The sequence below is a fragment of the Opisthocomus hoazin genome, chromosome 6, assembly GCF_030867145.1.
Source record: "Opisthocomus hoazin isolate bOpiHoa1 chromosome 6, bOpiHoa1.hap1, whole genome shotgun sequence".
Lineage (NCBI taxonomy): Eukaryota > Metazoa > Chordata > Aves > Opisthocomiformes > Opisthocomidae > Opisthocomus > Opisthocomus hoazin.
Genome location: NC_134419.1, coordinates 24,372,342 through 24,443,963, shown reverse-complemented (window position 1 = coordinate 24,443,963; position 71,622 = coordinate 24,372,342). Strand labels below are relative to the sequence as shown.

The window sequence follows — 71,622 nt, the reverse complement described above, 5'->3', positions numbered from 1 at the left end:
GGCAGGGAGTGCATAAGTTCTCTGAATTTTAGAGGCAAAATACTTCTCAATATAACAATTACTAAGTGAAATGGAGTTGGAGTTTTAGTTTTTGTTTTTTAAACTATGGGAGGAAAATAATCTCCTGTAACATGAATTGGTGATGCATTCCAGCTTAAGAACTGCAAATTCTGAATTTTTACCTCCTATCCCTGAAATCATTTGCAAGGCTTCTGCCATTCTGCAGTTCTCTTCACAGAACTGAGAGCCCTTGCATCCCTTCAGAATATCATATTTGGATGTTTGGAGTAAGGGAGATGTGCAAATCCAATCTTTATATACTCTGAGTGCATTGTGTTATCGATGCACAGGTAGCACTAGTAGCACCCCATTCCTAAGTATTCTGAATATAGTTCTGAATTTTTTCTAATGAATTTGATAATGTTTCTATAACCAAACAATGGGAATTAGTGTGATATGCTTGTCTTTCTGAAATAAGGCCGCTAAAGAACGTTTCAAAGGCCTGAATAAATGTATTACTTGTAAGTGTTCTCCATACACAATACTATATTCCAGCAATGGCTCCCTTTAATTTGTACTTTCTCAAAGTGAAGTTCAGGCTAAAGGCAAGTATAAAACCCACTGTTCCAAAGCATGTAATACAGCTGAGAGATGTGTCTCCTGAGTTCTGTAGGCTGTGTAGCCCATGCTTGAAAAAAATTGAGAAAGAAGCTGTAGCATGAGGTAAAAGACAAACTGATTTATGCTTCACAGGGGGCTCCTGAGCTCTGGGCCTAGGTTGCATTTTTCTGTCACTGACCAGTTTCGCCAGTGCTTCCATGGTAGACTCTGTCTTCACTTTTTAAAATGCTAACAGGCTCCTTGTGGATGGGATCAAATGACTGCCCTGTTCCCTTCACCTGTGAAATTTCAGAGACGACTTGAAAAGGGCCATTGTTTCCCAGGAATGCCAGGCCTAGTCCAGGAAAGAAAGTCTTCATTTCAGCAGGAATTTGGAGTCTGTTTGAGAAGGCCTTGCAGTTAGTAGGTGAAAGCTATGGCACATTCATTAAACATCTGAACATTTATAGCGACTGGGCCTCACCCTCTCTGGGTTCTTTTGCGTACCCCTGCTGAGTGGGTGGGAAGGAGAAGGAAGGCTTCACCACTAAAACCATTGGGTTTGAACTATGATTAGCCCTCCGCACACAGGTTTCTCTGTTCTTGGGTCTATCCTAAGCACTTATAGCACTTGTGTGCTTTCATGTGAATCAGCCTGAATGTTTAATGAGCATTTTGAACAACATTTCTGATAGAATATACTTGTACTTTAATACAAGGAAAAGATACAGTGAATGTATTCAAGTTCAGACAGATGATGCCTGCCTCAACAAATGAAAAGTCACTTCTGGGGTGAAAACTGGGAGTAGAATCTGTGCAAACACTCTGATATTTTTAAAATAATTTGAAACACAAGCACATACGCAAACCACTTTTACAGGAACATTCTGGGACTGGCCAATATTTAAGTGTCCTACTTGTTAAATTTCTGGGATGTTTTCTACAGAATGAGTTAAGAATGTGGCCAGGAAGGACTGATGATGCCAATAAGGTGTATAATTTTTCCAGATCCTTGTTAGGAGTATTTGATCTAGTATCATGAAATCTTTAATGCATTGCACAGTAGATGCAGAACATGCAGATATGAAACACAAAGGTAAGGGGAAGATGGGAGAAGTCTTCAAAGGGTTTTTCAACCTGTTTTTCAAAGGAAGGAGGAATCTGACCTGAATATGAACTGATGATAATAAGTCCTGCGCTCAGTGAGCTGAAGCACTGGAAATTTTATTTTTTGTATAAATATATTTCTCTCTTTTTTGGTTTCAGACCTCATTTAATCTCCAAATGGTAACACTCCATTGACATTAAATACTCAGATTATAATAAACTGACTGTGACTGTTTTCTGAAAGTATGGACCAGAATGTAATAATAAAGCTAATAAATAATGTATCTTAGAAAGTTCAGGAGTATAATTTATGACATTTTGGATTTTATTTCTTTTCTTTTTAAAGATGTTTCCTCCGATCTAGATAGAAAAAAAAAAAAAAAAAGTTGTAGCACTGTTTGTCCTTAGACCCTGGTATAGATGGCACACAAAAGGAAGCTTGTCATTCTGGGACCTGGCTCTGAATCAATAACAGACGACAGAGAAATACTCTTTTGTGGCTGCTAAAGTTCAGGAATGAATTCTGGCAGGCTTAGCCAATTCCCTAATGCAACATCCACGTTACCAACATCAAATTGGCAGCTTTTGCCTGTCCCAATGGGGAGAGGGTAATGAATGGATTTAGTTAAGGTGTCCTGACTCATCTACAAAGTGCCTGGTATATGCACCAAGGCTCTCTTGTATAACTTCCAAAAAGCTGCCATTCAAAGAAAAATGAAGTTTAGAAAGTTTGCTGGCTAGCACTAGTATAGCACACGACCGGGTTTCAGTCTGCCCTGAGTGCCCCAGAAAAAGCTACTGTTCATTTTCCTTTTAACTGGTAGAAGCTAGGACACTATGAAAGAAGTACATTTGTCATAATCTATGATCTACATTTTTAAGGAAGATAATTTCTTTATGAACTTTACGCTTTCCTGGTTTTTTCACCATCCCTTCAAAATAATTAACACCATGCCAAAAGACTGCTTGGCCTTATGATAACTTTAAGTGACTGTCCTTTGAGCAAGGCACTGTCATTCTGGAGTCCCCAGGCAGTGTGTTTATGAATTTCCAGAGAGTGACACAAATATGCTTTTCTGTGAGGCAAACACAAAGAAGTGGGGAAAATTTTAAACTCCATTTGTATTTCAGCTTTTCTGTCCTCACTCATGTCCCTAAAATCCTTGCTAATGTTCAGAGAAAAAAAAGCTAATAAAACAAGAGTAAGAATTTGGTCTCCTGCTAGACACTTTTCTGTTTAACCTTACCTTTTCCTTCATTAAGAAAAATTAAACAGAATAAAATAACCAAGGTTAAGTTCAAGTTTCCTTGTTATTTTGGTTACTTCAGCCAGGTTGGTTACATTGGCGGACTCTGAAGGCACAGGTGATCAAGTGCAATAGAAAGATAATAAAAAAAATAAACTAATTTGAGTCATGGGAATGATTTATTTGACTGTTTCTTTCAATATGAAATAGAACTCTGGCTTTTTGAAGGGCTTGTGTCAGACAGAAATTACTTCTCATCTTCACACTACTGTAAATCAGGTTATGTTTCACTGCACAAAACTATGTTGGACTGGTGTCTAATGTATTAGGAACTGAGCACATGTGCACAATGATAAATATGTATGTATGTATAGTTTCTGTAGGGTTTGTTTGTTCTTTCAGTACTTTCAAATTAGTAATTGACTTGCTGCCATGCATAGGTCCCCCAAGGAATTATGTTAGAGAATCATTTAAAATATTTGCAGAGCCTCCCAAGCAGACCATGTTAGAAATGTTAAATGCATAGAGAGATATCACCCATTTTTCACCCTGGCTATGATCAGCAATACAGAAAAAAAAGAGAAAGAAAAAAGTCTCAGTAACAAAATCCACATTGAAAAGTTAGGCACTTTGAACTTTCCCATCACCTTACCAGTGTTTCCCCACAGACTGTCTAAAAGACAACTCAGCAATGTCTGAATGGAGCTGCACACAATAGCTCCTTCACAAGCAGGTCTTTAATTGATTACGGCTGTGTTTATAGAAGCAGAAGAGAATTTACTCAAAATGACAGATTGCCTTTAGTGTTAAAATAGTTTAGTAATGTTAATGGTAAAGAAGGTCCTCGCTACCTCCTCTTCAGCTGCATGAAGTCCTAAAGATGTGTTATTTGTTACTTCAGCCTCTGCTTGCTTTTTTCTTTCCCTCCTGCTCTCCCCACTTTTTTCGCTCTTTCGAAGCAGAAACACTCCTGACCGCATGAGCAGTGCAAATTCACATGGAGAACAGCAACCGACTGGCTCTCAAAACGTCAAAATCCTCCAAGACTGCAGGTTCGCACTTTAAATATGAGAAAGCAGCAGAATAAATGACACAACCCGACAGGATCATCCCCGCCGCGCCCCTGCCCGTCTCCACCAGCTCAGGCAATCACCAGGGCAGCGTTCGCGCGCACAGCCAACAGGTGAAGCCAAACCAAGCCCTGGGAGTAAATTCCCGTTTTCTGTTTATATTCCAGCAAACTCCCACCTCACGAGCTAACGGTGCAGCGGGCGGACGCGGCTCCCGCCCCGGGGGCCGGCCCGGGCGCTGGCAACAGCGGCCCGGGCGGAGGGAGAGAGGTCCGGGGAAGCAGCGGCCCGAGGAGGCAGAGGCCCGGGGGGATGAGCGGCCGGGGGGAAACGGAGCGGCCGGGGGAAAGCGGAGCGACCCGTCCCCCTGCCCGGCCGCCCGCCGTGTGCCGGACGACCCGCCGGGTCTGGCGGCCGCGGGCCGAGGCGGGCTCCCCCGGCGCAGGCGGAGGAGCGTTCCCCTGCCGACAGCGCCCTCCCGCGGCTGCGGGCCCGCAGGTCCCGGGCTGCTTCCGCGGCGGAGAGAGGAGGTGGCGCCTGCCCGGCGGGGCGGGTCGTTCTGCCGTGGGACGCAGGGTTTGGCTCCAAGGCAGAGGTCTCGTTTCAGAACTGCAAAGCTGTTGAAGGCCTTATCCCAGCTTCCAAGCCGAGAGAAAGATGTCAGCTTTGCCTTTCTGATATTTTAAAAAATATTCTAAAATTAAAAAGAAAAATTCTGATACTTTAAAATCACTTTTAACTGGGATTTGTTAAATTTTGGAGTCTCAGATTAATTTGATTGGGAATAATTCTAATGCTGAGCCATGGAGTTCACGTGCTTGGTTTCTTCCTCTTTCATAAAAGGGACAGAAATTTAAAACAGTATTTCTTTTGTTTCTGATTAATTAGTTGATGCTTGAAGTAAGCCCAGACAAAAGAAAATAGAGATTTGGCTGTACGGTTACTATTTATTTGGAGGGCATTGTTAATGCTGTCTCATCTGACACTGCTTTTGGTTTAATACAAAAGATACTTAAAGTGGATTCTTTCTTTCAGCTGCATGATTTTAAGTGTCAGGAGAGAGCTGTCACAAGTAAATGATGGCATTCCAGAAACACTGACACGAATAAATTGGGTTGATATGGTCAATATCAAAATACCCTAAGCTTAGACTCGAGGGGTATGAATATCCCTGCCAAATATCTTCTAAGCTATGATTGCGCTGAATGCCTCTTGATTGGAAAACTAGTTGTCGTGATGCTTTTTAGTGAGATTTGTCTTTTCCAGATTCTGAGGCTTGACTTCCCGATGGATGATTCATCATGCTGCCTGCTTATATTGCCATGCTGAAATAAGCTACTAGCACAATTTAGCAACCTTTTAGAGAACAGTAGTATCTCCATCATATCAAGAAGGAACCCATTCCCAAAATTAGCAGAGAGAAGAAAGGTGAGGGGACACAGGGACAGCAAGTTCTTTCTTTTGTCAAAGTGCAAATTCAGAGCAAATCTTCTCATATCTCTTAAATTATTCTGGTTTTACAAAAACTAAGATAAAAAGAGTTTGGGCAGATATTAACAATGACTTTTTTGGTATTACTTTTGGTTTTCCAGAATTGGGACACGTATTTATGAAAGTTTTTTCTACTTCTTCTTAACTAAATCTTTAAAAAACTTGAAATATCTGAAAACTTAATCATTCACATTTTGCAACAAGTTCTCTTTGACTGTGCTCTCAGGCATTCTGTATCTACTTTCTGTAGCAGAAGATGAGTTTGCTTGGTATTCATGGAAGCAGTTGACTTGAAGTATTACAAAATACCTGCAACAGCCAAAACTCTCTGCGTAAAGGGTTGGAAAGAACACTTACTCCATACAAAACCTTCAATTCAAGGCCTAATCATAGATGTACTCTCTCCTACTAAATGGACCTCACTTTACTGGAGAATGTGATGATAGATGGGAAAGGGGGAAAATGTATTGGAAAAACTATGTAAAGACAAAGAAGGCAGCAGTAGGCCAAAGTGTCTCCAGTCTGTGCCCATACACCACTTGGGATGGAGGTGTTCTGAGAAGGATGGAGTGCTTGTCACCACAAAAGAAGAGGTATGGCTGCTTTTGCCAGAGCAAGCTGCCCTGATGGCATCAAGCCTTGCACGAACTGCCAACCTAGGTGCATGAGGAAGCAGTATGGAACTACGAAATAAATGTTGTTAGTGTCATAATAAATAAATCATAAACAATAGCCTTAGTTTTTGGATCCCTAATCTTGTTAAACTCTCCTTATATTCAGAGGAGAAGAAGGTCACCCAGAAAGGTCAAATGAGGAAGCATTGCTTACTAAGCTTATAATAAGGCTGTAAAACTGACACATGAGTATAGGTTTCAGCTCACTTCTCAACTATATCATTAATGCACTACAAGAGCAACGTGTGGCTATGATGCCTTCCTACCCCTTTGCCTGCGGTGTCAAGAAAGAAAATGGGAACAGTTCTTGTACAAACCTAGATTCACATGATGCTTCCAAGTCTGCTCAAGAATGGAACCTTATTTATGTCTTTCATCCTCCATTAATTCAGCTGCATCTTGTGCGAGAAAATCACGCTTCCTGTCTCACTTCTGAGGCTGCATTTGCACATTTTTTCTGAAGAGTCAACAAAGAATAGAAGTACCTATATGAAGCTGGAATACTGAAAAGATGTCTTTGTTAAAAAACATTTCCAGTTGCCACTTTAGGAAAATACAGATCACCTGATGTTGATAAAAACATGGACATATTCAGTATATGTGGGAAGGCCAAAAGCAAACTTAGCAATCAAGCAATAGTATTACTGCAGTCTCATATAGCATACGTATTCATGCAAGAAATTGGTGACAGAAACAATGCATCTTGTGCAAACTCACAGAGCTATAAATACATGCTCCTTCTTTAAGCCACAGGAAATGTCAAAGTTGTTGGTTCCCAGTGCAAAGACATTCAGAAATTTGAAAATAACTATGTGCAACATTTGCTCTTGCAAATGTGCATCCCATTCAGGAGTCAGCACAAGAAAAGTGGGATTAACCCTCCAATCATCAATACTGTACATCCTGGTAGACTGGAAAAATCAGTAAATGAAATGTATATATGAGTTAGTGTGGCTCTATGAACATCAGTTGGCTAACGATGAATTACTTTAGCTCAGTTTCTGTTTCTGAACAAATAAAGTTGCCTTTGCTATACGTTTGCTTATGATTAGTGTAGTTAATAGCCCTAAAAGGGAATCTGGCCTTTGAGTTTTAAACATTGAAAAGGCTAATCAATTTTTTTGCCCAACATATAATTAAGCTATGAAACTGACTGGCACAGGCTACTATTCTGACAGATGTAAAAGCTAATTAAATCAAGCTCATCAGGGATAACATTTGCAGTAGTAGTAGCTAGGACAAAATTTAAAATAAGATCTGTCAGTCACGAGGCTTTAAGGAATATATTTCTTCCCTTGCACGGAAACAGGAATGTTTATTACAGCATTATACCATCTGGCACTTGCTAGTTTTTCTTCAGAACCTGTCATTAGCTGGATACAAAGCAGTGAACAAGATGGAACAATTAGTCTGCTCTTGTTAGACATTTCTTACACTCTTTTGCTGTTAGAAAAGATTTCTGCTGTTAGAAAAGTGGAGTCAAAGAATCATTGATGAGTTGCCTGGGGCCTGTCTTAAAATGCAATGAAACTCTTATGGGGGCTTCAAACTATTTCGGTGGATGCTAGATCATATGAAAGCTGAGATTTTATTTAGAAAATTAATTCTCACTTTTATTCACTTTATTTAGTACAGTATCTGCTGCAAAGCTGACTCAGTGTACTCGTAGTATAACTACTGGTGGGATTTTTGTGAAACGCTAATTTTGTTAAATTAAATGTATCAAAGACAGTAAACCCTAATACAGGTAGACAATATTCTCATTTTAAAAATCAATTTATTTTATGTAAACCAAATAAATAAGATCTGTAAGACCTATATATAACATATACCATATATATGAGATATACATTTTAAATATGTTATTTAAATTAATTTACTATATTGTATTTATTGAATTTTATGTAAAAGACTTATTTTATTGTAACACTTGGAAAATATGGGCATAAGTTTAATTTTCTTTTTTGAGGAGAAAAAGTATATTGTAAATTGGTTTTATTTTGAGTATTTTATACAACAAAGCATGGTAATCACAGAAATTCCAAGGACATATCTGCAGCTGATCAAACTAGTAAAAGACCTTAAATGGATCAACGAGGTTGATACTTCTGTAGAAATATTTGGTACATGAATTTCTGTTTCGACAGTCAGTCCTGAAAGCACCATTATATCTTTTACTTGTCTAAAGACATTCTGTGCTGTTCTCGTTTGCACTGTGCTTTGAAAGACATATGGATGCATTTGTTATTGTGATAATAGTCATTGTATCTGTGCTTTTTGTGGAATATTTAATATGAATCTTTAACAATGAATTGTAAATGTACTTAAATAAGAGGTTGTAAATGCAGGAATAATTTGGTCTAAAGAGAAACTATTATAAGATAGTGTTATACAACATAGGACTTCTACACTTTGTACCCAACTTAGTAAAATAATTCAGAAATATTGGTGTTTCAGGAAGAAACTGCTTATATTAAAGTATATTGTTGGTTATATAACACAAGAGAAGCAATACTTATTCCTAAATTCAGCATTATTTTACTCATGTTCCTTACTCAAACAAAAACTTAATTTTAAAATTAATTACAAATTCATTTGAGACTTTTTAGGAAAACCTCTAATATGTTCTTTATTTAAATAATAGGGAGAACATTTGTGATTTTTTTTTTTTAATAAGATGCTTATTTCTAGCTCACATGAATACTGAGAAGCAAAGCTTTTGTCCTCCCACAAAACTTAAGATGAGGGACAAAAAGGGCAAGAAGGAGGACCCAGGGAACTACAGGCCGGTCAGCCTCACCTCCATCCCGGGAAAGGTGATGGAGCAGCTTATCCTGGAGGCCATCATCAAGCAAGTGGAAGAAAAGAAGGTTATCAGGAGTAGTCAGCATGGATTCGCCAAGGGGAAATCATGCCTGACCAATCTAATAGCTTTCTACGATGACATGACTGGCTGGGTAGACGAAGGGAGAGCCGTGGATGTTGTCTACCTCGACTTCAGCAAGGCTTTCGACACAGTCTCCCATGATATCCTCCTAGGGAAGCTCAGGAAGTGTGGGCTGGATGAGTGGTCGGTGAAGTGGACAGAGAACTGGCTGAATGGCAGAACTCAGAGGGTTGTCATCAGCGGCTCTGAGTCTAGTTGGAGGCTGGTAACAAGTGGTGTCCCCCAGGGGTCAGTACTGGGCCCAGTCTTGTTTAACTTCTTCATCAACGACCTGGATGAAGAGTTAGAATGTACCCTCAGCAAGTTTGCTGATGACACCAAACTGGGAGGAGTGGTAGACACACCAGAAGGCTGTGCTGCCATTCAGCGTGACCTGGACAGGCTGGAAAGCTGGGCAGAGAGGAACCTGATGAGGTTCAACAAAGGCAAATGCAGGGTCCTGTACGTGGGGAGGAACAACCTCATGCACCAGTACAGGCTTGGGGTGGACCTGCTGGAGAGCAGCTCTGCGGAGAGGGACCTGGGTGTCCTGGTGGACGACAGGTTAACCATGAGCCAGCAGTGTGCCCTGGCTGCCAAGAAGGCCAATGGGATCCTGGGGTGCATAAAGAAGAGTGTGGCCAGCAGGACGAGGGAGGTTCTCCTTCCCCTCTACACTGCCCTGGTGAGGCCCCATCTGGAGTGCTGCATCCAGTTCTGGGCTCCCCAGTTCAAGAAAGATGAAGAGCTACTGGAGAGAGTCCAGTGGAGGGCTACAAGGATGATGAGGGGACTGGAACATCTCCCCTACGAAGAGAGGCTGAGGGAGCTGGGCTTGTTCAGCCTGAAGAAGAGAAGGCCGAGAGGGGACCTAATAAATGCTTATAAATATCTCAGGGGTGAGTGTGAGGAGGATGGGGCCAAGCTCTTTTCAGTGGTGCCCAGTGACAGGACAAGGGGCAATGGGCGCAAACTGAGGCACAGGAAGTTCCGTCTGAACATGAGGAAGAACTTCTTCCCTCTGAGGGTGACGGAGCACTGGAACAGACTGCCTAGGGAGGCTGTGGAGTCTCCTTCTCTGGAGATATTCAAGACCCGCCTGGACAAGGTCCTGTGCAGCCTGCTGTAGGTGACCCTGCTTCGGCAGGAGGGTTGGACTAGATGACCCACAGAGGTCCCTTCCAGCCCCTACTATTCTGTGATTCTGTGATTCTGTGACAAATGTTATTTGGATGTGGTCTTGGTTGGTGCATAGGATGTAGCTAAAGAGATGCCAGTGTGTGGCCAGTCTGTAATAATGTCCACAACGCAATAAGATTTAACATGGTAGTAGGAGAGAGCAAGCCTCATAAATCTATTCAATTACTAGAAAGCAACTATGTAAAAGGAGGTAATTAGTAAAAAAAATCTAAAAGAAGTCCAGAAATGAAGAATACTGTATTAGAAGACCAGATAAAATGCATACCACAATTCAAAATTTTATCAAATAGATCAAACTTTTGCTTTAACATATGGATCAATATAAAATTGAAGTCAGCTAATATAGGGAAAATGTTGGCATTTTAAAAAATTGAAAGGTCACCTAAAAGAGAAGAAAAAATGTGAACAGGGTATTAAAAGGGCTTACAAAAATATTTGAAAAGCATTTTGCAAAAGATGCTCAAACCAATAGTAAAAGACTCTTCAAATGCATAAAAGCAGTAACTCACCTAGAAAACCTAGCTTCATGGCAAGGGTATTAAAGCACACTCCGGGATGACAAAGATGTAAGAGAAAATCTCTGTGAATTCTTTGTGTTGCTTGGCTCCTGGAGGTGCTGGAGAGATTCCCATAACTTTATTGCAATCAGAAGATCATTCTGAAGTAAATAATATTAGAGAAAATAGGTAAGTTAGATGTTGATAGATAATCAGGACTGAACTACATTCACGTTGGAGTGTTGAAGGAATCCATGACAAAAACACGGCAAAAGATACTGCAGACTAAAGAAAAAACTTCTGAGTGTAGTGGGTAACAACCTCTGGAACTTGCTACCACAGACTTTCATGGAGGCAGGCAGCATGAGCAGGTTCAGAAAGGGACTGGACAAGTTCAGGGCCGATAAGATTGTAGATGGATACTAAAGGGATTATGCATCCCCTAGTACCTGTTACTAGTCAAGACATTGTGGATGCTAGAGAGTTATGACAAGAACAAATTGCCGTTAGTAGCCAGACTTGAGTATTCTCCCTAAATAACATCTCCTACTGCTACTGTTGAGACCAGACTTTGGACTAAACAGACTATTCATTTGACGCAGCAGGGTATTTATTAAGTTTTTTGTTTTCCTTAAACGCTTTCATTGAGTTTGTTTTTTTTAATATTTAGGTTTTTATTGCAAGTTTCTCAAAATATCTGATTGAGAGCAGTATTTTGTAGATAGTCACTTATTTATGTACAAATATAGCAAGGTACTTTTGTGATATAACTGATAATGAGTGTAATAAGCTACTGGAATTTTAAAATATTGCTATTAAGTGTATAAATATTGCTATTAAGTGTATAATAGTTAATTATCCACCAAGGTTTAAGAAAATATTTATTAAACTCAAAGACAAAAAGAACTTCTTTAAATTCTGATGACTATTTACATTTAAAAACTTCCTTTAAGAAGCAAAGCTAACTAAAATTATTTTGAGGCCTGAGAGGTCTTTACATAAAGCTTATGTTTATTCATAAAAATAAAAAATACATTTTCAACTCTTATGATGGAATTAAAGTAATATAACAGAAAGTGAATTATTCAAAGGAAATAGACAGACTTATTTGATATTCCAATAAATTTCTGTCCAAAAAAAAGCAATTACTGTATAGCTATATAGGCCTCGGGAATAGCATGCTAGTGGTCTGTCCGCGCTATCAACATAGTCTATGCAGGTATGAGAATCTGTGAACTACTGAGACTATTATTAGAGTCCATCCATGCCCCAGAAGGAAGCATAACTTTCACCTTGGAGGCCACACAGAGTTGTATATCTTTATGAAGTAAGACACCAAAGGAGAAAGACTCTTGTCTGAGCATTTCATCTTAAGTTAGTCTATTTGTTTCATGTATTTAAACAAAAAATCATGGGCAATAATAAGAAAAATCAAGAACAGCACAAACTAACTGCTCAGCCCTACCTGTTCTTGCAGTGTGATAATATCACCAAGGCTCCAACAGCATTAAGGAAATAGAGGTTTGCCAAAGCATTGCCAAGAGATTTTGTTATTTTTTAGTAGATGGAGTTTTGAATACTATTTTTAAGTATGGATACCTCTTTTTTGACTAATCAAAGTATTCCTGGAAATGAGTCATAAATTGATCCTTGTAATCACAGAAAATACAAAGGATTTTATTAATTTGCATTCTTCAAGGTGGCTGCTTCAACAGCCTCTTATAAACAAGAGATGAAACTGTTTAATTTGATTTCATAGCATCATTAATATTTTTGTCTTTGCCCATCTATAACAAACCTAGCGTAGTTAGAAAAACCAGCCTACTATTAAACCTGTTTTCCTACCCATACATCGGTTGGTTCCATGACACGGGACTCATTCTGGCTGGAGAATAAAATGGTTTGGTACTTTCTTAACTTGAAGATACAGCATCTAATAAATATTCTCACAGCAGACATCTCTGAAAAGTGTCTAAATGAAGAGATACAGGAAAAACTGTGGATACCCTTCTTTTTGCCTGCTTCCACTCTCATTATTTCATTTTTATTTTCTTTTTGTTCCTTCTTTTAATAAAAAGCAGGTAGTAATCACAATTATTTTCCCTGTACTTATTGCATCATTGAAGGCATAACAACAGTTTCAGGTGATTAGTATGGGTACCAGCATATCACAAGTTAATGCTAGGAAAAGTAGTAAGATCTACCCTTCATCTCCTCTCTATTTAGTTACTGTAGCTTGCACATTTTTGATAATTGGCAAGTGAAAATAATTAGCATTCTGTACGTTCAAACAAGCCTTTCTGTCCCACCCTGTACGTAAATGCAAAATATTATCTGAGGTACATTTATATATGGTTAGCATTTTTATGTACTTCATGAAATTGTAATGATGTATATTCATAGCAAACTTAATCAGCCATAATTAATTTAAGGGCTCTGATCTGACACTGTATGTAATGATAATATGTTTAATGATTGTGTTCTGGTAATTTTTGTTTAATCCTTGCTACTTATTTCTCGTTCCTTACTGTGCCGAATCTTCTTTTCTTTCTTTTTTCTTTTCTTTTTTTCCTTCCTATGCCATTCTTAATTCTTTTTGCTGGTTTTATCTGCAAACATCTGTTTGGCATCTTTTACATACCAAACATTGCAGTTAACAAATTTATTCATTTTTAAGGCAAAAATAGAACCTCTTTGCTTTTGGGTACTCTGAAGCAACATACATGCTCTAGTCTACACTGAATAAATACACATCTTGTAAAGACACTCATGTATGGTTTCTTGTGTAATCATAACTTTACTTTTCTTCTTCTAAATGAAATCAGATTACTATATAATTGGCAATAATTTATAACGGAACTGTATCTTTCTGCTATTATAACTCTAAAGCAAAAATTTTAGACCAGAAAAAAAGTAAGGACCTTACATCAGTGAAAAAATAGCTGATAATCTGGACAGTGGACACAGTGAAGACAATGAAGCAGTTCAGTAAGTCCTAAGTCCTCTCAGAACCTCAAAACATTTCATAAAGAAATACTGCACCTGAGTATATATAATATACAAGTTTATACAGCGTGTACAGATATACTGTCTGACTTAAATTATTTCTTCTAAAAGTACAGTAGATTATAGAATTAGAAAATTAAATTAAAAATTAAAGGTCAGATGCAATGCCAAGAAATTTAATTCTGAAGGTTGAATTTTGAACATACTTCTTGAATAAATATCCCAGAACCTGCTAAATTTAAAACTCAGCAGGATGTCAACAATCTTAAAAGACTCACTTTACAGTATCATACTTGCACTACAGTAACTTACATTTAATCTTTGAGAGACCTTCAAATTTTAATTTCCTTATCCCAGACAAGGCCTTAATAGTATATACAAATATGTTTGTCATTAACAAATGTGAAATATGAATACTTGCTGTGATCTCAGTTAATAGATATGACTAATCAAAATTTATTTGTGACAGATTGAGCTTCTTGGCTTAACAAAAGCAGTATACCAAATATATTAAAAATAACGCTATAACTTCAGATATATGTGTAAATTAGTCTCAATTCAAGACGAGCAAACCAGAACATATTCATCAATTATGGGCTTATGCGGTAGTTCATTTTCATTGCAACTTTATATCTTGAGTGCACCTGATGTTTGCATTTCCTAAAAAGAAAAAGATGAAAGACAAAAATATACCGTAAGTATAGTAGAGCCACATCTTCTGGCAGTTTTAAACTGGCAGAGATCCATTGAGAAAACAATGTCAATACATAACAGCACTGTAAATCAGTTGAGCAATAAAGATTTTCAAGTAAAGCCAATAAAACACAATACAATTGTGTTTTAGTTTATAACTCTTTTCTAGTTTGATATGCTTAACAAACATTATAAAACTAACACTCCTGAAGCACAGCAGAAATATTGACTGGCAACATACTTTATATATTGCATGTTTAATTGATGGCTGCTGTGCATAAAATTAAAGTCATTTTTCTTCCAAACTCCTAGTATACTTTTATCATTAACATTAGAAATCTACTATACAGCTTCGTAGGTTACACAGAGTGGAAACAGATAAAGCAGGAAACTTTTTATGTTACACAATGATCGAATTTGGTTTGCACATTGTGAAACAATTCAATTTACTAGATTGGCACTAGTTTTCTATCATTTGATCTGGTGATTACACATCATTTGCAGTCAGCAGTTCAACTTGTGAAATGATGAGTACAGCTACATTTTAATCTAAGCAATTAGAAAACAATGACATAGGAAAATGTTAATCACAGTTCATTAGGTCTTCCAATTCTAAGAATGGTCCTGTGAAAATGCCAAAAGGCAACTACAAAATAGCCAACCTAGCAATCACCTGAAGGAAAGAAAGTTAAATATAGACGTATTCTTTCTTCCTAAAGCTCCTAAAACAAGATCTCCCAGTGCTCAAATCAACACCATAAGACTTCAACTGTTTGGATAGCAGGGTATAGTCGAGCAGGCAGCTCTAGTCCCAAATGCAAAATTACATCCTGAACACAGAGCAGACTATAGGCTTGCCCTTTGGACGTGTGGAAACAAATGGGTTTGCGGTGCACCTCTACAACTACTTAATCAGACAAAACAGTCAGCTCCTCAAGCAGAGGAAATGCCCAAAAGATGAGGAGGAAAACAAAGAGAAATAAGTATTTTTAAAAAGATCAGAGATCATTCTGAAGCAAAAATATAGGGCATGTAAGTATAGTACAGTAGGTGTATAGATTAGACTATTAGCGGTACACAAGCAATGAAAAGTGTTACAGAACTCATCTACTATAAAATCACTCATTTTGTTCTAAGAATATGTCATAGCTGTCTGATGAAGAAGTCAATTCAAAGAATGTCTTGAATAATGAGGCTATTTTGGATTAAAATCTAACAGCATGGGGTTTGCTTCAAGTCCAGCATACTAAATAACCTGTACAGTTCCCTGTGTAAGTCTTCAGATGATACACAAAACAAACTTGCAGAAGGTATGGTTACTTGTCCTCTGCAATCACAGCTGATGGTACTGAAGAAAAGGAATCTTTTTCATTTCTCTGTCAAATGTATGTATCTGCTTGGCCTGTTGTTCTAGATTTATGTTTTTTAAAAACCAGGTTTAAAGCAGAATGTGGGAGCCTAGTTAGAACATGAAAGATATGATCAAAGACTAGTGATAACAAGGTCTGTCAGTTGAGAAAACTAACTGAGAAAAAAATACAAGCAGACCTAATTTTCCCAGTCAGCACTTTTGCATAATTGCAGCAAAACTGTATTTCACAGAAGCTCTGATAAGGTTTCTAAGATAGTGTCTTAAATCTGTCAGGGAGTAAAGATTCGCTTTCTTTAGGTAAGTTTCTCAGGTTATTTAATTCTATTAGAAATGAGCTGAAACTTATTTAACCCATATTTACATAGTCTTTTATAAAAGCTGGATCTTCTTGTTGTTAAATGCTTAAAAAATAGTAAAGGTGATGAAGGTAGGAACAGTTCTGTCTTTTATATACTGTGGGTGTCCTGGAACACAGAAGGCACCCTCCCGTTTGCCCAGCAATATGCGAAGCGATTGTGCTCAATAAATATTTTGAACTAGTTATGTTTGAATGCTCGGTTGATAGAAAGCCAGTTCCTGTCACAGACTGTATGGAACACTTATTGTAGTCACATAAAGCCAGTGGCTGGGTTTTTTTTCCCCCTTCAGTTTCTCTGTCAGTAACACAACTTGTTCAGACAGCGCTGCAAATCCTTCAGGGATCTAGGTGTCCCATTCCAACAAGCAAGGCTGAGAAGTTATCGCACTTACAAAGCGATAAAATATGTTGTGGAGTGTGAGATGCTTCATAATAAGTGGATAATTTTCTGAACAGAATTTAAAAAGCCATTGTTTTAATGAGTCACTGATGCCCTCCCTCTCTAGATTAAATCTTGTCAGGAATGGAGCAACAGTCAACAGGAAAGCTAGGGCAAAGCTTTGCTCTGAGACTACTGAAATTCCTTGCAAGTAGATTTCTTGTTTTGGGTCAGAAAGTAAGATTATGCTCACAGCTGCAAATATGATACAGGCTAAGGAATATCTTTTTCTAGTCTCTGCATCAAGTTCCTTATCTGGGCACTGAGTCTGATCCAGCTTCTGATGAGAGGTGCAGGACTGTTTGAGCTGACCTAAACATCTTTGATGTTAGGCACTTACGAGAATAAGCAGGGATTTAACCGTGTTATTGGGAGTGACAGTATCTCATACAGTGGTTTGCATGGATTTCAGTTACTTTTCAAGGTACCTTTAGGGGATAAGAGTTCCAGTGAATCAGGACAGCTTACTGCACCAGAATACCTTGCTCACAGCACCTGGCCATACTTCTCTAATTCAGTGTCTCAGAGCAAAATTAGTCCTCACTTACTGTGCTTGGCCAGTGGTCTAATATAATCCACAGTCAAAAGATAATCAAAAAGAGGAAATGCCATGTGACAAATGTAATTTCTTTCTGTACTGCAATAGTTTACAGTTAGTGATTGCTGCTATTTGTTCTGTTACAACTTTGAGTAAATGTTCATATTCATTAAAATATGAACATACAGGGCTTACTTCCATTCTTAGGACTACACAAACTTAACATAAAGAAAGAAAAATATCCTATGTCCAGGAGGCTCTCAACATCTGCTGTTTATAAGCACAGCTTTCTCAGAATACTCTTGCTTCTCTACAGTACATGCTGGAATTGATAATCAGGTTTTACTTTTAAAAAGTGGGAGAGCCTAACTCAAACAAAAAAATTACATCTTACCTAGCCTGACTCTCAAGAGCTGGTTTTGTAAGGATTCCTTATGCCAACTTGACTAGCGCACCTTACATATTGCAATACATGTACACGTCCTAAATTAGTCTACTTAAAAATCCTGTGGAAATTCATTGCTCCCTGTATTTATAAGGAGTAGACTTCCAGCTGTGGCCAATGTGCCCAACATAAGGCACATTCATACAAGCTTGTTTTAATCACCTTACTCAGATGTCGTTTCAGATGTTAGTTTCCCTATGAAATGACAGTCTTCTCTGTCCTGTAAAAGTGGCTTTTTAGTTCGTTGCCTACAGAGTCCTAAGCTCCCAATGTAAGTAACTAAGATGGATACATAAATGTAGGTGATAATGATCCAAAAGTCTGCCTCTAATAATGCAAGCTATTGCTTAGTGAGAATCTTTCTTCACATAATTCCCTGATGTTTTCATAGGCTGAGATACTTATTTTAAACACCAGAGTAGTCTAAATATATCAGTGGACACAGATGTTTTCCATTCTACACATCTTCTGCAGGCTTTATTAAATTGTCTGTAACTAAACAGTAGGACTGAGCCTCCTAGTTGTGTTGCGCTTTTTGTTTGCTTGTTCTGATTGGCATATCTACATGGTGTGCCTCAGTTAGACATGCTTTGGGCAAACCCTGCAACACAGGGAATCCTGATGTGCTCCTCCACAATTACTTTCCATTTGCTATACACTATGGAGGAAATTTCAGGGCTGAGAATTCATATCCCAGTATGCACAATGACTATATTTTTCCATATAATAATTATGAAGCCTTTATGAGCATCATAATCCTGTTTTGTACAAAGCCCTAATTAAAATAAAAGCTTCCTGTTGGCTCATAACTGGCTTGTGATCTCCTCACATACCCATCAACTTGCCTTCTGTATTTTGCTTTTATTTGCCCCTTCTTGCACATTCTGCTTTGCCAATAGATGCCACTGGTAACTTGCCAAATTGCTGCTTAGAAAATGAATTTACATTTTCCAAATGATGTGTTAGGTTTCTGTAATGCCTTAAATAGACAAACATTTGAAAAAAGTCTCAGCAACACATTCTTATAATTTCCTGCCTAATGAGGTAATTTCATGGTCAGCTGAGAAAATACAAGGGATTTGGATGCAAATAAGCTCTTTGTTATTTACATAACTAAACTCCGTGGTCCTCTTTTTCATGTAATGCCTGAAGTTATGCAGGGATAAAAAAGAAAGGCAATATATTTCAGGGGAAATATGCTTATCTCTAAGCATCTTTCCAATGTGATGACCTCTTGTACATGGAAGAAAAGGAAAGCTCATTTACCAATAAGAATATTTTATCTATATAAATCACTCTATACACTGTATTACTTGTAAATTTACAAACTTGGATATGAACATCATCAGATGGAGTAAAGCCATACCAATTATAGGAAGATTGGGACTGTAATAAATTTGCTGGGAAATGTTAAAATGAGAAATAAAAAATTTTGGTTCCTCATAATGAATGCAATTATTTATGTCCTGATTTGATACGACCAAAAATCACTGATAAGGAGGTTATTCAAGGTCGGAAAATTCAAAGATTATTTTCTTATTTTGTGGTTTAGAAGCCACTCATTTTTGGATCAGGAAAACCAGTTCTGACAGCTTGTCAGTCCAAATACTCTAGGTAAAGAAATTTGATTTCTCTTTTGTCATTTTGACAGGAAAATGATTTTTTGTTGTTCTCAAAGTCCTACTCTACTGAGTTGAATAGCATAAAACATGAAGATTGGAGTGAAACACTTCATAATGGGAAACAATGGTTATTTCTTTGTCAAAACAAACTGGGCAGAAACATCTTTATGTCACTTGCTCAGATGACTGGAGATATGCTGATGCTTTAAATGCATCTTTATAGGTATGTCAGAATGTCTTTTCTCTCTTAAAACTTTACTGCTCAGTTTTAACTGCAGTAGCTTTGAGCAATGTCAATATGGATGAACACGAATCATCCATGTATGTGACCCATGTGTATGTCCCAGTGAAAGATTATATCACAGATACAGACTGATAATGAACCTGAATGAATAAGACAAGCCAAAAAATAATGCAGGATTTTACAGCGAGTAGAACAGAGACATACTCTCAAAACTGGACCACCCTGCTATGGCCTTCTCTTCCCACTTTCTGTGTGTTCCTCCCCTTTTGGACTTTTCATCCTTGCTGCCATATACCACCAGTGCAGCAACTGGTGTAAGCAGACGTCTCAGACCCAAATGACGCAAAGGATCTCTTTAGGGGTAGGACAAGTCAATGGAGCTCTTATGGCATGTCGTCCTGCTCGGTTATAATTTGGTACAGGCTGGGTGACACAGTGTGTTTCATTAATCAGAAATGCTTTGACATTCCATCAGTTTACTATCTTTGCCAGTTTTCCCAGTTCTGCAATTGATAAATCAGGCAAACAACATTTCTGCCAGTTTCAGTAACTGTTATACATGTCCAAATTCTGTATTAAATTTGTCTGTCTACAGTCAGCAAATTCATCCTAGCTGGAATTCTTTCTGCATCTGTATTACCATTAAAAATCAGCTTTTGAAATTGGAATATATTCTGTTTCTTGCATGTAAACCAGACATTTTCAATGGTAGAACAGTTTTAAATAAGGGTCAATGAGCTGCTTTTAAACAGTTTTAAAATACTGCTAAATAGATCAGTTTTTTTAACAGTTAAACTGAGTTCCTCAGAAGAGAATTCATTTAATTTTCCATCAGCTGTTGGCTCAAATGGTGAAAAGCCATCAAAGTAAAGATTAAAGCAGAAACTTTATCACTTTACAGAGTGGAATTATACACTCTGTTCTGAACCAAAGACAAGTTAACACACACATATACATTCCCATTAAGCATGTATAATATCTTATCAATACATAAAAACTCACTGGACCTGTTGTAAGTATACTTGTCTTGTACCTGTAAGGCACTGATTCGCTGCTGTCTTGTACTTTGTGTAGATACTTGTTCCAGTGCCAACTGGCTTACAACTGTATTGGATTTGATGGATGAGCTTTCTCTGCAGCAGCTCTTTCCAGATTACCAAGACATCTTTGATCTTTGTTGTTATGTACCTGGTCAGCAAAAGACAAGCATCAGCAAGACACAACTTTCTTAGACTTTGTAGCTGATGCTACATTTTAGAAAATGGTATCTGTTACGTCTGGTTTCATTCAGATAGCTGCTTCCTGATGCCTTCCTCAGTAGTTAGATGTGATGTTAGTTTAGGCAAGCCCACAGACCCAATATCCTGCAATTTCTGGATGCCTGCAGCATAAAGGAAGGCAAACGCAGCTTTTTTCCTGGATGGATTAGAAAATATTGTTTAATTGGACTTTTGATGCAAAACAAGCAATGTTCAGTAACAATTCAGTCCTACATTAAAGCAAGATGAAGACTTATTACAGACATTTCTGGTGACATGTTGGCTGTAGCATGATTTTGCTGAAGAATGGGAACAGAGGTTGTTTTCTGAGTTTTTTTGAAATTAAATTATAAAAGTACAGACTGTACTAGACATTGTACAGCAAAACAGCTTAGCACAATCTAATGATCATGGGAAGCACAGCTGTCTAAGATAATTAAGAAAATCCTAGCAGATCTGCAGCATGGTCAGTCTAATGCATGGTCAGGACATTGCAGTGATGCGTCTGAAGGCTGATCGTGTTTGCACTCCTGTCCTCATATTTTCCATCTACACAGTAACCAGGAAGCAGAAGACTTTATTAGAAAGTTGGAAATCAAATTGTGTCTGTTCCCCTGTTTTCTAGTAATATAGCACCAATATGAGACATAATGCTTTCTAGACTCCTGCTTTCCCCTAATTTTTTGTAATACCAGCTCTCACTCTATAACATAATAGGGAACTACACCATTTTTACTTCACTAGTAGGCTTCTGTGAATTTCTCTCATCATTGAATGAATTTGCAGTGTGTTCACTATAAGTAATAAAAGAAGTACTTTTATATATCAAACTACTTGAAATAGCTTAATTGTAGATTTACTTTTATTTAAACATAATAATATGTTAGGCCTGTAACTAGCGGTGTCCCCCAGGGGTCAGTACTAGGCCCAGTCTTGTTCAACTTCTTCATCAATGACCTGGATGAAGAGTTAGAGTGCACCCTCAGCAAGTTTGCTAATGACACAAAACTGGGAGGAGTGGTGGATACACTAGCAGGCTGTGCTGCCATTCAGCGAGACCTGGACAGGCTGGAAAATTGGGCAGAAAGGAAACTGATGAGGTTCAACAAAGGCAACTGCAGTGTCCTGCACCTCGGGAGGAATAACCCCATGCACCAGTACATGCTTGAGGTGGGCCTGCTGGAGAGCAGCTCTGAGGAGAGGGACGTGGGAGTGCTGGTGGATGACAGGTTGACCATGAGCCAGCAGTGTGTCCTGGCTGCCAAGAAGGCCAATGGGATCCTGGGGTGCATTAAGAGGAGTGTGGCCAGTAGGTCGAGGGAGGTTCTCCTTCCCCTCTACTCTGCCCTAGTGAGGCCCCATGTGGAGTACTCTGTCCAGTTCTGGACTCTCCAGTTCGAGAAAGATGAGGAGCTACTGGAGAGAGTCCAGCAGAGGGCTGTGAGGATGGTGAGGGGACTGGAGCATCTCTTCTATGAGGAAAAGCTGAGGGAGCTGGGCTCGTTCAGCCTGAAGAAGAGAAGGCTGAGAGGGGACCTTATAAATGCTTATAAATATCTGAAGGATGGGTGTCAGGAGGATGGGGCCAGACTCTTTTCAGTGGTGCGCAGTGACAGGACAAGGGGCAACAGGCATAAACTGAAGCATAGGAAGTTCCGTCTGAACAGGAGGAAGAACTTCTTCCCTCTGAGGGTGATGGAGCACTGGAACAGGCTGCCCAGGGAGGTTGTGGAGTCTCCTGCTCTGGAGATATTCAAGACCCGCCTGGACAAGGTCCTTTGCAGCCTGCTGTAGGTGACCCTGCTTCGACAGGAGGTTTGGACTAGATGACCCACAGAGGTCCCTTCCAACCCCTACGATTCTGTGATTCTGTGATATGGAAGTACAATTACTAAAAAAAAGGTTCCTGTAACTCATTTCCATATCTTCTTATGAAGCCAAGCAAACATGTCATATTCTACTCACTAAAATTATGTTTTCAATGGTAACATCTATAGTTAGCAAGTCCATTCCTGCTCTTGCATAGAACTACAGTGTTAAGTGCCAATGACATTTATTTCACAGTATAATACACCAGGGAACTACTCTAGTTCTGTGGTATTTACTGGGAATTACTCTTCTTCAGTGGTGAAGGATTTAAATGCAGAAAGACTATGTATTGTGCCATATTAATGAACCAGATAAGGCTGGTACTAACTAGCTAATGTCATAAGATGTGATATATCAATATAGTCCTCAAGGAAATTATGCATTTTCTTAATTTGAAACCTACTGTTTGAATTTAAAATATATAACTTATTCTAAGCTTTACAATGTCTGTGGTGTAGTGATTTTTTTCTGTTTTTCCAACTAGATCACTTTTATAATGCTAGAATAAAACAAGCCAAATCAATGGATTCATAATGGGAAGGCATGAATTTTTATACAGAGAGTGCTGGTATAAAGTAAAAATATAGCTAACAGACTTTTTTTTACTGGGTAGTTTTCTGAAACTCAGCATTTTTGGATGTGGAGCCTCTAACTCCACTGAAGTGTTGTGGTTTTTTTGTTTATATTGTGTATGCATTGCTCTGAAAGATTTTTTTTTTTTTTTTACTAGGACTAATATAACTTGTAAAAATACAGCTGGAGAACCAGCAAACACATTTGAATACATATGGTAAAATCTGTATGGTCACTTTCTGAAATATTAATCTCTTAAAGCCTGTCGGGATAGTTGAAAGCAAAGAGATAACTCAGTCTGCAGCATGAACTATATTTTCATTTTTTTCTAACATAAGGAGACACAGTGCTGTAAGTCAGATAGATATACAACAAAAATGTTGAACTATTGTTTATTGTAATCAAATACAAGGTCACCTATTTCATAAGTGGGTCTTATCCACAGTTATGGACAGAATCCAAGAAACTTGATCAGTGTTTTATTATTTACTGTTTGCTGTTTATTAAAGAACACTTGTATAGAGGTGGAAGGTTACCTCAGCTTTTTACATTTGTACTGTAGGATATGTTCCCTGTCTGGGAGATACTGCAGCTTAACAGATGTCTCCCAGATGGTCATCTGAACAAAGTCATACACAGAAGTCAGGTCAGCAACTTTGGAAATAAAATCCAACTCACAGGAAACATTTATAGTTGATTCAGCATGCAGCAATATGACCTTTATTAATGTTTAAGGAAAAACAAGAGAAAAATTTTACATACTTAGAACAGAAAACTTTTGGTAAGAATATCCAGGAAACTTTTAGTTTGGTACTCTTGAGGCCTACCCAAAGTAAAAAAAAACAAAGAAATTAAAAGTTTAACATACTTAGAATAGTAAGCTTTTTGGTAAAAATATTAGTGAAACTTTTAGTTTGCTGTTCCTGAGCCCCATTCAGTGTAAAAAAAAAAAAAAAACTCGTAAATACCATATCATCACCTCTGTTCAAAACAGATGCATTAAATGGATTGCAGAAAACTTTTGAATTGGAAAAAAAAAAATACATCATCTTTTACATACTCTAAGTGCCTGCCCATAATTCTCCAATTATTTCTCTAAAAGCCGTTCAAGCCATCTGGAGTTCTGACACACAATGTCCTATCAATTAATAGCCAAAGAATCATCCTTCTTCATGAGTGGAAGCAGAGGCTTACAGCATGAGTACAGCATATGAATTATCAACTTTAATACAAAATTGAAACAACTACCAAGGGACAAATGACATGGAAAATATTTTATCTCAGAACAGCTCTGTCTGCTTTTTAGCATATAGACACCTCATATATGCACTCTGCAAACACCATATTCAAAATGAAAATAAATATTAATATTCATAGTTATCTATTTGAAGGGTTATTTGCAAAGTCTAACATTATGATCCTGAAAGCCAATGTAGAAAAAAGCTACTAACTTAAAAGTGGTCTGCGTGACCCCTGGTGGGGTTGCACATCTCTTGTAGGACAGGGAAGCTTGTCTTGCAGCAGAAGCACCTCAGGCACATGCCTAAAGTTAAACAATTCTGCTCTTGTTGGGTTAGCTTTCAGCCAGATCAGCAAACAGAAACGTGGTAAAACCATATCAGCAGTCTGCCAGGACAGGGATGACAGCAGAATATGTAGCCTAGGGTGGAGGCACTGCCACTTCTGACAGCAGCATTAGTCAGCTTAATTTGATCATGACACTGTCACCCTTTCTTGCCAACCTGCTAAAACAATCATCCAAATTGCATTAGAGTATTTCCAGATAATACACTGGAACTCTCCTTTCAACATCAGCGATCTGGACAGACTATTTATTATGACATTTCCTTTACTCTGCTTTGGATTGCATAGGAAATTTATATTTCTGTCCTGGCAGCTGTGTCTCTAAAATATATTTGCCCTAAATTTACACATTTCAGGTCCAGTTCCACTGTCATTACATGACCTCACTGGGAATACTGACTGACTGAGGAGTGAAGTCTTCAGTTTTCAATGATATGCTTGTAATGTACACAAAGAAGACATGAAAGAAAGATGACTAAAACTTGCACTTGTATGTGGTTTCAGTTACGAATATAATCTTTGTTTCAATGCCATTTGATATGTGCTCCATTTTTTGGGATGCTTTCAGGCATTCTTGCTGTACACCAAATTGATTTTAAATTGGCTAGAGTGGTACCTACTAATGCCTAATGTAAAATTGTTAAAAAATGGATTTTCACATCCTGAGGGTAGATGGTTCTAAATCCATTTTAAAGGATGTAAATCCATTTTAAAGGATTTACAAATGTCAAGGTCACTGTAGCTTTTTACTTATCGAAGTCAGTTTGGGAAGTAGAACATGTTTTCCTGAAGCTATTACATCTTTTTGCAACAGAATTTTTGAATAGAAATTTACCTTTGATGTTAAAACATTCTATAAAATAGAAAGGAAAAGAAAATAAGTTTACTTCTTCACAGCAGAACCGTGACTCAGGAGCTTGGCTATGTTATATCAGTTTTAATTAATATTTCTTAGCAGGAAAGTTGCTTGAAATTTAAAACAGATTTTTTAAAAATAAAACTGAATAACCTTTAGAAAAACTGAAATATTCCCTAATTAACTAAGGGTCATATTATTTTTGAATCTATTATCTTTAAGGGGCAAAGAGTTATTTGTACAGCATTAAAGTATAAGCATATTATTTAACCAAACAATGCAATACCAGTTCCATTTCCCCACTGTAGATTGAAACTTTATTCAGTTGGTCCACTTCAAGTATCCCTGAAATACTCGAACGTGCTGATTTCAGTACTCATGTAGAAAATACCTTCTTCTGAATTAGAAAAATTTCCTTTGCACAGAAAACATCAATTTAAAACTGCCTGCCAAACACCTCTTCAATTTATGCAGATGACATGACCTTTCTGCAAGACTAGAGTCAATCCAATATGTATCCACTCCAGACCATTCCTCAGTTCTACCTATTCTTACCTCCACCAAGTGCATTTAGCTGGACAGACCAGTGCTGCCTTTAAGAATGTGAAGGGACGCTTATTTTTCTATATTAAATGATCCAGTTATCTCACAATAAATGGTTTGAGAGTTACAGTTCAAAGCTCTAAATATGCCTCCAAGGTGGGTATAACTGACAATTCCAATCATGGCAGACACTAAACAACAGGAATGTTTAACAGCTGTCAAACCTTCCATCTATTTAAAAGTCTAACTGATTTGCACATATGGTCTTGATCTTGGTATTGGCCTTTGAGAGGGTACACAAATTTAAAAAGAAGCTTGAAGAAGTTAGCAACATGCAACTATTCACCAATGATCACTGAAAACATTAACCATGTAAGCTCTTAGTTAACACAGTTTGACGCAAAATGAAAAGCCTAATAATCTGTCTTTTAAACCACAAAATAAAGACACTTAACAGAAAGTGAATTTACTGTAAGGAAGATCCAGAAGAAGAAAATACTACAGAAAATTCAGAATTATGCATGTCTTCAGTGGCCACCTTGAGGAAGTGGCATAAACCACTGCAAGGAAAGTAAAAACAACATAATACTAGCACATACAGTTTTAGGAAAATAAGCTGTCTCACAAATGAGTAGATAAAAAAAAAAATCATCTAAAGAAAAAGTGGATATAACTTATTACTAAAATACAGAAACAAAAGGAAGAGAAAGATTCCATCTGATCAAGTCATATGACATCAAAGATCTTTTTTCCCATTCCTTCCTTAACATGCCTCTTCTGCTTCCCTCTTTGTACAATATTTTTACAAAGCCTACCAGAAAAAATAGAAGTTAATAGATAAAAATATAAATTACTTCATTTTGTGAAGTTCTCCCTTCATGAAATTTCCTTCCAAAACTTCATAGATCATGTTTACACTGAATTCACCTGCAGTTCACGAAAACGCGTATAGAAAATATGCAGGAAGCAGTTCATTGCCATTACTACTCTCTAACCTCTATTAGCCTTTCCATTATTGCACCGAGTTGCAACTAGTCACATCCCTAGTGAGGCCCCATCTGGAGTACTCCGTCCAGTTCTGGGCTCCCCGGTTCAAGAAAGATGAGGAGCTACTGGAGGGAGTCCAGCGGAGGACTACAAGGATGGTGAGGGGACTGGAACATCTCTCCTACGAGGAGAGGCTGAGGGAGCTGGGCTTGTTCAGCCTGAAGAAGAGAAGGCTGAAAGGGGACCTTATAAATGCTTACAAATATCTGAAGGGTGGGTGTGAGGAGGATGGGGCCAAGCTCTTTTCAGTGGTGCCCAGTGACAGGACAAGGGGCAATGGGCACAAACTGAAGCACGGGAAGTTCCGTCTGAACAGGAGGAAGAATTTCTTCCCTCTGAGGGTGACGGAGCCCTGGAACAGGCTGCCCAGGGAGGTTGTGGAGTCTCCTGCTCTGGAGATATTCAAGACCCGCCTGAACAAGGTCCTTTGCAGCCTGCTGTAGGTGACCCTGCTTCGGCAGGAGGTTTGGACTAGATGACCCACAGAGGTCCCTTCCAACCCCTACTATTCTGTGATTCTGTGATTCCTCTTAAAATTTGTATGTGAACTTTGTCTCAGCAAACTTAATGCTGAATGAAGAGAAAGGAAAATTCCTGTGTTGTTTTCTGGGCCAAGACTCCAGAATGAGTAATGAGCTGGAAGAAATTTCTGCAGTAAATATAGTGTTCGACATGCTTCTTTCAGAGCAGACAAGAAGCTTCCTCCATTAATTGAAGCTTATGTGGAGTGTAAATAAGCATCTGCTGCTTTGCCCCTTCCATTGGGGGCTACAAAACCAGAAGCATTACTAGCAGACTTTGTGAAGCCCACGCAGACCTTGCTTGCCAAGTACTGCTGTGTATTTTCCACATTGATGAACTGATTTGCAAACAAAAGGGTTACATGTTTTAAAAACAAACCAAACAAAAAAAAAGACTGCAAAACAAAAATCCCCCAACAACACCTGACTATGGCCACACAGGGACAGTGTGTGGCTTTGCCTCAGCACAGCTGTTGGAAGTAGTGTCTCTGAGCAATAAGGAAGTTTCCTCCTATTACTCTTGTCACAGTGGCAGCTCTCATGAAAAAAAAAAAATCCCCCCAGTCTTCATTTTTGTGTCTTTCTGATCCAAGTGTTTTGCTGAATGTGAAATCATGTAGTTTTCTCCCACTAGGTGAAGAGACTGAGAGTGCTAGGTATTACTGCGGCACAAATTATTCTTCTATGACTATGATAGGAATCAAACCACAGCAGCCAGCATCTTTACAGTTCCAAATCTTCTTCCATTATCATTCTGACTGTCAAAATAGCTTTTTATCACCTCCTGACTGCCATGCTCCTAAGGCTGTGTTTGACAGTGCCTTGTTCCCATTTATTCCACCACTTCATTTCACTGCTGTCTCCCTATAGCAGACACCAAGGCTACTTTAGTACTAAAAAAGCCAGGAAGTTCTTTCTTCCTATTAAGTTGAAGAACTAAGAGTAGGAAATTCCAGTGGTTCCCTAGACCAGGATATGCCATAGGCACATTCTCCTTCAATGTATAGTGAATTTAGATTGCAGTTTTCCCAGTGGATTTCAAGTCTCAACTATATTGAATGCTTAGACCTCGATCCAGCCAGTAATTACTGAGATTAACGTGCTTACAGCTCATGCTTGAAGTGCTTTACTTGAGCTGCTGTGCTCAGCACCATGCATGTAGAAGCTTTTGGCAAAGTGAGCAAGCTATGTGTAACACTTGTTGCAACTACTAGGATGCAGTGAAACTGCATGGAGTGGTTTTGGCCTAAGGTAGCCTGGTCTGAAACATATTAACCTTATAGGAAAAAACGTCTAGTAAAATGATAATCTTTCACTTGAAATTTTCTGCTGGATCATTCTGAAGGCACACAGATGAAGGTATTGTGGTGGTTCGCTGTATAGATTTTATCAAGGTTACACTGCAAAAATACTGTTCTAAAAGTATAAAATGCTTTGTTTGCCCCACAGCTTTTTTTAACGAGTGTGCAAAAAGAAGAATGTTTGTCTCAATGGGAAAATTAATATTCAAATATCATCATATAAACACAAAAATAACTTGCTTTATAAAAGCCAGAAAAAGCCCAAGTGGACTTATGAGATTGTGCACATAAAAGCCTTCCAAAACAGTCATGCTCTTATTCAGTAGAATCAGAATAATAATGCACTAGACAAAAACTTTAATCAGGGTAGAACAAGAAGAACCTAGGGGGAAATACAGCCTTTTACGCTCACGTCTTAAATAAACCAGAGCTGTAAAACGACTTTTACAGACACTGCGCTGGAAAGAATTTAACCATTAGTGAATATTGCCTATGTTGCGTAGTTTGGATTAAGATAGCGTCCTTTCACTCTTCTCTGTCCCTCTTCTTAAATATGACCTGACTCCAACCTTAGTCTGACTCTGGCACCAGTATATAAAGTAGATGTACACAGCTAACATTAATGGCCGTTTGAGTTCTATTTATCAGTAACATTAGGTGAAATCCACTACGTTCCCACATGAAATTGTCATCCTCTTCTGTGATTTACACAAAGCCTTAGTGGTAAGTGAGCTGCTGTAATTCAAGTCAATAAATGTCCAGCTGACTTTTCAAAGGAATCAAAAAAAATTCTTTTTGCAGCAGGGAAGCTTCTTCCAGCCAATGAAGTTCTGCCAGAATAGAAACGGATATACCTACCAGCATCTAAAAATAGAGTTGAGACACAAAGAAAAACGATTAAAAAAAAATCACTCTCAAACAAAAGAGGAATCTGTTACAACCCAACACTCTTCAGGGTTTGGGAAATACATGGAATTATTTAAACAGAAATTCTGGTGATGAAGCCCCTTGTCTCAGTTTTAAACCTTACAGTTGTACACCAATGGTTTTAAGACCAGATAAAGTCCGTGTAGAATGCTGATAACCTTACTAATACTGAAGAAATACTTCATGCAGTACCTGGATATCAGTGGGACCATTCATGAAACAGGGTCTAAACTGCCTGCTCATGGGGTGGAAGAAGAAACACCAAGCGGCTTTCAGTCTTTGCTCTAGATGTGTGAGAAGCTAAGACTGGCTTAAGCCTGAAGCAAGCCTTACAGTTCTCTGTCATGCTGCCTTTTTAGAGTATGTTACTGCATGCACAATGCAACTGTGTAAGCATGCTCTGTAGATCTGAGGTCCCTAACACTGTCCATTACAGTGGCACAGAATTTTCAACAAATTTTAATGGCAAATATGTCACTTAAGGACATTTATTTCATGTACTTGTTGCCTATATAAGTATATAATGACTTTTTTGGAAGGCAGTTTTAGATGTCTTTGAAGGTGCCAGTAAGCTTATACCTGGAAGTAAAATGAGTAATAACCTACATTTTTAGCATAACTACTGCAACTTTGTGTCTTTTGCATAAGCTACCTCAAAGTAAATTAGCAATGACATACACCAAAACAAGAGTTAGCACACTTAGGTGGCAGGAGCTCAGTTTCAGTATGATTGTTAACGAGTTTGCAAAAAGGAAGCTCACTTTTAAAATGGATGTTGAATTATACCTCAACTCAGAGCCTGCTGTGGGTATAACAATGTCCCGGTGAAGCTGGCATTGTAGTGCGATGTAGCCATTTCCCAATAAGACCTCAGTGTGACTAGCAGATGCTATTTCACTGAGGGCAATATAGGCTTTATGTACTACTTATCTCTCAAAGAGTGTAATTTCCTTGCTGACGTATTGAAAATAGGATCCACATCTAATTTAGCTGGCAGAAGTATACTACATGCATGTCTAGAAGCGGGAAAGGCTGGTATTAAGCTAGTTCCAAACACCTTTTATGCTGGAACTGACAGTGGTTGACCTAGCTTACAGGCTGTTCTGAATTGTATAACCTGTTTTCATTCCTGCGCTGGTTTTGACATACAGGGATCACCTGAATGGAGCCATGCCTTTAACACTCCTATACAGGAGGCAGCTAGTTGAGTAAGTGTGCTTTGTCTGCTGCAATCAACTTTACTGTAGTTAACATTTCCCATAAGAAGATGGAAGAATTACTGCAGAAATTAAAGTGTTTGTAGGAGTTCAGACAAATGGCAAATGATGAAAAACAATTAGTTCACGTGAAGGAATGCTGTTATTTTGAAATCACTTTGAGAAGATTATCAGTAAAATGGTGTCACCTTTGAAAGTCTAATGGAGCTTTGGGATAAGAGACCCAGCAGTGTGGATCAAACCACTGCACTTCTTAATACAAAAGGGGGAAATGACTTATGGCAAGTGAAATCAGAACTAATGCTTATGGAAATAAGATCATCTTAATAATATAATCTCATTTTTTAGTAATAGTTGAAAAATAGAAATGTCACCCTTAATTCTAGATGCGGTTACAGCATAGAAAAATAAATTCTAATACTGAAACTAAAACCACCACTTTAATTATGTAGGACAGATAAACAGAATAAAATAGAAATATGAAGCTGAATTAAAGATATCAAATCTCAGTATACTTTCCACTTTTTGCAAAAATCTTTACCCAAAGCAGTCCACATCTGCATCTATGGAGAATATATACACGCACAGCATCTAGAATCATGTGAAATTCTCAGTATTAGCAGAAAGATCTACTACTGTGTGGTCTATATGGATTTGCGTAAAATATAACTAGTCTATATATGGTAACAGCTACAATGTGTGGAAGAACAAGAAAGAAAATACCAATTTTTCATATATGAAAATGCTGCTGAGTTCCATAAAATGAAAGAAAAACAACAAAATGTTAACAGTACAGTATCATTTGCAATTAAGAGTCACAGCATCATCTAGTGGTCAAATATGAAAAGCAGAATTCTAAGTGAATTATCCACGGTTTTGGTACTTTATTCAGACAGAAAAATTAAAAGCATAAAGAAAATGGCTACTTACACTTCAGGAAGCATTGTACGCAAAGCCCAGAAAAGCAGTTACCTGACCTAAGTCTTTTTAAAGTATCTGCTTTCTCTTTTCTTTTCACGGAAATTTAATAAAGCACACTAACAGAGGAAACATCATGCAATCTTACTTACTTTTTCTTTGACTGTATTGAGAATGGAAATAAAATCCTCCACAAAATGTGCAAGTCAAGTGAAATGACATTTAGCAATAACTTTGCAGTCTCTTTGAGGTTATAATTGTGCTTACACTGTAGCTAACAAAATACAGCTCTTGTTCATGCCTGAAGCTTCTGTAACGTGTACATGATGCTAGCAGTAATAGGTATCTTGTCAGCGGTATTCTGGTCCTTCTGTGACCTTATCTAAGGCTGCTTTGATACACTACACTATTCATAGTAATATGAAGAAAGTTTCAGAAATGCCACCATGAAAAGCAAATCTTCCCCAGCAGTTTTGCCATTTATGTCTCAAAGCTGCTCTTGTAGTTTTTTTTTTCCTTAGTAACTATAGTATTTTGTCCTGAGGCTTCTAAAACTCTTAACAAACATCTTGCTAGCCTTGCATAGATCACAAGCAATTAGGCAGAAAAAGTATTTTTTGGGAACTGAATTTGAACAATATGTATTATTGCCTATACCTCTAATATTTTTGATCTACAGAGTTGTTGTTGTAATAATGACCTGGTAATATAGGATGTTACCCTGTAGGCCAGTAAATACAGTATTGCCATTACTAATAATGAGACACAGGCTTTCACTGAGAGTTGCAAAGTCTCAGGACTGAGGCATGTCAGACTTGCTTTACCTGAATTCATCTAGACCTGTCTGGAGCTTTGTCTTAATTTGTTTAGATGTAGCATTAATTTTTCGTATCAGGTGGCTATACCTGATTTCATTTACTTTTATTCGCCTCTATACTGAAAACTACATTTGACATAAACTGTAGTAACAAGTATTCTGTATAGAATGGAATGTTTATTACTCTAATGCAGAAATACAGGCCTAGTATGACAGCAAAGGCTTCAAAATCAATGAGGTGTACGGAGACATTTTTATCAACCTCTCAATTTGTCTGTAATTGTATGCAAACATACAAGAGTGGCTGTAGAAGCTTTTTAGTGACTGGAGTGCTACACAGTATTTGTAACCTGTATTTTGAAACTATCAAGGAAAAGCAAAAGCAGAGTGCACACAGGGAACCAGTCAAACAGCCCTGGCTGCACATTCTGCAGTTCTGCAAATCACTGCTTGTATAGTTACAGATCAGCTGTCTCAAATAGAGTTTGAGAGCTAAGATGGGACCTGTACTTTGAAATTATATTAGTCTTTCTTTGACACTTGTCCCAAGAATAAGGCTGAGTACCCTAGTGTTAGATATGGTTTGATACAGAGACAGACGTATTTGAGAACTGTGTAGTTTATCTTCCCGTGAAGTATTTTTGCTCTTCCACAGAGGAAATACATTTACTTACCAGCCAATTGATAGAATCTACTCTCCGCCATGATCCACAAACTGAGTTGTTCTGCTTTAAAGGATGCAATTGCAGAAACAGCAAAGTCAGCGCTGATACCATCCTAAAGAATAGCTAATGTGAATGGGTCAACATTTTTGACATTTTGACAAAATCCACATATCAAGATACAATTGGAATGCAATGAAACTTACGTATAGCTTTGAATGTCTTTGATTTCTTGTGCCAACCACTTGGTATACAAATTTTAAAATCACTAGACACTTTTACTTCTGAAGTGAGAGTAATGATGTCACCAAATCCCATAGGATGAATTAACTCTGATTCACAGGTAATAAATCTGGAATGGCAGTGTATAACAGAGTGTACGGGCTCTTCGTTTCAATATAAGGCAGAATATCTGAAAACTTATAGCCCAGTGATCTAGAAAGAAGTTGTACTTGCATATAAAGTATTGATGTATTTGGTGGAAAAAGACATTAAGTGTCTTACATAGAAGAATAGCACACAATAAGGCATTGGTCCTGAAGCTCATGCCCTGTGGGTAAAAAGAAACAGGCACTCAGCATATGCAGCGGTGTACTTTATGCTTTCACCTGAAAGGTTGTTGATACTTGTTTTAAGATATGAAATACATCACCTTAGCATTAGACATCTAACCTGAGAACTGACTTTGAAAACTGATGAAATGCAGCTTGTAGTTCCAACATATTGAGTGATCCGCTCCAACTTATTGAGTGAAAGGTAATTTGTTTGGATTGACACTCCACTGTTAAAATGTAGCACTTTTTATAATAAAGTGTTACACTGAACGGTTTCTTACTCCTATGCTGCAAGACATGCTTAAGCATGCAGATGCTGTTACAAAAATTAGTATTCGAACAAAGGTTTGGAGGAAAAGCAACCAGAACACTGGGAGAATTACACAAGGAAAGAAAGGTAAAAGGCACCACTGTTAGAACAAACTCTGTGAACTTTGTTTAAAAAGTAAAGAAATTATTATAACCTGCTGCTGAGGCTTCTCAGTGTGCAGGGATGCTTTCCTTATTCTGATACTGGAACTCCAGTTGCCACAGTCTGAATAATGTACTGAATATATAGACAGTAACAAAAGTCTTTCATGTGTTTCATTAAAGGTGGAAAAATCCCCAAGAAAAACAGATGTATCGTTTTTAAAAAATAAATGAGGAAAGCATTTTTTTTCTTCCCTTTAGTGAAGAGATTATTTTCCTTAAAAAAGTCTTTCCTGACAGCCTCTCAAATTGTATTAAAAGTTCTGACTTTTCTTTCTGGGGGAAGGAACTCGAATTAAGTTATTTGCAGTTGCTGCTGTTGTAATCTGAGGGGTTTTGTCTTGTGTCAGAAAAGGATGAAGGCAAAACCAGAAGAGTCAGTAATTCAGTTGTACAGTCTTTCTGTAGTGCTGACTTCAACCTGCAGTTTCATTAATGAAAGAATGTGACCCAATTATACAGTGTTATTTATTCTGTGGATTGTGCAACCAGTTTGGGGGGCCATTTAGAACTCTGTTTCTGGTGGCCTTTCTAGTCATAGCCATACAGGAGAGTTCCAAAATGTTACGTTGCCCTTGGAGATTCATTTAAGTATGTGGGTATACACTATTTTGTAGACAAGGTGAAACAAGCAATACTGTGTTGGGCTTATCTTCATGCTAACATGGCTACTTGTCCCCTCACTCAGAGCTTGCTTGTGTCCAGCCAACTGGAACACCTACTGGAGACAAGTAAAAATACCTAGAGGCATATTTTAAAAAAAATCAAAAAACCCAATACAACAAACTCAATAATGATAACAGCAAGGTCTGGAAATCCCACATTGCAGCTTTTCTTCAACATTTAGCCTCTTTCTGGTCTCACTTTATCAGAATGATGATCTAACAGCATCTTTGTGTATCTTAATTGCTCCAAGAAATAGCAGCATTGCTGCTCTCATAACAATGTTCACCTTTCCCTGTTTAAGGATGCAGACAAGCACTTTCCAAAAAATTATGAGCCTGCTAACTCATACTATGTAAAAGCAAACTCATCTATTTCAAGTGGATCCGTACATTGTTTTTATAAATTTAAATAAATCAGTTTATCATTCAATGTGTCGCTGATTTGCTGCTTTCATAAACAAATGCAAAGGACAGGCTGAGTTGGACTTCTGTTACTTTGGACAACTCTTAAGACCTGTAGCCACTGCTGATTTGATATCACTAATGGACAAATTTATGGGGTGGCTAATGGTGTGCAAAATATCAGGGTATTCTGCAAAGCTAGATTTCTTGATTTTTTTCAAACTTTTATTTCTTACCAACTCAATAAATTTTAATTTGGGAATTTAATCGGGAATTTGAAATTTTGTATTTGAAGCTACTACACATTTATACAAATACGGTTACTTCAAACTGGATAAAAGGGGAGGAAAAAAAAAATCACCAGGAGGTTAATTAAGGAGTGGAAAAGCTTGTCTGTGAAGGCTGTAGAATCTTCACCCTTAGGGCCTTTTGACACCAGGCTGGAGAGAGAAAGTCCCAAGTGATGTGGTTGGAATTCAGTGCTGACCTCACTTTGAGTAGGAGGCTGGACTAGAGAGCTTCACAAAAGTATCTCCTTCCTTTCTGACCTGAATGAGTCTGTAGTTCTCACTCTTACTGGTAATACTAAAACACTTGCTTTGAAATTTGTCTCTGTATAAGCAAAGAACTCCTAAGCCTAGAATTTCAACACAAAAACATGATGCATTTCTGTTGAGGAACCCTACTGTTCAAGTATCTACAAATATAACATCTTGGAAAGTAAAAAAAAGAAAGTAACACATTAGTCATCTACTTGGAATGTGGGGATGAGGGGGAGAGAAAGGAAAAAAAACCCTTGTGTTTGCTTTCTGCATTTTTGTTGTGGGTTTGCATGGCAAGGTTTTGGTAGCAGGGTGGGCTATAGGGGTGGCTTCTGTGAGAAGCTGCGAGAAGCTTCCCCCATGTCTGATAAAGCCAGTGCCAGCCAGCTCTAAGATGGACCCACCACTTGCCAAGGCCAAGCCAATCAGCAACGGTGGTAGCGCCTCTGTGACAACATATTTAAGAAGGGGAAAAACCTGCAGTGAAATGGCAGTCGAGAGAGAGGAGTGAGATGATGTGAAAGAAACAACCCTGTAGACACCATGGTCAGTGAAGAAGGAGGGGGAGGAGATGCTCCAGGTGCTAGAGCAGAGATTCCTTTCAGCCCATAGAGAAGACCATGGTGAGGCAGGTTGTCCCCCTGCAGTCCATGGAGGTCCGCGGTAGAGCGGATCTCCACCTGCAGCCTGTCGAAAACCCCATGCCGGAGCAGGTGGATGCCTGAAGGAAGCTGTGAACCCATGGGCAGCGCATGCTGGAGCTGGCTCCCAGCAAGACCTATGGACCTGTGGAGAGCAGCCCATGCCAGAGCAGGTTTCCTGGCAGGGCTTGTGACCCCGTGGGGGACCCACGCTGGAGCAGCCTGTTCCTGAAGGACTACACGCCATGGTAGGGACCCATGCTCAGGCAGTTTGTGAAGATCTGCAGCCCTTTGGAAGGACTCACATTGGAGTGAGTTTGTGGAGAACTGTCTCCCATGGGACGGACCTCATGTTGGAGCGGAGGAGAGTGTGAGGAGTCCTCCCCCTGAGGAGGAAGGAGCAGCAGAGACAATGTGTAATAAACGGAATGTAACCCCCATTCCCCGTCCCCCTGCACCGGTCGGGGGGAGGAGGGAGAGAAACGGGAGTGAAGTTGAGCCTGGGAAGAAGGGAGGGGTGGGGGGAAGGAGTTTTAAGATTAGTTTTATTTCTCATTGTCCTACTTGATTTGATTGGTGATAAATTAAACTCCCGTTTCTCCAGAAGTTCAATCTGTTTTGTCCGTGACAGTAATTGGTGAGTGATCTCTCCCTATCCTGATCTCGACCCTCGAGCCTTTCATCATATTTCCTCTCCCCTGTCCAGCTGAGGAGGGGGAGTGATAGAGCGGTTTGGTGGGCACCTGGCATTTATGCAGGCTAAACCAAAACAATCTTGGAAAAAAAACCCACACGTTTTTATGACCTTGACTTGCATGACACTCTGTTAAACCTCTGCTCTAGAGATGTTCAGCTTCGGGGGCCTGGTCCATCAGGGTGAACAGATTTAAAAAAAAAAATTTCTCTGAGGGGGATTCTGTGCTGAGAGGGACAGGTGGGTGAACAGCCATGAGATATTAGAGTTGTTTCCAATGAAATTGTTCTTGTCACTTTAGTGTTCAATGTCACTAAAAATACACATTTTTCTCAGCCTGCACTGACTGGAACTGAGAGCAGTGTTTCTTAGTTCTCAGAGGAAAACATATTTGAAGTTATATCATTATTTCACCATCTGGTGACTGATGTGCAGATTAAGAATTGGAATGTACTGAAGAGCTACAAGGGAAACGGAATTTTGGTTTGCCTCCATGTTTCACAGACCTGCTGCATAAAATGTTCTCCTATGTCATTACCCAGGAGTGAACTAAAAGTCAGGCCAATTTAAACAGGATGCAGCAGCACAGCCACCACAGACTTGCTTTTGCAATCCTGATGCTCCCATCTGCTACAACTGCGTGTTGACCAGCCTGTCCCAGAAAGTCTCCTGGACTTTATACAAACCACAAGCCACACACGAAACTTACTAGGCCAGCCAGTGTTACTTTTTAAGTTTCAACAGCCTCAGAAAAAACAGTACGACTAGTGTCATCAAGAGAGAAAGTATGCTGCCATATTTGCATACTGTGCCAAATCTTCCACCTGTTTCCAAGTTCATACTTCCTAGCCTACACTAACAACATCAAGAAAAATGCAGTAATGGATTCTGTAGAAATTGCTGCTAAAGTTCTGCTTTTCTTCTACATCCCTTTTGAACACCCTGCGCTTCCCTAGTCTTTTTTCCCAGCTCATTCCCAAACCCGTCTGGATGAACTTGGACTGTCATCTGATCTACTTGGTGAGACCACCGTGACCACCCACAATGGCTAGATCTTTCCCCAAATCTTCGGTGTTCAGTCACAAAATGAACATGGCCTAAGACCCTTCAGGTGTACTGCACATACAGTGCCAGGTCTATCATGACTCTTCAAGCACAGGAAGTGGCCTTGAGGACTTTATGGACTGAAGGCCTTATTTTTTCTATTGAACAATACAATAAACAATTATTCCCTATTCACCAGGTATACTGCACAGCCTACAAAGCATGTGTTCTCTGTAGCTGGCTTCGGTGCAGCCCAGAGCCTGGGTCTCCCTCAGTGCTCTTGCTGGCCAGGTCCTCTTGGACACCACGGCTCTGCACAGCAGCATCAGGCACTATGGCTCAGTCAGACCCACAGCCAGTGACAGGAGTTATCTACACAGGTGGTGCTTTTGCCAGCCAGTAACCAGCTAAGTACATGTGGTAAGACCTGAGATTTCATCAGTCAAGTTTGGTGGGTTTTTTTCCCTCTTTTGAGATCACAGCCTCTGGCCTCAGAAAACAGGCTGGCTCTGGATCAGTCTGTCTGGTTTCAGTAGGAGCTGGCTGGTAAGTGCCTCTGTACTCACTACTTACGCTGCTGAAGCCCCTCTCACGCCCATAATTACAGGTTGTAATTATGGCTGTGCTTGACCCATGCCGCTTGCCGTGGCCAGACACTTCGCAGCTGGATCCTGAAGCAGCACATTAACGTCTATGCCAGAAAAAGCTTAATACCTTGCTGTCCAGGTGAAGTGGCAGGAGGAAAAGAGAAGTCTCTTCAGCTAAAGGCTAATGAGAAGGGTATTTTGAAAGCAATGCAACTTCTTACAATTTAGTCTGAAGAAAAGCTCTTAAGTGTTAAGGAGGGGGGAGAAGGGAAGAGTCACCTTCCCTGTTGGAACAGGCTGCCCAGGGAAGTGGTGGAGTCACCATCCCTGGAGGTGTTCAAACAACGTGTGGATATGGCACTTCAGGACATGGTTTGGCAGGCATGGTGGTGTTGGGTTGACGGTTGGACTTGATGATCTTAGGGGTCTTTTCCAACCTTAACGATCCTATGATTCTTTCACATTTGACTAAAGCATCACCTGACAGAGGCACGGCCCTAAAGATCGGCTCACGGGCAGCCCACCACAGCGCTCACGGCAAGTCCGGGACCAGCGAGACGGAGGGGGCGGTCAGCTGAGGCGGTCAGCTGAGGCTACTGCTCCTCCGCCCAGAGGGACCGCAGAGCCGGCCCAACACCTCGCCGCGTCGCCCCTTTTCGCCCCTTTCCGCCCCGCGGCCGCCAGCGGATCCCCTTCACGGCGCCAGGGCCGGTCCGCACCGGCACGTCCCGAACCCGCAACCCCGCCGCGCCGGGACGACCGCCTCGGCGCCCGCTTCCCGTACTGCTCGCCGGCAGCCACCCACCCCTAAGCCCGGCCAGTCTCGCGAGACCTGAGGACCCAGCCCCCGCCTCAGCTCTCGCGCGATTTGTCCCCTTGCTTCCGGGTGCGCGCGGGTGGTGCTCTGGCGGTGCGCGCTGCGATGGCGGCGCCGGGCGCCGAGGGGCCCGTGGCGGCCGGCCTGGGGCTGGGTGCCGGCGCCAGCCCGCTTCAGCCCGGCGTCCCTCCTCAGCCCGGCGTCCCGCCTCACCCCGGCGTGGCGCGGCGGCGTGGCCGGACGCTGCTGGTGCGGCACCTGCCCGCTGAGCTGGCGGCGGCGGAGAAGGAGGATCTGCTGAAGCACTTCGGGGCGGTGTCTGTGCGCGTCCTGTCGGACCACGGGCGGCTGGTGAGGGCCGGGGTCCGGGCCGATTCCGGGCGGCGGGGGCGGGAGGAGAGGTCTGCCGCAGTCCTAGGCCGTTTGCCGCGCCTCAGGGGCGCGGAGCGGGCTGCGAGGAGGGGGTGAGCGTGGTTGCCGGGTCAGGGCTCTTCTTGGTCGCCGCGCGGGGCGGAGCAGGCCGCGGCGGAGCGGTCGGGAGGGCGCCTGACGAGGCGGTCACGTCTCCCCGCGGCTGCAAGTCTTGTGCCCTGGGCCGCAGCTTTGGCTCGCTTGTTCTTGGGAGTAAGGCTGTGGTAAAGCAGTTCAGAAGCTCTGTTGGTAGGCGTAGGGGTGCGATTTTACAGGTCTGTCTCTTGAGATCTTAGTTTTGTTTTTTTCTTTCTCTGAATTACAAAAACATAGAAGCATCTGTTTGGTGACAAATGCTGTTTGGGAAGAGCCTTGCATTCCTGCAGTACTGCAGATAAACGATGTCCGCAGCCTGTATCAGGGTCATGCTTTCTTTTGTTGGGTATTAAAAATACTGACTTCCTGACGATCATTTTTCTGATAGCTGCTATTAGAACAGTATTCATGTTTTGGATTTTTAAAACTTAATCATGTAGTGGCAAGATGAAGTAATAAAGTGTGTTATCACAAATTTAAGATGAGCTGCGTACTCTCTGAGGACGAAGATTTTTTTATACTTAAAAAGTAAGGGAAAAATGTTAGTTAGAAGCCATCCAAACTTTCAGAGCACAACAATAGTTATGACTTGTAGCAAGAAACGTAATGCTTTAGGGAGTTGCTTTGATGAAAATGTTCTACTGAGAGGTGCTGAAATAAATTTCCTGCTTTGAAAAGAGGTTTAAACTTCTTTTATCAGTACATACTTGCGGTTTGGGATGGCTTTTACTCATTAGAAAAGAAAATTGTTTTCCTGTATTCCTCAGACTGCTGGGTTTCTGTCTTAATTGCTGAATGCAGGAGGTGCTTGTCCTAAATTCTTAAGAAAAAATTTCACTGGTCCTTCACCTTTGCCCCACAGGAGTGAAATGATCACTGTCAGGAAGCTTTCAGATATGTAAACCTGAATGTAAAAATTACTTGTGGATATATGTTTTACATCCAATTTCATACCTTTTTTATTTGAATTCACTGTGGCAATTTTTTTGTTTGTTTTCTAGAAACATACTGCATTTGCTACCTTTCCCAGTGAAAATGCAGCTGTGAAGGTTTGTACTGAGTTTGTTGAATTTTTTAGCAAAGCATTTTTCTGAACTGTCATTTGTGCTTGCAAATGTTTTACACATCACCTAGTACACGGTGTCAGGGGAAAAAAATGCAGAGCAGTGTGTATTAGAGTTCTGTTTCAGGAGATGCTTGAATAATTTGATAAAACGAACACTCCTGTAGAGTCGAAAGAAAGGTGGGTTGGAAGGGGCATGTGGAAGTCACTTGGTCCAACCTGTCACTTAGAGCATGGCAAACTTAGATGAGTTGCAAATGATCAGGGCCTTTACTAGTGTGTGTGTGCATTTAAATATAAACTATAAAACCAGCATATAGTTTATATATAAACTGTAAAACAAACTTGTCTCTGGCATAATTGCATATTTGCCATAAAATCCAGACATAGTGATGTACATAATTCATGACTGCCTTGAATGCCCACCTTGGGTAAGAAAAAGAAAGCTGCTGTGTTAATGGGGGATGTGGATGCCAAAAAGGTAATACAAACAATGTATTCAGTGTCCCGAATTGCTCTGTTACACCCTGCTTTTTTGGTGGTGTTTTGTTTTTCAGGCCATGCTGTAAAATACTACCCAAAAAAGTTACTATGTGAAGTGAACAGTGTTGAATTTAGGTTGCTTTTGTTGATTGTTGGCAGCCTGGATCTGGACTTGCAGAACACTAGAGCTTCCTAGTGGCACTGTTAAAAATCTTGATTTTAAAATTCCCAGCTATTACAAGTGGACTTTAGCATGCTTGCACTTCATGAGCAAGAGGTTGGTTACTTGAAATCACGAAGATGTATTAGGCTGTGTAATAAGTATTGTTGTTAAGGCTACAGCTTTGCTACTGTGTTCAGATGACCAAAGTCTCTGCAGTGGTTCTAGCTGTGCAACCATCATTCCTTCCTGCTAGCAGGAAAGAGGCTGCTAAAAGCAGGGCTGTGAAGGCAGGATTGGTGCAGAACTACCTGTGTCTGTAGTGGCGCAGACTAAGCTTAAGGCATCCTATGGCTAGTTTGTCAACCAACGAAAACACAGTTATGTTTTAACATAATTCTGGTGCTTTTCCTCTTCCCTCCCTTTCTTTCTTTTCTCCATTATAATTATTTGAAGGCTTTGTCAAGACTGCATCAGCTGAAACTTTTAGGTCACACCTTAGTTGTCGAATTTGCGAAGGAGCAAGACAGAGTGCAGTTACTTAGCCAGCCTTCTGTGTCAGAGAATTGTAAAAGGTATGTGCATAATAATTTAGTGTCTATATTTGTGGTCAAGGAAGGGAAATTCCCTATTCGTGATACTTTCGTAGTACTGTTAAGTCAAAGGATAAATCATAAGCATTTAGAAGCGTTAAAAGGCAGGTTCAGATCTATAGATAAGTGACTGCATTCCTCCTATTAGTATTGTTTCATTTGGTATCATCATGAAATAGTTCCCACCCTTAATCAGCAGATGGTCCTAATTGTTCTCATTTACAGAGGAAGACTCCAGTCTGTGTAAGCTGACCTCTGTGTTGCACAGTTCCCTGTGTTTAAAAAAAGACTTCTCTACTTTTTTTGTGTGTGTGAGGTTTAATTTTCTTTTACTGTTAAACAGCATGTGCAGTGCTTTCCTAATGTTTCTTTCCAGTCTAATCAAGAGTCAGGCAGAATTGACACCTGCTAGCATAACTGTATTCGACTATACTATTACAGCCACTGGCTTCTAAGCTGGAGTTCTTTGCATGTATCTAGCTTGAAGCATGAGCAGAACAAACATAAAACTGTCCAAGTCTTTCTGCAAATAGTTAAAGAATATGTAATATTTAATAAAAAATATAAATAGATTTAATGCTAGTGTGACCAAGAACTGTGGGTTTCAATTGTCTGTCAAGTACTTAATTAAAAAAATAAGTTGCATAGTTAGGCTTTGAAGTTTACCTGTGTGATATGTAACCAAGTAATAGAAGCTGTGTGCTAGTGCTTAATTAAAATCAACTATAGAGGTTTGAAGTTATTTATTCCACTCTCTGAATATGAACAAAATAAAACCTTTGATTTTATACTGTCTCTGAGCAAAGTAACAGTCGCTGAAAAGAGAGTAACATGAAGTAATTATAGTTCTTTTCTTGTGAGTAGATCTAAGTCAGAACTGTTTAAATATAGGGACATTTACTTAAATCTGCGTAAGTATGTATTTACATGGGCCTTAGAAGTTTGGCTACTGTAATTGCTTTAGTAATGCCATTGATAAAAGTTGCTAAAAATACTTACTAGTCTATTTCTTATATTTTGAATGTAAAAGATTAAACATATTTCATACATTATGTAAGGCACTTAAATTTTGCCCTGTTTTAATTAATGCTAAATTACTTTTCAGTTCAGAAGAACCAGTGAAAGAAGAGGAGAAGAAAGAACCGAAATGTATTAAAATAGAGAATGGAATTGCACCCAACCATGGGTTAGTGGTTTTTTATGTCTTCATTATTTTATTCTGTTACAGTTTCTTTGAAATAAGTGTTATACACTGGTGAACAAGAAACAATGCCGCTGTCTTGTTTTATAGTATGCTGCTGTCCTACATGCATAGTTGTAGTAATTGTCATAAAGATGAAGTTTTAGTTCTTCAAGGTTAGAACCCTTGGAGTTGTGTAGTGGCAGGTGCTTTGAGCCCTGAAGCTGCGGACCGCGTAATAGCTGCCTAGAATGGTGCATTGCTTTCTTGGGAAAAATTTGAGGACGGGGGGGGGTTGTCCTAGTGTTAACAGCAGAATACTGTTGATTTTTTTTTTTCAAAGTTTTCTTGTTCTTTTTTTCTCTATTTGCATTTTTGTGTATGTGAAGAATAAATTTCTTTTTGGGCTAATAAATCCAGTACTTTGAGCATTGAGTTTATGATGTTTGTACAGCATGCTATGTTGTGCTTTTGGACATATTGATTGTTTCTATGTGCTTTAGGCTTTCTGCATGTACTTTCATTGTGCCCAAACCCAGTAAGTCTGTCATGTTAGGGGACTGCTCCCTGATGTTAAAGACATAATGCAAATGGCCCAAAACTGTTCTAGGGGAAAAAATAATATTTCAGTGATACTTTAAATGTAGTGAATAGTTAAAACTCTAGTAATCATGAATTGTTATCGGTCATTATGTGACAGTGGAGCTAAGAATCCTTGTTCTTAATCTTTTTTCCTCAGCCTCACCTTTCCCATCAATTCTTGCCTCAAATATTTGTATCCACCACCTTCAAGTACAATTCTAGCAAATATAGCAAATGCCTTGGCAAGCGTGCCCAAATTTTATGTCCAGGTAAGTAAAAAACAGCAAAACCAGAAAGTTTAAAAATAAAAGTATTTCCTTTTTCCTCTTTTAATTATCCACAGAAATAATTTTTGACATAGTAAATATTAAATTAGTTTTTCTGTGATAGTGTTAACTAGTATCAATTTTTTATTATGTTGAGATAAGAAGATTTCATTGACCGGAAGTAACTGTTACTTCATTGTCACTGAAGTCTTAACTGGATATGATCTTCCTAATTAGATGTGACTTGAGTACTTGTTACTTCATTTTGCAAAGATGCTTAATTTTTTTTGATTAGCCTTTCTAGGGTGTTGCTTATACTTACCGTTAGCAATGGATCTCAAGCACAGGCTTTCACACTGTTTAATAACCAGTGTAGTTGTGTAAACCATTCTGATTTACACCTGCCAGAAGTTATTGACTGTGATACCTAGCAAGGAACTATTTTCATTTATTTATTTAAAGGAAATCTTACTTACCTTGAATCATTTCAGGTACTTCATCTTATGAATAAAATGAATCTTCCTCCACCTTTTGGACCAATTACTGCTCGCCCTCCCATGGTAACTTCTTTAATATATGTTTTAAGTAGTGTAAAATGGATTCACGATTTAAAATGTTAGCAACACGATAGAAGATCTAAATTCAAACTTCTAAAAGTTGGAGAGATCTCTAGAAGATAGCAAATACTGCTGCATTTCATTGGGTGAGATGTGCATGTTAGTCTTCTAAACAAATCTTTATAGCTATACTTAGAACAAAAAAAATATAAACGTGTGACAGGAGCACTGGAATATTTCAAACTATTGAGTATAAAAAAAGGGAGATTATAGCACCATGTTACAGATACAGGAAATGAAGAATACCACTAGCCCGTTGCCTTACGAAGATGTGTTCTTTGATCCATGCGGGTTTTTTGAGTTCTGATTAGATTCAGATTGTTAATGAGATTATACAGCACTTCTGGATTTAACTTGCTGCATCTCCAAGATGTTTTTTGAAAGAGGCAAGGTTGAGGGAAACTGGCAGAGTCTTCTGGGGAGCTGTTTTTGAAGGGAAAAAGAAATAATTGGCTCTGTAGTCTCAGTTCTCTGTTGCTGTGATAGTTAACTGACTGCCAGTGGAAGATAGAGCCAGTGAGAACCTGCATTAATAATGATAGCTACAGTATTTGGATATAGTGAAGCTGTGCTCTGCTGCACTTTGTGTTTGCTGTAACAGAATACCTGCTTCTAATAACATGGGAACTAGCTGGTAAAGATAATGATGACATAAATCTATCAAGTACATGAATTCACACTGATTTTCAGGGAATAATATTATTTGTTGCCTGGTACTGGGCCAGGTTAAGCACTGTGAATTTAGTGGTCGTGCAAAAAAGAGTAGTAGGGTAAGAAGCCAGTCCTTGAAATCCTTAGAGCAGTTTCTAAAGGACACAGAGTATTTCTAATGCCAGAAGACATCAGTGCCTTATGGAACCGATGGTACATAAAAGGAGCTGTTAAGCGTAGTAAGATTGTTGAAAGTGGGGCTGGAGGTGATTTTGTACGTAGGGAATTCCTTCCGTGTAGTTTTTGCAACCTCAGTTTAAAAACTGATTCCTTTCATGAAATCCTTGCTTCTTACAGAAACAGAAATGTAATGTTGATAGGTGGTGGAAGTTTCAGTGTAGAAACTGAGATGGCTTGGGAGCTTAGGCCTCCTCCTGTGTGTTTTGACCGCATTCCTCTCAGGAAAGTCGTTAAAGCCGTGTGCTTTAAAAGTAAAAGTAAAAGTTTAAGTAAAACTTAAAGTAAAAGCCCAGGGTCATGGTTGCTACTTTTTAACTTGTCAAATTAAAATAATGAAAACAGTCACTGTTACGCTTCAGAAAGCAGTAAACTTTTTTCTTGTGGAAAGTTTTCATTTAGCAAAATACGCCTATAAATACACTTTAAAAAAATCCTTCTTGTCATGTTCTAGTTTACTGCTTTGACTGTTTTGTCATGTAAAGGAAAACAGGATATGCAGATGTTTTTACTTAAAACCTTTAGTTACTTTTTTTACCTTTTCCTTGTAATTAGTGTGAAGAGTATTTACCAGTGCCTGTGCCACCTCCTCCAATCCCACCTCTGCCTCCTGAAGAGCCTCCTTTGCCTGAAGAGGAAGAAGAGCAACTATCTAGTGGAGATGAATCAGAATATGAAAGTGATAATGAGGAGGAAAAGGAGAGGTGTGCATTCTACAGTCATTTGCAAGCTTTTGGGTTCTTTTAAAGTGGTGGTTTTACTTTTCTAGCGTCTAGTTCAGCAAGTGGTGGAATCTGTTAATAGATAATCTTTCCAGATGCTTAAGGAAGCTCCAGGGTGACTTAAAAGGACAGTACCGTCCTTCTATTGAACGTAGAACGACAGTAAGAGAAGGAAAATGGTCACGTGGTGTGCAAATTATCCTTTGTTCCTACATCCAAAAGACAAACAAAAACTCAGAATGAAATGAGTGTGCAGGTATAAGGAAGCAATAATTGATTTCTTTGCTGGACTCTTCATTTTTCCACATCTTTACTGAGTAAACTACTCGGCCTGAATCATATTTGCACTCTGACCTCCAAGACATTCTTTGTATGTCAGTGTGTATTGCTAGGAGTAATAATAATGGGAGGTTCTGTGTGCTGAGGATTCTCTTGCAGTTTTGGACTGAATTACATCATAGCTTTTTTTAATCTTCTGACTTACACCAAATGAAGAAGCAATTTTCTTTGTATACTATTTAAATTGAAAACTAAATTGGAAAGTCCCAGTGCTATATTCAGAAAATACATTCATTTGGAAAGAGGCACTCCTGTCAAGTGGAAATAGTATAAAAAAAGGTTGAGCTTGGAGCCTCTTAGCATTTCTGCAGCTTTAGTATCCTAATTAGGTGCATGCTTGGGGAAGGAAGGGGCATCATTGGACTCGTTACGATTTTGATCGGTTACTTAAGTGATGCTCCTTTACTCTATGTGTATTGATTTGCTGTGTGTTATAGTTTATTAATGTAGTTTAGGTCTTAAGGCAGCTTGACAGTAACTCCTGTTCTGGAAAGTTGTATCTCTAGGGCTTTAAAGGAGGGGGAAGTGTTTTCAAAATGAGCATTTTCAAATAAACTGTAAACCACTTTTCTTCTTTTTTTTATATTTTGTTTAAAATAGAATGACCAAGTTGATGGAATTAGCAACCCTTCAGCCTAAAAGACCGATAAACACTAAGAGGCGTGGTGTTAGAAAAAAGCAAAGAATTAAAGACTTATTGAATGTGCCTGTGTGTACTCCCCACAGGTTTGTATTATTTCTGTGGGTTTTGCACTTTTTCAGAAGAGTATTCGTTTTATTAAATTATGTTCTCTATATCATGTTTGCTTCAGTGTTGCTGTTCTAATACAAGCATTCTTCACTAATATGTAAATTTGATAGTGGAGTTGGTTTTCCCATATCCTCATACTTGGCTTTATTGCTCTAAAGGTCAAAATTTTCATGTAATTTGAATGCAGGTCTGCTCAGCAGCCTTGGTCTGTAAAGTGTGCCTGGTTCGAGCTCTGTGTTTCTCTTGCTATCAAACTAATATAAGTCCATTTTTCATTAAAAAAAACAGAAACAATTTCATATCACAGCTCTAAGAGGAGGAATCTGGATTTGTTGTTTGGGATACTTCTTAAAATAGAAAAAAATAAAGGGGGGGGTGTGAAACCAGAATACTAAAAACTGATTAAATAATTTTGGTTTTTGGAACTGCATGACTGACACAGTAGACGCCTGCATAGTATCTTTGTGTAGTGATGATGAATTGCAAATGCATTTTTATTGACAGCCTTTCTCCTCCTCCAAGTGATTTAGTATATTTTAAAAAACTTGATATATTTTTACACTATGTGAGAGCAGCAGCAAGGCCATTTTTTTCGTGTTTAAGTTACTGATAAAGTTTTTCTTAATTGCCTGTCTGTACTGTAATGTTGTATGTACTACTTCTTTTTGCTCTAGCTGCCAGCCACACTTAATGTATTTGCAGTGTTTTAATCAACTTGAACTGTATTGGGTGACATTTATCAAATGGAGCACTCATGTATTTGTGGTAAACAGCAGCATAAAATCTATCTGGAAGAAATCTTTTATTTGACTATGCATTTATCAGTGTCTGAATCTTTAATTAACATGTTGTTTTAAACAGTAATTTGCACCCTACACTGTCACCTTCGGATGTCTTTGAGCAGCCACGGCATATAGGTCATAAAAAAATTGAGTTCCATATTACCACTGACATCCCAGCTGTTCTTCAGACAAACTCAGAAAAAAAAGAAAAAAATGGTAAGAGAGTTTGTACTTCAAGTGTATTCAATATTAACTTCATGTGGTTTCAGTGTGTAGAAGGCTGCTGAAATTTAGGCCAGGGAATTCTTTTCTACTCGAGTTTTCATAAATGATATACATTAGCATTTGCTTAAGAACAATACATTAGCATTTGCTTAAGAACAATACATTAGCATTTGCTTAAGAACACCAGCTTGTGTCATGTCTGCATTTGCTGTTTTTTGCGTGTTAAAGCATAGAATTCTGTCCTTTGGTACAGTAAAAGATCTACAGGATTTTAAAGGTCTCTTTCTTACATTATCTGTGTCCTTATGGTCAACTGTGCTCTTTTAAATGTTAGGATGTTTTTAGCAAATATATTGCAAATGCATTCTCAGTGTTGTATAGCGTAATTGAATGTATCAGGCTAATTTCAGATTTTCCTCTTCTGGCTCCGAGAGAGCAGCATTCAAGTGGTTGCCAACTCTTTGCCTGTGATGCACTGATTATCTGCTATAAAAATGTTGCACGATAATAGCAATGAGGTGTGATGGTTTCTTACAGTGTTATGGTCAGTCTGTGTTTCTTGGTACTTGACAGTAATACACGGTTTCTTTGAATGAAAATTAGGTGAACCATTGAAATGGATACAGGCTTGAACAGCAAGGCTAATTTTACCTCAACTGGCATGTGACATGGCTTGATTTGTAGTACAGTCAGTTTTATAGGATCATATAGAGCAGGTGTTTGTCAAACCAGGGATTAAGATACATTTCTTTAAGGATGTGTTCAAATTGCTTTACAAAGTCTAGTATATTAAAATGTTACTAAAAGGAGTATATTTTTTGCCTGCTGTTGATCCTTTTGTGAACAAACTTACAAACCACTTACGTAACGCATTGAAATTTCAGACCTTTGTGCTACCACAGAAGAAACCAATAATACAGGCTTTGGAAGGATTTTCCCAGCTCCTAGCTCAAATGACAAAATGGAAATTGAAGAGGAGGATGATGAAATACCATCAGAATTTATTTCTAGAAGAGATCTAGAAAAAAACAGACTTTCTAGAGAAGGTATAACTATGAGAATAAATTATCTAATAATAGTTCTTTGATTTGTTGCAACAAATTTTTAAAATATTTCCTTCACTAATTGATCATATATTAGATTTAGTTATTTTATCCTGAGCAAAAATACAAAGTAATTAAGTGAGCTAAAACATTGTTTTTCTTCTTCAAGAAATGGAAAAATTTTCTGTTTTCAAGAACTATGAGCCAGGTGATCCAAATTGCAGGATATATTTGAAGAATTTAGCTAAACAAGTTCAAGAAAAGGTAGGTAGATAAACAGATTAAATATTTATCAAAAGGGCTTTTTATCAGCTTTCCTTTTATACCTACCGTTTAATTTCAGGATCTCAAGTTCATTTTTGGAAGATATGTTGACTTCCAGTCAGAAGTGGAAAGAAATATGTAAGTTAATTTGATAATGGTTAAAATTACGCATTTTATGTTAACTCTGTAATACAGGTGAAAATTGTGATTTAAAAACTAGTAATCTTTTTCCTTCATGCTTCTGTATTTCTATGGTGAAAAATGCATTTCATCTGAAAAAGAAATAGAATTATTTTTTCAACAATGTCTGAAAACCCTACTATTTTGCTTTTATATTTTTGTTACCAAATATACTGTTTATTGGCGAAGCGACACAGAATGAATAGTGTGGATGACTGTGTGTAGCTGATCATTTTGCGTATGTCATATTTACTACAGTCACACACCAATTTGTCATCTTACGGTCTAATGTCACTTTTTACTAGGTGGTTCGCCCAGGTAAAATGGTCTCCAGTGACATAATTGCTGCTTGTAGGCTCTGTTTCCATTTCTGCTGTTTCTCCAACTTGAAGCATGAGAAACGTATTTGTACTGTGAAATACGAAAGTGTGTTTAAATATGAGTAATTCCCAATTCTTAATTTTGCCTCTAGGTTTGATATACGTTTGATGAAAGAAGGACGTATGAAGGGACAGGCTTTCATTGGACTTCCAAATGAAAAAGCAGCTGCTAAAGCTCTAAAAGAAGCAAATGGATATGTCTTATTTGAAAAACCCATGGTGGTTGTATCTTTTTCTTCAAACATGTACATTATATTCTTTGTAGTCTGTCAATCAATCTCTACTTTTCTTGTCATAGTATTCTACTTATTAGAAATCTATGGAAGGAGGAAATACCTTAAGAAAACCAGGCAGCATAGCATCGTGTACTATTGTTATGATAACTGAAAAATATATAGAGGCACCTCTTCTGAGATAGGAAAGTAGAAGTGCTTTAAGACAATAAAATTGACTTCTCTGGTCCTAGCTGTTTGATTCTGCAAACACAATACAAAATGAAATTTCCCTTGTATGACCATTGTATATAAATGAAGTAGGGTTTTTGACTTGGTGAAGCCTGCGTTTGCAAAATTAAGAACATAATGAAATGTTCCTGTCAGAGTCAGTGGTCTATATTTAGACTGCATCTCCAGTTGAACTATCAGTTACTTTTTGGGCCTGTATACTTTTAGATTGCATTGCCCTATTTTCTGTGTATAAGTTTTCTAAATCTCTTCCTGTCCTTTCTTGTTTTTCACTTAAATGTTTCATAGTTTATTTCCTTTTCTTTGTACTCGTGTTCACGCAAACCTCTATGTTTGTTTTAGCTATTTTCCTCCCAAATACCTACTGAGACATCGAAGTTATGGAATTAACGTGCTGGCATGGAGAATTGTAAATATCAAGTATTCATCCTGCTGTAGTTGTTCTGTTTGCACCTAACCCATTCCCAGTTAGTCCTCCTTGTTTTCTTAGTATTGTAAACTCTTGGATAAGCTCTTTTAAAATTTTTTCGGCTGCAGATCAGTAAAGTCCTAATCTTTGACTAATAGACATTATTGTTATAATATTCAATACTGTAGTAGAATTGATTGACAGATAAAGACCACTTTATAAAATATCTGTTGCTGAAATAATACTTCTTTTTTGCTTCTTGATTGGCATCTGTTTATCACTGACACTTTTAGTCCTTAACAGAATCTCAGCAATTTGCTCGTTCAGCTAGACCAAAACAGGATGCCAATGAAGGGAAAAGAAAAAAATAGAACACTGCACAAGGTATGGATTCTCTGCCTGAGAATAAAAATAAAGATACAGGCTGGGGTTTAAGGTGTATAGGTGGTATGAGTTTAAAATGTTGTTTCTTCCTCTGTTTAGAAACTCGGAGACTGCCATTTCCTAATCCTTATATCCTGGGGGAGTTGTCAGTTTCTCTAATCCTTAATCCGGGGAGCTAGGGAGAATAACTCTGTGGAATCTGACCACTTAACTTTTAGTAATCTTCTGAGGTTTTGGCTTTGAAAAGGGCTGCCTCTTTTCTCCTGCCCTTCCATCCCCACTATTGTAAAGGGATACTTAAAAACCATTTCCAGAAATAAACTCGCTTCTGCTAGGACTGTAAAGGAACTTTGGCTTTGCTAACTTGGTTGCAGCATCCTGTAAACTTGCCTGATTTAAGAAAGGATACTGTGTCAGAAAGTGACGCTTAATGTTGCGTTGATCAAGGCTTCCTTTTTTGTAGAATGCACAGGTCCTCATTTTTGGCGTTATTGTCTAAACTTCATGGGAAAGTAATTTTTAGCAGAGAGTAATCACTATTTAACTTTATTTCCTATCATGTAGCTTTACTTCACTACTGCTTACTCTAAGTATTTTCTTTATATGAGAGTAACTCAAGCAAAATCAGCTCTAATTTAACTGTGAGGGGTTTCATGGCCTAAAAACATTTGAGTAGTGAACTTTCTCAAATTAGGACGTGAAGTAACTGGTGCAAGAATTAGAAGCACTTATTTCTCAATCTGTACTCTCTGATAGATCAGCTAGCTCAAATTTAAAGGGTATTTAACTTAATTATGGATTGCAGTTGGGTGTCACTGTTATGCCTCCCCCCAAGACCTTGTGAACTCAGAGCTCAGACTGAATGTTTCTGATACGTTCTGTTTACTCCACAATACGTTTTTCGTCTAGATGTTTTGATGATTGTTACTTTGGAAAAAACTCTGAAATCTAAAAAACTTTAAAATAAAGAATATGAATAGCTGGTTTTGATTTTTAAAAATTGCTTGCAGAGCCCACAGTATGGTTATTGTGAGGGTAGTATTTCTATTTATCACAGTAACTTTAATTGTAGGTTTCTTGTTCTGTCAGTTGTCTCAGGATTTTTTCATCAGATCATGTTTGAGCTTGTTTCTCTCATTTCTGAGATGCTATTTGGTCTTACCAGTTCCTACTTTAAGTCATTGATTTGTTGTTTGCAAAATCTGTATTTATCAAATGAAGTATTGCTTTTTTTACAGGCATTCTTCTGTATTTATCATTGAAAAGAGACAAATGAGCCTTGGCTAAAGTATTCTGTTAGGAACAAGTGTTTATGGGAATGTTTTATTCTTGTTTCTTACTCCTTCCTTGTTAGAAAAAACCCTTGTATTTATATTTTTGTTACCCAGTGTCTACTAAGAAAATTACTAAGGTTTCTTTAAATTCAAAAAAGAAACATGAAGTATTTTAGCTATTGAAAAGCCTTATAAATGAAGTCTGAACACTTTTATTCTTTTAGGAATTCCATGTCTTTCCAGTTAATTTTGTACATTAAATCTGATTCTGACTTCACTAAACATGCAAAATAACACTTTAATTGCATAAAGAAAATAATGAGGTGCTTATTTGGTTATTAATCATGCTGATGATCAACTCAGAAGCTTTTTTTAGAGTGAGCAAATGCATACTTATGCAAGACTTCTTTGTGCACCTGGAAGTGTACATGAGTTACCTTGGTGTCATTGGTTTAATGTATCATGAACAGAACTTCTTCCTTACTTTGGCCGTTTGTATGTAAAGGTCACAAAATATGCCGTAGACTAATAGAGATTTCTGGGGATCTATGAGGTTTAACTAAAAATATTTATTTCACTTCCCAACTAATGATGAAACTGAACGCTATTTCTGCATGGCTATGTTTTCCTGTTCCTGCTGAAATATTCTGATGAATGCTGATTTGTGATGCAGAATTCCAAGATAGAAATCTGAGTCTGTAAGGAAGAACAGTGTCAGAACTTCATTTGAAACATAAAGCTGTGTATAAACAAGTGTATGCAAACATTTGAGAGACTTCAAATTTGATCTGTATCCTGCATCTCACTGTTGGTTTTTTTGGTTTTTTTTAAACAACTAAATTGACATAAGCTAAACTTGTGATTATTTTTAAGCAGGGAGAAGCTGTGTTAAATTCATTGATGTTATTGCAAATATTTTTAGTATTTTTTAGATTTTCTCTACAAGGGTTTTGTCCATTGTAGAGAAAATAATACATATGGTTTATAAAAATACCGTGTAACTCCTTGCTGGCTGAAATGTCTTTTTCTTGATGGACTGGCAAAAATTTCAGTTAATATTTGGGGTGGCTACTTTTTCTGTAGCTAAAATACAGCTGTGTGAGAGAAAGGTTATGCAGAAGAAACTAATGTTGAGAGGTCACCAGCTGCTTCTTAGGGAAGAAGTGACTTGAAAGCCTGCATTGAATGGAAATATGGTTGGGTTTTGGACCTGATGGAAAAAGTGAGTCTGTAAAATAGTAAAGAATTGAAGGAGAATTAATGAGATGGAAAGATCTGGTGTTGTCCTGGTAGTTCAAGTTGTCAAAAAATGTATTTACTTTTGAATATGGAGCTTAGTGTTGGTGGACTCATTCAGCCCTCATTAAATCTCATAAGGGGTCAAAACTGTATTTTATTAAAGAGGCATATTTACTTTTGATAGGTAGCATAAATTATGTGTATGCAATACTGAGAATCAAGTAAAATTAAACCACATTCTGCTGTTCTTCTTTAGAAACATTCCTGCGTAAATACTGCAGTAATACTGTCATGCAGAGTGTATCCTTTCTTGTTGTATCCTTTTTTGTGCAATGTTTTCCAGAGCACTCAACTACATCTAAGTTTTCATATAGAGTAGGTGTGGGGAGAAGTTTACATGTTTCAGAGCTTGAACAAGTCTGGTTATTGTAAAAGCAAAAGGCACTCCTTGGGGAGGGCGGGGGGGAAAAATCTTCTCCCTCAAAGGTCTTACAACTTGCTAATTTGTGGTCCAGTTCCTTAGCTTGTATGAGCTAGAAGTGTTTCACTGGAGCTGTGCTGAGCTCACACTGAGGATTTCTTCTTGTTTTTCTTTAAATAAATACAATAATAATCATATCATGGAATCATAGAATGGTTTGGGTTGGAAGGGGCCTGGTAGATCATCTAGTTCCAACCCCCCTGCCATGGGCAGGTGCATCTTCCATTAGAACATGTATGTTAGTTAAAACATAATAAATAACATGTACATTAGTTAAAATATGTTGCAGAGCAATTCTTAATAATATTTAAGGCTTGGCCGATATTTTAGATCATTTGGTGACTGCTGTTGTCCTAGTATATGAGAATCAATCTGTAGCTGACTTAGTTTGTACATTCCTTACTCTTTTCTTTTTTGAGGAGAGAAGAAAATCTAACAGTATCTCACAATGAAGTATTTGGAACTGAACTATTAATCAACTATTAATCACTGCTACCTTTTTGTTGTTGCTTTTAAGATTGTTCTCTGAACTGAGGTAGTGTTGTTGCCAGTGACTTATATTTTTCTTGTGGGTTTCATATTATATTATTGTTTAACTTAATATAAAGTTAATATTGCCTGTATCTATTAAGTCACTTTTTTTCAGGCATTCAGCACTTTTCTAAATATTAAGCATCTTTCAATTTAGTTGTCAAAAGAAAGCATAACACTACTATTTTCTGTTTGTTCTTATTTTTAACATGTCTTTGTGATGTTCCAGGTCCCTTTCGTGTTCCATCTCTTTTCAAGTATTATCAAGCTGGGGGAAGAAGCAGTGTAATCATCGGGAGTCACTGAACTGTGCGTAGTAGCATTTCTAAAGTATTAAAGGCAGAGTAGAAATTTTCTCATCTTAAAGATTCCAGATATCTTCAAACTGTCACAAGATAAATGTGTCTTAGTTTGCTTGTGAAATCTCTAATAAATTATTGCCTTCCTCTTCATGTTGTCCTTTCCTCTTCATTTTGACTTGTTTTGTTCTGGGTTTTGGGAGTGAGAAGGAGGAGGAGGAAGACACCATTTTGGTTTTGTGGTGTCTCTTTTTTTCTTTGAAAAGTTGAACAATCCAATTGTGCAGCACGTTCTAAATGATTCAGAGTATATGTTGATACGCACCAGAGTGAATTCTTTCCTCCTTGAATGTGATGTTTAGCTGTTAGTGTTTCAGGTTGAAAAAAGAAAATCTAAGGATAATCTCATTTTAGTGAGTGCTGTGGAGGTTGCATAGTAACATTTCTTACATGCTAGGAAGATTAGCGTGACTTTCTAAAGCCACGCAGGAAACGTTGCAATGACACTTCCTTGCAAGAGAGTCCAGTGGATTTAAGGAGAAAATTACTCCATAAAATATGAATTCATAGTTGATGGTGTGGTAACAGGCTGGTGTAAAGACTTTTGTTGTTTCATCATTCCAGCTGCAAACAGCCTAAATCACTAGTATTGATTACTGAACCAAAATAAGTGTATCTTTGCTGTTTTTTCAATATGGACTGGCTTAGCAGATTACTTTAAAATGCTTTTACTGGAATTTGTGTTAGCTCATTTGCTGCGTTTCCATGGGGACTGTGTAGCTGCTGGTTAGTTTCTTCTCTGTAGTTGGAGTAGTAGGCCAAAAGTAGTAGGAAAAGTAAAACTTCCTCCCCCAGTGTATGAGAACTTCTGAAGGGTTTATGATACTTAGAAAAGTGAAAAAAAGTTGCTTAAATAAAAATTTCTGAGTGTTCTGTGGCCATTCCATTACGAATAAAGCTAAGCGGTGTTCTGGGTGAGTGTATATTATTAAAGAACAAACAGAACATACTCCCCACCATACTGTTCTGATAGTCTATTAAGGAAACTTCTGCAATCCAGTTGAGAACTTTTTTTAAAGTCAGAAGGCAAAGCTTTCATTCCCTTAAATCAAATGGTTCTTTGTATACCCATTTCTGCTGTTCGTAGTTTGTTGGGGTTTTTTTTCCTCCTCCTCAGATTTTTGTTCTGTTTGATATTTCAAGTCAAACGACCTCTATTTTTTTAACAAGTCACTGGGGCCGGCTTCCGAGATCGCATATAAGCAATGAATGCAGGATTATTTCGCAATTTTTCTTCATTAGCTAATGGCATATAGACACAGCAATATTTCTGAGTTAATTAAACATTTTAGTATACTCATGCCACTATAATTTTTAAGCTGAGGGTGACTCAGATAATCTGACAATCATGAATTTTACTGTAGTGCTCTTCTAGAAATTGACTCCTTGATACAGCAAAGATTTTGTGATAACAGAAGCTAAATTAGATATATTTTCTGTATGTAAGTGTCAGTTGTGTGCCTTGTCAGAGTTTTCACTGAAAGCCAAATTCAGAAGGTCATTCTAAGATGCTTTTAGTTCTAAAGAGATGGATTCTAAGATGCTTTTAGTTCTAAAGAGATGGATTTTAAGAAAGCAAGCACATTTCTCCAGTATCGTCAGTGATAATAATTTATATTATTATCATATTTATTTGATAAATAAGGATCATCTTCAGTTCCAGTCTTTTTTTTTTCCTCAAAAGCTTTTAGTTTTAGGGACTTTGCTATATGGTAGTGAAATTTTGGTTTTGAGAAGGTACAAATAATAATGTCATCTGCAAAGTGGAGTTAAGGTGCATTCAGAAATGAACAGTTTCTTGCAAAATTATCTGTATGACAGCAGTAACTTGGAAAACTCATCAGAAATTTCACGTTACATAGTTTGCGTCTTTGTTATCCCTTCATAGCTTTGGACATTGGCAGCTAAAAGAGGCCTAATGTCAAACTGAGAATCACTTTCCCTTTGTTGTTTTCTAGGACATTTCTACCTGCTTTCAGTTTATTCCTTAAATATATTTTCCTGCTTAATACAAAACTGAAGAGAACGCATTTGCCTCTGTAAATACTTTGGTTTCCTTAAGTGGCTTACGTTGCTGCTGTTCCTGTTGTAGGACAAACTCGTGAGTCGTGCGGCTCCTGCCCGAGTTTTTACTCTCCAGCCTAGCACACAGCTGCTGACATGAGGTCCTCTTGGGTTGTGTGCAAGCAGATACTTCCTTGTGGCTTTGACTGTTCCCAAAGAAGCGTTGTGCTGGTCCTGAGGAGCACCGTTTGTTACTTTGGGGGTGTGTAACCCCTCATGCGCTGCCAGGTGCTTCGCAGGCCCTTGTGGCGCGCTGGGCTGTGCCTGAGGAGGTGTGTGGTTGGGGGGGACAGGCGCTGCTTCCCGGCGCCCAGACAGAGTTACAAGCAGGGAGGCAAGCTGCTCAGACTGCAGAACAGGCCATCTAAAGGCTCTTCCAGAGCACTGAAGCCGGTTAACAGCAAGATCGTGCGATGCTCAAAGACAAAAATACAAGAATCGAGTATGTGCAGAGAGCTTTCCTTTCTCACAGCTCGAGAACCGATACATTCCAGAATGCACCTGTACCCTGAACCAGCACCGTCGCGTCCAATGCAAGGCTTTTTAGACGGGCCAATTTAGTTCTCCTGAAGTGGCGCGGCGCGCGGGCTGCCGTCCCCGCCCGTCGCCGCGCCCCAGCGGAAGGGGCGGGGCTCCCCGCGCCGGCTTCCGGGGGGGGTGGCGGCGGCGGGGCGCGGAGCGTGCGCGCGCGGCCCTGCACTGTGCTTCCGGCGCGCGCGCTGTCGGCGTGTGGCGGGAGGCCAGGCGGGGCCCGTGGTCGGCGGAGCCGCGCCAGGTGAGCGCCGCGCGGGCGGTGCGGAGCCGGCGCTGCTCGGTGTGGGAACGGCTTTCCTTTAACGTCTGAAAGGTCAGCAGGCCGGCGTCAGGCCTCCCGCAAATTTAAACAGTGTTGCTGGCGTTCGTGGTACGTTGGAGACAGCATTCGAGTTTTGCACCACACGCTTCAGCCCGGGAGAAGGCAGGCCAAGTTCTCGGGTTGTCCGAGGCAGCAATGGCGTTCTGCAGAAACACCTCTCTCCTGTGTGCTTTGAATTGCAGCCAGCTGTGCTGGCTTTTCTTCTGTATGGGAATACGGGCCTCTTTCTTTTTTCCCGAGTTTCAAAAGCGTTTTGAAGCTGGAGCCTGCAGAATGCGTCGGGGATTTCAACATCTCCGTTCTCCGATCGAGGCTTGTACTGAAGCCAGAGCAGCTGTGAACCTATTTCAAAGAAATGGAAAACCACACGAAGTCTCCTCTTCAAGCGCTAGGCCTTGGAGCTGGTTGGGTCAAAATATATTATTACTTCTTTGTGTACTTACTATTGTAAATAAAAATTGATAATCGGATATATGGCTTCTCTCATCAGAGAAGATCAAACTTTCTTAGCTTGTTTTCTGTTAATTCACGTTCTTCCTATCAGGGCAAGGAGGAGTTCTTTCACAAAAATGGAAGCGCACAGAACAGTTGCTTACAGCTGAAACTTGTCTGTGTACTCTACAGAAAAGCTACAAGTAAAGAAGTTCATTATATTTGTTTTGTTCACAATCAGAAAAATAAGCTAAATTTATCAGATGATTCATTCTAAATAACTCTGCCTGTGAAGTATGGTGACAGCTGATTGCAAGAGGCTCTGCAAGGCAGGTTCTACACTTGATAAAATGGCATATTTTGTGCTTGACTTTGCTCCAAAGAGTGCAGCTCCACTGACTGGTAGGTATGGATTGTCCTTTCCCTGAAATAAAAATGAGAGAAAGAGGGTTGTTTTGTAGAAATAATGTAAGATTTTGTGTAGACTTCTTTTTTGGTATCTGTATCGTAGCAGGTTAGACTTTTCAGCAGTGCATTCCCAAGTGCATATGAAATCAGGAGAGACTGAAGGTTTCTTTCATGTAGCAAACCTGAAGGCCCTTGTGTTCATGTTTAAACCTTCGGTGAGGTGTTTGGTGTCCCCTGTGACAGCACCCAGGAATCTCCTTGTTCCCTCTTTGCCATGTGTTCTTTTGATGTTGTGATAGAATAGATGAAGTGTTTTGTTGTTAAACAAAGAAGTAATAGTTCAGCCTGTTGTTTGCAAAAGATCTTCTTGTAGGACTTCTTTGTATCTCAGACTCTAAATCAACTTCTAAGCATGAAGAGTGCAAAATGAGATCCTAAACAGTGTAATGTAAACCTTGGTAGTTGTTTAACTTCTGGTTTGTTATAAGTTGTATCTCTCTCTGTATGAGGAATAAGAGAGGTATTTTAATAGGCTTATCTGTGTTCCTATATAAGCTAATACAATATGAATTGGGAACTATAATTACTGGCCTAGTTTATGAGAAGGTAATGCAGCTGATTTTACCCCTTTGGAAAGCTCCTTCAGTGCCTTTGCAGAACTCTGTGTCTGGGCACTAAGGAGACTTCTTGGTTATGGAGCTTCACAGCACTTCTAACCTCTGCATGCCATTGCACTATGTTTGCTGGAAGAAGAATATCTCCACACAAATTGTACAGGTCTACAGAGATTAAACATTTAGCATTTCTGGTTTTGAATCAGTACAGTCACTTCTGTATCTGAGAGATCTTCCAAGATTAGGGCTGTTGTTTTGAATGACAGATGTCGTTAGACCTCCCAAATACCTGTTTTTTTGTGGCAACTCACGATAAGAAACACACCGCATCTCTGAGGCCTTGTCTAAATATGTACAAGTCATAGTAACACAGATTGAAAAAAGTATGCCTTTTAAGGATAAATAGGAATGTAAAGTATTGTACATTAAAATAAGAAATGAAGTGTCTCTTTCTGTCTATATAGATACTCCTTTGCCTTTTGGGGGTGGTGTTGGCTTTATACTAATAAAAATACAACTTTTGCACACTACAGACAGCCTGTATTAGCCAACATCTGAATTTTAACTTCAGAAAAACAAAGTTACTGTTACTATGGGAGGTTAATGTAATTTAGATAGAATCCAATTCTCAAACAAAATGACAGTCAAGTCAAGTTAAATAAATATGATGCCAGAGATGGGCATTTACTTTTAAATGTGTGTGTTTTGTAATGCGTACTTTACCCTCTTGCAGGAACATAAAATAGGCAGGAGGAAGAGCGCAGCTGGTCACAGAGCAGAGGATGGGTATCTGTTTTCTTCTGTTAATTGTAGGGTTTTGCTGGGCACAGCACAACCCTAATACTCACTCTGGGACGACGTCTATTGTACATCTCTTTGAGTGGCGCTGGGCTGATATTGCTCATGAGTGTGAACGCTATTTAGCTCCTAATGGATTTGGAGGAGTTCAGGTATGTCTGTCTGTTCCTATCAGTAGGCAGTAAAATTGCTATATGGGTGATAATGTGTTTTTCAGAGAAAATGTTCAGTTCACCAAAGGACAGGTACTGAGAAAGCAAAACAGAAATTGGTAATGGAAGTAGTTAATGCTGACAAATACATTCTTCAGTCATGATAGTGTAAGTGTGAATTTATTTCATCACTCCAAAGAGCATGTTTTGCATTCTGTGCTGTTATGTTTAGATGAATTAGAATTCATATCACTGGCTAAATCTTTTTTTACTGCTGTGAAGAGTAACCTATGTTTATCTGCTTGATATTATTTAAATGAAGGGAAGCTCTTAAGAGATAGACAAACATAAAATCAAACTGTGGCTGAAAAATAGGACTCCCAGAGAGAATACAAGAGTGCTGAAGGTTTTAAATAAATAATATAAAACACTGTTAATTGTGTTCACCCAAACCAGCAAGTTTCTCTCTGTAAAGACTAGTGTCATTAAGCTATTAAGAGACCCTGCTTTGCAAGAACCTGGTGTGAGCAGGGAGAAATGACCTTGAACACAAGCTCTGGTGGAGGTGTGTTGATGTGACTCTGTGCTGTCTGAAGAACAGACACGTGATCCTGTGGAACCAGTAGTGTCAGTGGAGTAGTATGGCTGGAGAGCAGTCACCTATTAAAACTATTTCAATTTGTTTGTCAGATTGCTCGGGAAAAGTTGGTGAGAGAAGTTTGCCTGTTTCTTGTAGCCCAGGAGTTTGCAAGTTGGCCTGAGGGAGAACTTTTCCATAATTCTCAAATAATACATATTTTTTTGGCAACCTTCTTTCCAGGCACACAGGCCTGTTGGATTTTAAACCCATTTCTCAGACTATGGTGTATGCTTGGATATCTTTTTAATCTGTGCTGTGACAGGGTCTTAGAAATTTTTTTTTCAAGTGCAAACTTGCTGAGCTGGTCACAAAGGCGTGGCAGCTAAGTAGGCTACAGCCCAGGGATCTTTGTGAGAAATGGTGGGATCAGATGCTTATGTCTGGAGACTTGGAGGTAACAGCAAAAGCTTATTGCCTGAAAAGGATCCTGGAAAGAGTCTGTAAAAGGAAAAGGTATAGCTTATCTGGAAACTGTGACAAGTTTCATGTCAAGAATGCTTTTATAAAAACATTACAAAAAAATGAAGTCAGATCAATTTTAAGGGCAGGATGTTATCTCGGTTGTTCTGCAGTCAGTTCCTTCCTGATTATGGGCTATCTGTACTGACTTGTTCCTTCAGATTATTCAGACCCTTCTTCTGATCTTTTAGGCCTGCATTTCCAAAATAATTAGGACACTGTCCATGGACATCATTTTTATAGTATGTTTCTACCTGCTGAAGGTCTAGGCCTAAGTCTTTTATATCCATTCCACTACAGTATAAGTAGAGGATACTGAGGATCTGCGTGGGTTAGGTATTGCAAGCATCTTCCATTAAAGGGACCTGATTTTCTATATTTATGTTCTTTCTCTAACAATACTGAGCAAATAAATAAACCATTATCAGTATCCTTGTTATCAAGAGACACCATCTTATTCACAGATTTCACCTCCAAATGAAAATGTTATCATTACTGACCCCTGGCAACCATGGTGGGAAAGATACCAGCCGGTCAGCTACAAGCTCTGTACACGATCTGGAAATGAAACCGAATTTAGAGACATGGTGACCAGGTGCAATAATGTTGGAGTAAGTGTTTTGAAAACCTTCTGGTGTTAACAGTGCAAGGTTATAGACAACCGGTAATCTAGAAGGGAAGACATGGTAGCATTAAAGATGAGGTTTTTTTCTGCCTATCTGTTGAGATTCATGTGATATCACCATTGCTGTATGTTAATAAAAGAGAAATATTTTAAATAAGATGCTGGGGGAAGCAAGCAAGCAAACAGAAATAGGGGGATAGGGCAGGAGGTAAGAGAGCATTAAATGGTGGTGCCTTGCAGCTTTCTCAAATTGAAATGTGAATACTGTTCTCTAGGTACATATTTATGTGGATGCAGTAATCAACCATATGTGCGGAGCTAATGCTGGTGCTGGCAACCATGCTACTTGTGGAAGCTATTTCAATGCGAAGACTAAAGATTTTCCAGCTGTGCCGTATTCTGGCTGGGATTTTAATGACCTTAAATGTAAATCTAGAAGTGGAGACATTGAGAATTATCATGATATGTTTCAGGTAAACCTAGAACTATAAATATATTTTTCACATACGTCTGTTCCTGGGCTGTTGTTTCTTTGCTCCCTATTACTGTCAGACATTTTTAAAAACCAAAACAAAAACCCTCATGGAAAACCATCCTAATTGATAATAGAGGTTAGCTTTACTATCAGGGACACCACTTAAAGGAATAGCTCTACATGAGCCAGTGGCTCAATTTCAGGTTGACTATGTGCTTAGGTACCTTATAAAGACAGTTTTAAAGCTCATAAAATCTATTTAAGTATTCTCATGTGTGATTTTTTTGTGTGTGTGTTTAAAAAAATTTAAGAGTTATTATTTGCTTCTGATTGTGATTTGGAAGTTTTCTTTGGTCTCAATTTCAGAAGAGAGAGATGAAGATTTCATAAAGAAAAATAGTAGTGGTAAAATCTTGAAAATCAGAAAATCAGCGTTCTGTTTAGAGGTGTCCCTTCCTAAGAAAGACTTCCTTGTGTGCAGATAAGAGGGGTCTATCTGTTCCTCTATATCAGATTGCAAGGTCAGGACTTTAAAACTATCACAGAATGAAAAAATAGTTTATAAAGATAAATACCTGTCTTTCTCGAGTAATGTCTTATGCCTTTCAAATGTGTGTGATCTTTCCTGAATCTAAGTTGAGGGGAGAGGGGTTCTGGAGAAATGGCAGAAGGGGAGTCTGTAAGTGTCCCTGGGTGCTTGAGCAGTTCTAAGGGAGCATCTTTATAGCCAATTCTTTAGTACAGTTTGCAATGTAGGCTGATGCACCTTGCTCTCTGCAGGCAGATGTGCATAGCCATGGAAACCCATTGTGAGAGTTATTAAACATACACTGAATATACTGAGATGCTTTTTTTAAAGTATTCTTCTGATGAAAATTCATGCCCCTCATTTTGTATTTACAGGAAACAAAGGGAAAGAAGGGACAGAGATCTTAATGTTTAAGGCTATAATAACAACTCAAGATTTCTAAAAGATTTAGAAAGATAATTTCTAGAAACCTCTCCTGCATCAGAGAAGAAATAAGTGTACTTGAAATAGTAATGAATCTGTTCCTTAATACACTGAAATAAAAATAATTTGTCATATTTTTGCTCTATACTTGCATTAAAAAGATGGTTGCAGATTTAATGATTTGGCTGTTATAATCCTTCAACACCTACAGCTGTGTAAGCTGGGTGAATGCAGACTCCTTAATGCTTCTTCTTTGTAGATGACTCTCCAAGATAACTGTCCAAGGCACAGATATCCATGTCAACAATGACTAGTAAAGGTTTTATTTTGGCATCGTAATATAGGTAACAAAATTGAAAATGTATGTAGAAGTCTACATTTAGTTTATTAGGTGAAAATTGTTTGATTTCACAATTTTTGTATAGGTCCGAGACTGCCGCTTGGTTAGCCTTCTTGATCTGGCCCTGGAGAAGGACTATGTACGCTCAAAAGTTTCTGAGTACATGAACTATCTCATTGATATTGGTGTAGCAGGCTTCCGAATTGATGCTGCCAAGCATATGTGGCCTGGGGATGTGAAGGTGATTTTAGACAAGCTGAAAGATCTAAATACCAAGTGGTTTTCAGCAGGAACTAAACCTTTCATTTACCAGGAGGTAATCTTTATTTTTTTAAATTTTAGTTTACAAATACGTTTCTTGCAGGCACACTATAGACTCAGTCCCACACTGGAACTCTACTTTGCTTGAGCTGGGTCTGAGCAGCTTTCAGACTCAAAATCTATAGAAATTGTTGTCAAGATTTAATAACCATAATTTACAAATACGTAATCTGCCCACAAATGGTCACTAACATGCAAAATGCCTCCGTTGTTTTGGACATTCTGGAACTAGGTAACCTGGTGATTTCAGTTGAGAATAAATTTACTGCACTGAAGTTAGTGTAAAAATTCTGTTTAAAAAAGAGATTATTTCACTCAATGAATTTTAAATTCTGGATAATAAATTGCTACGGAAGATATAAATGGTGATTAAGGTCTGAAACTTTGTTTCTCAATGGCATAACCAGTGTTACTTGACATTCTGAATTTGTGTTTTACATTTGAAAAACGAATCCTAACAAGACCTGAGAAGCACGTAATTGTTGCTTTCAGTCAGCAAATGCTACAGCTGCTAGACACATTTTATTAAATCACTATGTTGCCTGCAAGGTCTAGGGCAAATAGTGAAACATTCTGTAGCTACACAGTGAAATGAGGTTCATGTGTGCCGGAAGCAGAGGCATTGATGACGAAGCTAAATACAATGTTGGTACAGCCCAAGCCTTAATTATGTGGTAATGATCAATCAGGGTAAGGAGACTGAGGATGGAGATGGAAAGCAAGTTCACAGCTAGGCTGACATAAAATACAGAAAATAGTTTTAAATACAATTTCTCAAATTAGGCAGATAATATACGTACCTCGAGTAGTTTCTCTGGCTCTAAACAGTGTCTGGGCAATGCATTGTAGTTGTTTGGTTTTTTAAGTAGGAAGGAATGTCCTGTCTTTCCTGTACCAGGTAATTGACTTGGGTGGAGAGCCGATCACAGGCAGCGACTACTTTGAGAATGGCCGAGTGACAGAATTCAAATACGGTGCGAAACTGGGGACAGTGATCCGCAAGTGGAATGGAGAAAAGATGGCCTACTTAAAGTAAGGGTGAAAATGCTGGGACTTATCTGGGATATGCTGGATGCGCCAGGGTAGCTTCAAGTCTTTGTGTTTTTGGCTAGGAACTGGGGAGAAGGCTGGGGCTTTGTGCCTTCCGACAGAGCCCTGGTCTTTGTGGATAATCACGACAACCAGCGTGGGCACGGGGCTGGTGGAGCTTCCATTCTAACCTTCTGGGACGCTAGGTAAGGGATTGCTTTTGTCTGGCTGATGCGTCTTCCTTTTGCTTGCTTGTCTATCTGTTCCCTGGCATGGTTTCTCTTTCTGCATCTCATTACTTCTTCTTTTGTCTAACAAACAGGCTTTATAAAATGGCAGTTGGTTTCATGCTTGCTCATCCATATGGGTTCACACGTGTGATGTCAAGTTTTCGCTGGCCAAGAAATTTTGTAGATGGAGAGGTAAGCTTCTAATGCTGAAGATAAATGCGTGGTGAATAAGGGTCAGAACAGGGCCAGGGAAGCAGTCCAGTGCATTTAAATTTGTGAAGTGGTTTCTCTGTCCCGTGCTGGATCTGGCAGGTGGAAATCTGATGCTCCATCTAGGTCTTCGCTCCAGATAGGCTCTCTGCATTTTCAGGGAGAAGTTTTAAAGTTGTCTTTTTAATCGCAGGACACCAATGACTGGGTTGGACCACCAAGTGAGTCAGATGGATCAACAAAGGCTGTTACAATCAATGAAGACACTACCTGTGGCAACGACTGGGTTTGCGAACATCGCTGGCGTCAAATAAAGTAGGAGAAAGAAGAAGTAAAAGCAGTTGCTTTTGCTTCATGTTCCTCGTGGCTTTCAAGCTCTAGCAGCCACGGTGACAGCCGTTCCTTGCATTTTCAGGAACATGGTTATCTTCCGTAATGTGGTGGACGGTCAGCCTTTCTCCAACTGGTGGGACAACGACAGCAATCAAGTAGCTTTTGGCCGTGGTGATAAAGGCTTCATCGTTTTCAACAATGACGACTGGTGAGTCAGTGGGAGAGACGGTGTCCCCAGAGAGAAGCATAGCACCGCCAACAGCAATACTGATGGGAAGGGGAATGTCCTTCTCTCCTGATGTGAGCGATCACTGCAGCCTGAGCTAGATTCATGCAGTTGCATGGCAGGTCGAGAGAGCCAAAACGGGAGCGTAGGGAGCGAAGCAGGGATAGGATCAGAAAGCTCACCCTTTACATTGCCCTTGAAAGGAAAGGGAGTAGCATCAGTTTCAAAACCCCTACATTCAGTTTGAAATAATCTGTTCTGGAAACCGCGGATAAAGAGCGTTCTCTTGTTTTCGCATAGGAGTATGAACGTCGATTTGCAAACCGGACTGCCTGCTGGTACCTACTGCGATGTTATTTCAGGACAAAAGGAGGGCAGTGGATGTACTGGAATACAGGTGTATGTTTCTGATGATGGAATGGCTAATTTCCAGATTAGTAACAGTGCTGAAGATCCATTTGTTGCAATTCACGTTAATGCCAAGTTATAACTCTGGAGAAATGTCCTTCTCTGTTTGGTCTGTGCATTCCTGTTTCCCCCGTATGTGATTCCCCGTTACTCGAGCATGAGTGATTCTCTGTGTCTAGTGAATAATAAATGACAATCAAATTGAAGAGTAGTGCTTTCTCCCTTAATGAGTGGGGTTGTAACTTTATCTCGTTGTAACTGATGGCAATGCAGTGGTATGTTTGAAGGCAAAGCAGCACTGCATTTCCAAGGTTACAGAAACGTGGGAGGAAATAAAACAGGCAAAACCCGCCAGCCCAACACCTGGGTAAGTTAAAATGCAGTATTTGCAAGGCCGATACGTACACACACCCCTCTATCCCAGAGCAGCCACATTGCAGGCAGTCAGCTACGAGTGGTTCCTACACAGACAGACAGTTTATCCGTTTCTCGCAACAAACCGGAGCCAGGGTCGGGATCAGCAGAGGAAGCTGGGCCATGCCAATCGATTATTCCAGCCTGTGACGGCAGTGAAGCCAGCGGGTTGCCTGGTTCGCAGTCAGTTTGTGCCTGTATGTCGTGGTTTAGCCCTAGCTGGCAACTAAGCGTGCAATAGCCGCTCAGTCACTCTGCCTGCAGCGGGATGGGGGAAAGAGAATTGGGAGGGTGGAAGTGAGAAAACTCGTGTGTTGAGGCAAGAGCAGTTTAATAACTGAAATAAAATAAAATAATAATACCATACCACTATGACCACAAAATGGTAATGAAAAGGAAAAGAATGAAGAGAGAGACATAAAACCCAAGAAAGACAAGAGATGCAAATGAAAGCAATTGCTCAGCACCAAGCGCCCGATGCCCAGGCAGTCCCCGAGCAGTTCCCCCCTGCCCCCGCCAACCTTCCCCCTAGCTTTATTGCTGCGCAGGACGTCATATGGCATAGGCTGTCCCTTCGGTCAGTTGGGTCAGCTGTCCCGGCTGTGTCCCCTCCCCGCTTCTTGTGCGCCCCCGGCCTCCTTGCTGGCGGGATGGTGTGAGGAACAGAAAAGGCCTGGACTCTGTGTAAGCACTGCTCAGCGAGAACTAAAACATCCCTGTGTTAACAGCACTGTTTCCAGCACAAACCCAAGACACAGCCCCATACCAGCTACTAAGAAGGAAATTAACTCCATCCCAGCCCAAACCAGCGCAATGTACAAATCAAACCCACACATCTTCCAGTGTTGGCTCCAATGGCTTACTGCAGACGAACGTTCACTGTGGCTGTTCCAAAGGTGTCTGAGAAGCAACCTATACATCCAACCATCGCTTGGACCTCGTGGCAGGGGCTGAAGAATATTCCTGTCTCTGTGGTGCGTTAGGCTTGCTTATTCTGTAATATCTTGGAGAATTGCGCAGATGGAGCACTGACTTGGCGGCTTTCGCCGTTTCATTGTCAGTCGTAAGAAAATGCCGAGGTAAGTGTGAGAGTGCAGGCTTTGCGTTAAATCAGAATGTCTGCTTGGCCAAAAGTACTCACTGCGGCCCAGTCTGGAGGGGGATGGAAGAGGAACGCTTGGATTTGGTATTTTTGAAGTCAAGGTGTACTTTTAAGGGCTTTTTCCCTTTTGTGGTGGGAGAGAGAGTGCGTGGGTGTTGGGGGCCAATGCTGGCTCTCAGTGTGCCCGAGGGCTTGGGGTGTCTGGCAAGGCAGTCACGGTGTGGGAGGAAGGGGCCAGGCAGTGTCTGTGGCCCAGAGGCTGGACCGTCCGTCTGCCTCCCCTGCTCGCTGTGGCCGGCACCGCCTTGCTGAGGGCAGGAGGCCTGCTGGCAAAACGCGGACCCTGGCTCTGCTCGCTGGAGCGGTGTCAGAGGTGGGGAAAGCCGTGTGGCAGGGTGTTAACGGCCACCACAAACTTGTCGTCTGCCACCAGGGTCAGGTCACGGAGCCATCCACCTGCAGCCACAGTGATGGCTGTTTCTTGCATTTTGAGGAACATGGTTATCTTCCGTAATGTGGTGGATGGTCAGCCTTTATCCAACTGGTGGGAGAACGGCAGCAATCAATTAGCTTTTGGTCATGGTGATAAAGGCTTCATTGTTTTCAACAATGATGACCGGTAAGTAAGAGAGCAATAAATTACAATTGTTCTAGTTAGCAAAGAAAGCTTTTAATGTATTTTGAGCTCCAACAGAGCTTTGTAACTTCCTCTGTGTTGGTTGTTGGCATTTTAAACTTAGCGTTGTCCACCCCACCAGGATCACTCTTCACTGTCCAAGGTTAGGCCTTGTACTGTGCTTTTGCTGTTTCCCAGTTTCTGGAATTGGCTGTTGCAATGAAGAGCGTTGTCAGCCAGCAACAGTTGAACTTACAGAAGCAAGGGAACTTGGCAAATCAGGGATATGATCCAAAAGTGACAGATTTGAAAACTGTGTTGCAATCTTGTACGTGAGAGTGATATGTTTTAAGAGAACTGGAGTGTGTCAGAGCTGTAATAATTAGAAGTAGCTTGGGGTGATGAGCAATTTGAAGGCTGTAGTGTTTGAGTTCTCGGTTAAGTTTATCTTCAGCCTTTTCTGCTGTTCATCGCAATTGCTCCTTTTGGAAATTCTGCAAGGTCTTGGGAGGGGTTTTATCAGTTTGTTTGTTAGGCTATTTTTGGTATGTTCTTCTTGGGTGCTGTAATGTCAGGAATACAATATATGGGTGGAATCTGGCATTTCTCAACTACCTTTAAGCTCCTTAAAAAACAGGTTATTAATAGAGACATTTCCAATAACTTTTAATGGTATAATCTAAAAAAGCTAACTTGGTTTTGGTAGGGAAAAACAAAAATTGTGCTAGAGTGCAATTTGAAGGTCTGGAGTTCAAGTCCTAAAGTTCCTGGAGAGTGAGAACACCCAAGCTTCCTGTCATTGCTGACAAATATTTAAATACTACTATATTAATTAATTTATTTACATAATTATTTTTCTTTGTTGTAAAGGAGCATCATTCTATATGATTAGAATCAAATTCCTTTAAGTGCCCATAATGTAGAAGAGCTCACATGAAAAATTATTTTAACTTGTGTGTGTTGACCAGCCTTATGATGCCTGAACACAGCTTGAACCTTTGTGTTTTTATAGCCTTCCCACTCAGTAGTCCTAGAGTATTGTCATTCTGTGGAGGAACAGATTCTGGAGTGTCCAGAGAAGTGCTGCAGAATAACTCCAGAACTACTTCACGTCTGAGAAGGTCTCTAACATAAGTCACACAGCATTTGAGAGTCTAAATAATCCTTATTGCATTTCAATATTTTCCAAAGGTCTTTGAATCTAACTCTGCAGACTGGTCTGCCTGCTGGCACTAGCTAATGGTGCTAGAGCAGATCTGGAAGAGGTGGTATATGTGTGTTTGCCTTTGTAATTGCACTTTGTTCAGTTAAATTACTAATAAAAATGAAAAGAGAAAATTGAAATGACAATTTTAAATTGAGCCGCTCTGTGCGTTAAGTGGAAATGTAGTTCTCCATGGGGAATCGGGACTGGGTATTAACAGCATGTCCAAAAATAAAGTGAAGACTTTGGGCTGAAACATGGCATAATTCAAGTTAATGCCAAATTATAATTCAGTTGAAAACGTGTTTCTTCTGTTGGTCTGTACATTTACTGTTTCCCTCATACGTGATTGCCCGGTGTTTGAGTATGAGTGATTCTCTGTATCTAGTGAATAATAAATGGCAACCAAATTGAAGAGTAGTGTTTTCTCCCTTAATGAATTAGATTGCAACTTTTTCACATCATAACTAGTGGCAACACAACACTGCATTTCCCAGATCACAGAAAC

At 39.2% G+C, this 71,622-nt stretch overlaps 2 protein-coding genes across 5 annotated transcripts; both read left to right on the top strand.

The window, feature by feature from the left end:
* Positions 1–40,145: 40,145 nt before the first annotated feature.
* On the top strand, positions 40,146–56,271 carry RNPC3 (RNA binding region (RNP1, RRM) containing 3). Of its 2 annotated transcripts, none has more exons than XM_075422259.1 (15): positions 40,146–40,391; positions 41,549–41,596; positions 42,710–42,828; positions 43,952–44,032; positions 44,766–44,877; positions 45,366–45,434; positions 46,935–47,083; positions 48,041–48,166; positions 49,053–49,189; positions 50,083–50,244; positions 50,411–50,505; positions 50,585–50,643; positions 51,158–51,290; positions 52,250–52,322; positions 55,092–56,271. In XM_075422259.1, exons 1-14 carry the CDS (start codon positions 40,146–40,148, stop codon positions 52,307–52,309), a joined length of 1,596 nt encoding a protein of 531 aa, XP_075278374.1. In that variant the 3' UTR covers positions 52,310–52,322; positions 55,092–56,271. The 2 variants fall into 2 exon arrangements, with proteins under 2 accessions (XP_075278374.1, XP_075278373.1); XM_075422258.1 differs by having other exon boundaries at positions 56,077–56,269.
* Positions 56,272–58,972: 2,701 nt separating this feature from the next.
* Positions 58,973–67,984, top strand: LOC104329693 (pancreatic alpha-amylase-like). 3 transcript variants are annotated; one of them, XM_075422256.1, is made up of 11 exons: positions 58,973–59,045; positions 61,314–61,530; positions 63,094–63,240; positions 63,530–63,727; positions 65,107–65,337; positions 66,241–66,374; positions 66,455–66,577; positions 66,694–66,793; positions 67,005–67,126; positions 67,227–67,352; positions 67,671–67,984. In XM_075422256.1, exons 2-11 carry the CDS (start codon positions 61,363–61,365, stop codon positions 67,858–67,860), a joined length of 1,539 nt encoding a protein of 512 aa, XP_075278371.1. In that variant the 5' UTR covers positions 58,973–59,045; positions 61,314–61,362; the 3' UTR covers positions 67,861–67,984. The 3 variants fall into 3 exon arrangements, with proteins under 3 accessions (XP_075278371.1, XP_075278370.1, XP_075278372.1); XM_075422255.1 differs by having other exon boundaries at positions 59,002–59,960; XM_075422257.1 differs by lacking the exon at positions 65,107–65,337 and having other exon boundaries at positions 59,003–59,960.
* Positions 67,985–71,622: the final 3,638 nt, after the last annotated feature.

What these genes read in the sequence shown, in the direction of transcription:
- RNPC3 (XM_075422259.1), top strand. Translation starts at nt 40,146, where the DNA reads ATGGCGGCGCCGGGCGCCGAGGGGCCCGTGGCGGCCGGCCTGGGGCTG. An exon ending in AATGAGGAGGAAAAGGAGAG is followed by an intron (nt 47,084 to 48,040) that starts GTGTGCATTCTA and finishes TGTTTAAAATAG; the next exon opens with AATGACCAAGTTGATGGAAT. An exon ending in CTAAACAAGTTCAAGAAAAG is followed by an intron (nt 50,506 to 50,584) that starts GTAGGTAGATAA and finishes GTTTAATTTCAG; the next exon opens with GATCTCAAGTTCATTTTTGG.
- LOC104329693 (XM_075422256.1), top strand. Translation starts at nt 61,363, where the DNA reads ATGGGTATCTGTTTTCTTCTGTTAATTGTAGGGTTTTGCTGGGCACAG. An exon ending in ATTATCATGATATGTTTCAG is followed by an intron (nt 63,728 to 65,106) that starts GTAAACCTAGAA and finishes ATTTTTGTATAG; the next exon opens with GTCCGAGACTGCCGCTTGGT. An exon ending in GAAAAGATGGCCTACTTAAA is followed by an intron (nt 66,375 to 66,454) that starts GTAAGGGTGAAA and finishes GTTTTTGGCTAG; the next exon opens with GAACTGGGGAGAAGGCTGGG.